Source organism: Athene noctua, chromosome 1 (genome assembly GCF_965140245.1).
Source record: "Athene noctua chromosome 1, bAthNoc1.hap1.1, whole genome shotgun sequence".
Taxonomy (NCBI): Eukaryota; Metazoa; Chordata; class Aves; order Strigiformes; family Strigidae; genus Athene; species Athene noctua.
In genome coordinates this window covers 249738624-249810478 of record NC_134037.1, presented here as the reverse complement: position 1 = coordinate 249810478, position 71855 = coordinate 249738624, and the positions used below count along the sequence as shown (strand labels likewise).

General features: G+C 39.2%; 4 protein-coding genes across 4 annotated transcripts in view; all 4 read right to left on the bottom strand.

Annotated features, from left to right (window-relative positions):
* Positions 1-29619: 29619 nt before the first annotated feature.
* Positions 29620-36527, bottom strand: LOC141973620 (matrix metalloproteinase-27-like). The gene is made up of 10 exons (XM_074932385.1): positions 36423-36527; positions 35829-36067; positions 35072-35220; positions 34851-34979; positions 33013-33174; positions 32719-32842; positions 31877-32007; positions 31499-31658; positions 29945-30048; positions 29620-29739 (listed from the first exon to the last, which is right to left on the bottom strand). Exons 1-10 carry the CDS (start codon positions 36525-36527, stop codon positions 29639-29641), a joined length of 1404 nt encoding a protein of 467 aa, XP_074788486.1. The 3' UTR covers positions 29620-29638.
* Positions 36528-42260: 5733 nt separating this feature from the next.
* Positions 42261-47999, bottom strand: LOC141965244 (interstitial collagenase-like). Its single transcript, XM_074916501.1, has 9 exons — positions 47627-47999; positions 47179-47327; positions 46959-47084; positions 46061-46222; positions 45576-45693; positions 44787-44920; positions 43588-43747; positions 42566-42666; positions 42261-42361 (listed from the first exon to the last, which is right to left on the bottom strand). The coding sequence occupies exons 1-9, from the start codon at positions 47776-47778 to the stop codon at positions 42261-42263; spliced, it is 1203 nt and encodes a 400-aa protein (XP_074772602.1). The 5' UTR covers positions 47779-47999.
* A 7952-nt stretch (positions 48000-55951) lies between these two features.
* LOC141973614 (stromelysin-1-like) lies at positions 55952-63925 on the bottom strand. Its single transcript, XM_074932371.1, has 10 exons — positions 63818-63925; positions 62802-63043; positions 62562-62710; positions 61434-61559; positions 60714-60875; positions 60423-60579; positions 59250-59383; positions 58563-58722; positions 57149-57249; positions 55952-56052 (listed from the first exon to the last, which is right to left on the bottom strand). The coding sequence occupies exons 1-10, from the start codon at positions 63923-63925 to the stop codon at positions 55952-55954; spliced, it is 1440 nt and encodes a 479-aa protein (XP_074788472.1).
* A 6114-nt stretch (positions 63926-70039) lies between these two features.
* The window catches only part of LOC141965217 (stromelysin-1-like), a 6313-nt gene continuing 4497 nt past the window's right edge, over positions 70040-71855 (bottom strand). Inside the window, exons 8-10 of the mRNA XM_074916470.1 lie at positions 71287-71446; positions 70334-70437; positions 70040-70140 (exon numbers count right to left, since the gene is read on the bottom strand). Coding sequence (XP_074772571.1) covers positions 70040-70140; positions 70334-70437; positions 71287-71446 — 365 coding nt within the window. The remainder of the gene's footprint in view (positions 70141-70333; positions 70438-71286; positions 71447-71855) is intronic.

Below are 71855 nucleotides of genomic sequence, written 5' to 3'. Positions count from 1 at the left end.
ATTTTTATTGTTTTAATCATTTACAATAATGAAGGAAAGCACATGAAGTTCTTAAATGATGTATTTTATTTCTTTTTTTTTTCACTAACATGGCACTTTGAAATCTTTTGCATTGCTTGATAGCTTTTTAGCTACAGGGGTTATAAAACATGTGACAGAATCCTTGTGTTCCGATAAAAGTACCTTAATATGTTGCATGCAGTTTAAGTTTCTCAATACAGCACACTGAAGGTCACTCTTAGCAGACAATTGTTTATGATTCAAACACACAGATTAGACCTATTTATTTAAAGTCTCAGATAAGAAGAAATAAAGCTACATCCTTCTTTCATCTGTTTTGAAAACAGATTAATTTGAAAACCTTCAGTGGCTGCTGAAAGTCATAGAACAAACTAGGTTAGTTTACTTTCCTTCTTAAAACCTTCATCACACACAAATGCACTTCAGCACTGAAGAGGAATCCTGTAGCCTTCTCCTGGCTGTAGGATTCTGGGTTCAGGGGAAAGTCCAAGGCAGGAAGGAAATAATTTCTGCCATAAAGCATGCTCAGGTAGAGATTACATTTTATTCCTCACTGCTAATAAGAATGAATTAGAAAGCCCTCTTTCTGCTGTAATTACAAAATTTGTTCTGTCTGTTTCCCAGAATGAATAGGGTATAATATATACTGTACACGTTTCTGAAGAATACAACACTTTTCTTCCAAACTACTAACAAGATCAGGTGTTAGGTTAGTTTTACCTGAGAACTTGGATTGATCAACCATAGGTGATATAAAATTAATGAAATCATGAACATATTTGTCCAAACACCAAAGGTATTTGCCAGGGTAAGGCCTGTTGTCTACATGCTTTGCTTTGTACTTTCTGAACACCTGCTGCTGGCTATCATGGAGACCTTGAATCTCATCTATTAAATGTTGCTTGAAATCAGTGACAGCTTTGCTGGAGATTTTCAATGGGGCAAGGATTTCAACCCAAGATGGATTTTATTCCTTATGAAAACTGTTAAGGAAGGAGAAAAAAATTTATGGATTGCTCATTTCCTGTTGACTTTGCACAGCACTTACACAAGAAGTCTAGAGAGTATCTCTCAAGTTAATGTTGAATAAAGTGTGTTAGGTTTGCAGCCTGAGGTGCTGTACAGAGGATCTGTGGCAGTGAGGATCTTGAGAAGGAACTGCATCTGCTGGATTTGACATTTGTGTCTATTTAAGGTTATTTTCTTTCCTGTGGAGGGTTTTATTCTTCTGGTCACTTCCACCTGTTTTATTTCAACTCCAGTGGGGTTGCATAATATTTAGAACACCGTAAACAAAGGAAGAATCAAGACAGCTTCTTAAAAGATCCACATTCTTCACATTTCTTTGTGTTTACTTAGCTTTGTGAACTAAAATATTTTCAGGGAAAACAGCAAGACTGCTCTGAGGAAACATTTTTTCCCTGTGTATGAGTGTTTCCAGAACTGAAGTCCAAGAAAGAACACTCCTCTATTTGTGAGTGCAGGTATGTATCAGGAGGGTTTTGCTGGGTTTGGCACACTATGATTTCCTCAAACTTCACGTTTGCTTTCACAATGAAACCCTTGGGTTCACAAACATTAGCTTTGTATTAGTATTCCGTCCACCCTTTTAATCATCCTTGTATTTTTGTATTAAACCAAATTATGCTGTTGGCAGCAAGCCCTGTTGGATAACAAAACACGCTTTGATGCACTGAGTACTGTCGTGGTTTAACCCCAGCCAGCAACTAAACCCCACACAGCTGCTCGCTCACTCCCTCCCATATCGGGTTGGCGGGGGAGAATTGGAAGACTAAAAGTGAGAAAACTGGTGGGCTGAGATAAAGACAGTTTAATAGGTAAAGTAAAAGCCACACACAACAGCAAAAAAACCCCAAGGAATTCATTCACCACTTCCCATCAGCAGGCAGGTGTCCAGCCACCCTCAGGAAAGCAGGGCTCCATCACGCGTTAATTGTTACTTGGGAAGACAAATGCCATCACTCTGAACTTCTCCCCATTCCTTCTTCTTCCTCTCCCAGCTTTATATGCTGAGCATGACACCATCATATGGTGTGGGCTATCTCTCTGTTCAGTTGGGGTCAGCTGTCCCAGCTGGTCACCTCCCATCTCCTTGTGCACCCACAGTCTCCTCACTGGTGGGGTGGGGTGAGAAGCAGAAAAGGCCTTGACGCTGTGTAAGCACCGCTCAGCAATAATGAAAACATCAGGGTGTCATCAACATTGTTTTCATCCTAAATCCAAAACACAGCACTACACCAGCTACTATGAAGAAAATTAACTCTATCCCAGGCAAAACCAACACAATACAGAACTGTAAAACACAGTTCTTATCACTGAGTGTCATTCATTCATTCACGTCCTCAAGGGAAAGTGGTGGTCCAGGAATGTTGTAGTTTTGGTATGTGGATGCCTCAGATATGCTTGCTTTTTGAATGGGGAAGTCAGAGTAAAACTCATGAGCAGCAACAAAATGCAAGTTAACACCTTTAAAGGACAAGGCAGTTAATGAAGAGGAGAAATAGTTTCAAAAACTGCAGTAAGAGTACGTCACAGGGAAGTAGAACATGGTTGCGGTCAGGAGGAAATATGAAGCAATGGCTGGAGAATTTTTGTTTTGGTACAGGGTGTCTCTTTGAACAAAATGAGATCAAGGCTTTTTGTTCTAACTGGGCTCAAGCACCAGAGTTCCCCCCCTGCTATTTTTTTCTCCCCTGTTTTCACACTACACACCAGAAGATTTCATGTGTCATTCCCATCACAGTGGTGCAGGTGCAGGTACAAACGCATGAGCCAGTTGCCTCTCTGACCATCAAAAGTCTCCATAAGCTACAAAGGTATGTATGAAAACAGGCTTTCCTTTATGCTGCATACTAACTATGCTCTTGAATCAGCAGCATAATGTACCACTAAGTTATCTGAAGTATGTGCTTAGGAAGTACTGAATGTAAAATTCAGGAAGTTTACAGAGCAAGAACAAAAATATGCCCTTCTCTTAAATACCTTTGAATTATCTTTCCTTACAAAGTTTATCACTGTAGCATCTTCTCTCGCACTTTGTGACAGAAATATCTGTGGGGTAATATCACTGAAGACTCTTAAAGCTGAAGAAATTAAGTGCTACATGGTGTATATATTGATACTCAGTTGAAAATAAGACAAAGAAAAAGAAGTCTAGACATTTAGATTACAAAGTGAAAAAATGAGAAAAATCTTGAAGTTTTGACTGAAGAAAGACACAGCACTGATAATAGCGGTATCTAAATACATATTAGTGATAGATAAAATAGACATTGCTGTTATTAAAAAATGTAGCTTGCAGATATTTTTATAAACCCAAGTTTGTTGGTAATTAAAAATGATTCATCTACAATGTGTTGCGAAATATTTAATAACTGCATTGTTTAACATAACTATGGCCTAATTCCACGGGTGTTCATCATATATTAAGCTGGACTTCTATTTCCCTTTACTGTCATCCTTACTGGAGTCAGCTGAGCTAAATCTGCTGAATTTTAATGGAACAGGTTCTTTGCTTTCTGCTCTGGAGCAATTTTGTACATCTGTAATGGGAGAGAAGCTTCTAATTTCACAATTAAAATCCAGACACCACTTGTAGACAGCAATGATTTGCATTGTTGCAATGAAAACATGATTATTGTCTTCAAGTACTTAGCAGAGTTTAAACTAAAGCAAAGAAAATTGAATTTATAGGATATAGAAAATCACGTGGAAAAAAACAGAAGAGAAATAACAGGTAGGTTTCCAGTCACCAGAGGAATGGAACTCTGTAACAGCTCTCTAGTGAGAAGACCAGTAAGTGAAGTGGCTTCAAAACAGGACTTGATAACTTTATGAAGGGGACTATGTGATGTGTTTGCCTGACAGCTCTGAACTCAGTGAACCAGAAGGTCTTTCACAGCCCAAGTCTATAAGTTTAATTGAAAAACATTTTACGGTCACTTTGCATTCATTTTGCACAATTTAAAGAAAGAGGTTTAGGTAAGTACAAGGCCAGTTTCAGGAGGTAAGGGAACAGCTGTGTCACTAAAATGCTGCAAAGAAGTAGTACCAGAAGTAAGGGTTGACAAAGAGGAGGTGAAACATAAGGTTCCTATAGTTCATCTTTAAGCTACAAAATATTAATAAAAATGAAAATATGAAGTACAGGAGGAGTTAATCTAAAAGGTAGTCCTCTAGAAGTCTAGGTTCCCCATTCTTTTTCTGGAGAGAATAGGCCTCTTCAGATGTTGACTGAAACTAGATACCTAAGAGTACAGCATTTTGTGGTGCTTTGCCCCAGGGATCCACAGCTGCTCCCAGCAAGTAATTTCTGATTTGAACTGTACAGTCAAAGACCCAGGAGTTTAGCAAGGACCAGAGCCCTGTGAAGGGACTGCATGTCTGTACAAGGGCACTCCCATCTTGATTAGCCAGGACTGGCACAGGGCATTTCGACAGAAACCCTCTCTCCCTAACAGAGACTTCAAGTGCACGTTTTGAAGGATGTCTATGAAGAGGTCTTTCTTGACAAAAAATCTTTCTTGATGCTTTCCATGCATGGGAGGGCCTCATCTTTTAAGATCTTCCTTGCTGGGTATGCTCAGGTTACACTAGACATTCTTTGTTTTCAGTATTTATCCTCAGATTTTATGATAAGGTCCAGTAATAGAAAAACGGGAGATGACAGCAGTGACAAATATGCCTGTCCTGACCTCTGTTCACTGGAATGTGGCAACATAACCTTGGTGACTGAACATGCCTTGGCTTTCTAATGTGAGTGTGCTGTGCTGCCATACCTGCTCGTGGGCTATCTAAGGAGAGAGTAAACATTTAACTAATGGCTAATACGAAGTATCAGTGCCCACTTGGGCACAGTGCAGAGCCTTTCTGAGATACCTAAGTTCAGCTAGATCTCACAGTGCTTTCTTAATTTTCACTGAGTTATACTTTATACTATGCAAGAGCAATAAAAGAGCCGTTATTATAAACCACAGGGTATGAGAAACTTCAAAATGAGGAAAATATATACATAATGGATTTATTGTGCAGTATATTGGTTACATAAGCATGGTACAACACACTTCAAATTACTATAAATTTGAATGCATGCCTCAGAGACTCATCTTACACCATTAACCAAATCTGTGTTACTCCAACTTCGTTTTTAGCAATACCTGAGCTGTTGACACGTAGTGTCCAAAGGCAGCACAGGCTTGGCTCTCCAGGCTGCACTAACTGTAGCTCATTGATACATTCATTTGTCAACCAACTCAAATTCATTGTCAAATCAATTTTTAAATACTGATGTCAGTACAAACTAACATCTCCACTTGTTATTAACATTTGTAGGTTCAATGTGGACCACTTGATTCTTCGTTATAGTAGGTCTTATGCCCAAATAAACATAAAAGAATAGAAGGGAATAGAATAGAATAGAATAGAATAGAATAGAATAGAATAGAATAGAATAGAATAGTTCAGTTGGGACAAACCTACAACAATTCTCTAGTCCAACCGCCTGACCACTTCCGTGCTGACCCAAAGTTAGAGCATGTTACTAAAGGTATTGTCCAAATGCTTCCTAAACACTGTCAGGCCTGTGCACTGACCACTTCTCTAGGAAGCCTGTTTGTGTTTGACCACACTCTCAGTAAAGAAATGCCTCCTAATGTCCCATGTAAACCTCCCCTGGCACAGCTTTGAACCATTCCCATGTGTCCTGTCACTGGATCCCAGGGAGAACAGATCAGCATCTCCCTCTCCACTTCCCCTTTGCAGGCAGCTGTAGGGAGCAATGAGGTCACCCCTCAGCCTCCTTCTCTCCAAACTAGACAAACTCAGAGTCCTTAGCTGCTACTCACAGAACATACCTTCCAGCCCTTTCACCAACTTTGTTGTTTTCCTTGGATGTCCTCTTGCTATTGACATACTTAAGAAAGCCTTTCTTGTTGTCTGACACAACAATAGCCAGTTTCAAGTTTAGTTGAGCTTTGGCTTTTCATGTCTTCTCCCTGCATATGTGAACCACAGCTCTCTAATCTTCCTGGGAAGCCTGAACTTGCTTCCAGAGATCATACAATTTCTTCTTCCTCTTGAGCTACATGAGGAGTTCCCTCTTCAGACAAGGTGGTCTTCTGCCCCACTTGATTAACAAAACAATGGAATTGCCTGTTCCTGTGCTTTTATCAGGTGGTTCTTAAAAACTGACCAACACTTGTGGACTCCTAAGGCCCCAAAAGCAGGTTCCCAGGGTACACTGCTGAATAGCTCCCTAAGCAGCTTAAGGTTTGGTCTCTTGAAATCCAGGATAGCAACACTGTTGACCTTTTTCTCATTACACTGAAAATTTTAAACTCAACCATTTTGTGACCACTATGGCCATCTACCATCACATCTCCCATGACTCCTCTATCCAAGATGAGTAGTCTAGGAGGGTATCTTTCTTGGTTGGTTCATTAAGTACTTGTGACAAGAAATTATCTTCAACAAACTTCATGAATTTCCCACTCTTGTTTGTCACAATAGTATGTTATTCTTATAAAGCCTAGTATTTGGGATTTAAAACTTTCCTATTGGAGCTATAATATGAGACTTTCAAGTCATTTTTCAAGACTCATAAAGGTAATTTTTTACTTGCACAATAAATATGTATGAAACATCTTCCTAATTGAAAACTCATAGTTTTTGTGTGTGGTGGCTTTTTCAGCAGAAAACTGGAGAGAGAGTTCAAAACTAGCATGGAGAAAAATACTAAACTAAATGTAGAATTATATCTTGGGCTTTAAAATTGTCTGATGATTACATGGCTTGGATGTGGAGCTGGTATGTTTTATAGTCTTTGTTAAAGCAGCTGGGCAGGATATCTCATTCAGCTTCATCACAGAAATAAATCAATAAAATTGCTATTTTTGGAAACAGACATCGTGCTTATGTTAATTTCTTTACTTCCACAGAGGACAGACTGGCAGGATCAGGCCTGTTTGCTGTGTATTTAAGAATACACCATTCACTTCCAGTGCTGCACCTACTTTGCTACTGATTCCCCTGAACTCTTTATGAATACTTTTTGGATGGTGTTTTCCCATCTTTCTCATCTTTTCATCATAGCTTTGGAAGAAGAAACAATTATAAATGAACCAGTGTTAACAATGGGGTTTTTTATACTTTTGAAAACGTATTTGGAATGGCAAGACTTCACTACAATCAATAAATGAGACATAGATACTGCCTTTGATTGACAACTTTAAATATGTGATATCAGAAAATGGGCAGAGACAGCTGTTTGCAGCCTATTGGAGGTATATGAGGAGCAGTAAGATAATAAACAAGCCCTTCTTGACTCTTTCTCCTGTCTCTTCCTTAGGAAAATATGCAACACATTTGCCCACTCCCAGTAGCCCTGCTATGGCTAACTAACCTTTACTCCTCACCTGTGCAACTGGTTTCAGACAATTTCACTTGGATTGTGCAGTTAACATACTATAGTATGCATGGATGCTGTTAGGCATTCTCATACCTTAAAAAAATTACTACATAGGCCAGAAAATAAAATGTGCTAAGTAGAAAACCTATAGGGAGCTATAGGAAACTGTTTGATCTAAAAAGAAAGCTATAGAAACTCTAAGTAAGAAACATCATTAGGTTTAAGATAATGGAAATTTTCTAGGACTGGTATTAAAGGCTCATGAGAGCCAACTCATGATTCATTTTCTCTAAGATTAGTATCCCACTGTCAGGCCCATAGAATGGAAAATCAGATTTAAAAATTTGATGCTACTTTTATTATATAAAATACTTCAAGGAAAGTCCATAGCAACTTTGCTAAGTGCTAACTACAGTAGCATGGACAATTGGTTTAGTTCCATCTGTATTTATTTTATTACCCACACCTATGTCAGAAAATACACATGCTCTGTATTCATGAAGTCAAATGAATGTAATACCTCCTATGAAGATTTTATAGCTTTTCCAAATGTGGTTTCTTTAGAATGAATGTGTTTGCTCAGTGGTTTGAACAGCTGTAATAATACTGCATTCACTCTGCATCCTTATTTAATTTGTTTAGTAAGTGTGAGCTGATTTTAAGATAGGTGGGTCAGAATTTTCCAGAAAGAAAACTTTTCTCAGAAAAGTTGTGGACTTTTTTTCTGAACAATTGTCTTTCTTCAATTTTCAGTTACCATTTGTTTTTCCCACTTCATTAGGAAAAGCAAAGTAAATCAAAATTATTTAGACAGATCAGAAAAAAGTAATATGTTAGATAAGAGATAAATAAACAAAATTGTTTAGGAAGGCAAAGATCTGAAAATATTTCATTGTTTTTTCACTGATTCTCTTATTTTACCAGCTTTAAGGTATTTTTATTCTTTTTATTCTTTTTCTTAACTATTTTGAGTATTTCAAATTGCACTTCTACTTAGAGCTAGAAACTTTAAGGATGATTCTATTTTAAACGAAGGTTTGATTAGTCTGGCTTCTGGACTGTGCATGTTTCTCCCCAGCACCTTCCTGTAGAGAGATCAAACAGTAGTGAGTGTGGAAAAGGTGCTTATAGTAAGAAGGGATCTATTACATATAACTAACACATTCTCTGATGATAAAGGGCCTAGGACTTACTATATCTTTGTGACTTCCCTTTCTCTCTTCTCGTGGTGCGGTTTGTTTTTTATGGAAGATCTTCAGCTGAACAGTTTGTTTCAGGACTATTTTGTACCTTGTATTATTTGAAAGAATATGGGATAAGTTTTTTGTGGATCTTCTGAACATTGATACCTCTGAAACTGGAGGAGCCAAGATTTAATGCACCGTGCCTGTGCTTTGTGTTTAACAATGGCATGAGAGTGTATCTCACTCTGCTTGTGAAATTGGCAGCCCTGAGGAGGCTGGAGACATGGCAGAGCAATCTTTGGCTTTAACTCTGTTCAGTGGAGACATCCTCTAAATTACTATTCAGAGACTGGAGTAAATCACAGGTCCAGACTGAGTATAATGGGAGTCTTGCTTGAAATAAATACTCTTATATAGACATATACATCGCGCATGTCTACATTTTGTCAGACAGCCCACCTTTTCAACACTTTTAGTTTATCTGCATTTCCTTAGTGAAATATAAAATCTTTGTTTTCCAGTAGAAGTAGAGTCCCAAAGGGTCAGAGAGTAATGAATGTGTGTGTAATATTCATCTCCCATAAAGAAGAGCATCTCCTTTTCATCCTTTAGGTAGTCCACTGCATCAGTGTACTACACTTTTCTGGAAAACCCTAAGTCAGAGATGGTGTAAGGGGGCTCTGTGTTTGAAATCCTTGATTTACCCAATAACGAGGGCCTGAGAAAGGAAGGGTGTTACATAAAAATTGTCAGTTTCCCAGCAGTGCAGCTGCAAATACAGTTCTTGAATCTGAATTTGAAGGAAAAAGATGCCACTATTATGATTCTGCACAAAAGAAAACTGCTACATGATGCAACTGGTGATGTAGTTCCATGGGATCTTGTGCCACCTGTGCAGACCAGGTTGAGCACTACTCTTCCTATATAGCTTTAGGATCTGACTGATGATATCTAAAGCCCTAAAAGGTCTTAGATTTGATTAAAGATGTTTCACTTTTCTACGCAAATTAACAGAAAATAATTCAAATGCTAACATGTCTCATTTAATGAGTTGGAAAATCCTTTATCACTTGATGTCTTTACATAAAGATTAGACCCATTGCTTCAAAAAGTACTCAAATGTAAAGCCTCTTGGGTGGAAGATAAGAAATGCTGAAGAAGTTTCTAGTCTCTGTGTTGTGAAAGGTAAAATGAAATGATGGAGTAGATTCTTCTATATGTAAATATATTTATAATGGCTCCTTCTTTGTTAATACTTTTGGTACACTAGCCTTCACTTAGTGTTCAGTAATGTTCACTTACCTTCAGTAAATGTTTTCCTCTGCATAATTTTCTATATAGAGCCAGAACTTCTGTGCAGGACTTGAAGTCCTAGCTCATATATAATTCTTCCTGTGACTATTTAGGAAACTAGCATGTTGCTATAAATTAGCAAAGTGTGGGCAATATGGCTAAAAAGTAACTTTAGAGAAAGCAGAGTTTGTTTTAATTTCCTCTTGCGATTGTTAAAGATAATCTTAACTATTGTATCTTACTTCATCTCCAGCTGACTGATCCATACAGAAGGACACTGAATTGTTTATTAGCTTTAGAGAGTCTCACTCTCAGTGCTGGATCTGCACTCTAGTGACCCACACTAATGATCTAAGCTATGGACAGTTATGTTGATTTTCCAAGAGACCAGTAGGCTTAAGATCTTTTTCAAATTTGCTCTTTTATTTTGCCTCCCCCACTCCAATAACTGACCTTTGAAAAAGTAAAGCGAACCCCTCTCAGGAACTTCATAAGCAGGAACAACATTTAACATGAACCGGGGAAAGGAAGGAACGGTCAGTGAGCCTTTCAGTGTTGATGGTTCTGATTTGATGAATGGCACATGGCAGTGATTGCCTTGCCAGCTTCAAATTTGTGTTGCCTTCAAATGAAGAGATTAGCAAACCCTGTCAGAGGTGTTCCACTGGGCTAGCAACAAATACAACACTAATGTAGATCACTCATGAGTCTTTGTTGTACTGTCAGAAGTAGGTTTTGATGTCAAGTACAGATTAATCTCTCCTGAGTTTAGCTGTCTGCTTTAGAATGAAATAACTCATTCCCCAAAAGTGTTTGAATCTCTATACTGGCACTAAGGGTTAACTTTCATGTAAGCACCTGTATAATAGATATCTATGGTTAAAAGAAGAGGATGTCACCTGCTGACGTCATGCCTATTCTTCACCTTCTCCTGCTAGGTCTAGCCCAAGACTCTTCATGACAGATTGCCTGGGGCAGCACAAAATTCTGAGTGAGAAAGCATCCTCCTCAATGCTTCAGTCTGAAAATGCGATGCAAGTGGAACATACATAAAAGATTGATTTTGCAGGCAGAAAGCAGATTTGCTCTGTAGAGAATCTGTTGAGAGGAGGCCGCAGAAAGTCTGCACTGAATTTACTGCAATAAGGACTGCTGCCTTGGTCATAGTAAACCCACAGCTACCTTGGTGAAGGCTGTGTGGGATGGGAGGAAGAGCAGAAGAGTCAAAAGGCTGAGGGCAATTCTCTGATGTGCAGCAACCACACCCACACAGCACCTCTGCCAGTATGTTGGCTGGATCCTCCTCAAAGTTATATAAGCACACATATATATACATATATGTCTCTGTGTGTATGCGTGTCTAAAACGATTCTGTGCAAATGTACTGGGCCAGCTCTGCAAAGTAATCTTGTGCCTATTCAACCTATCACTAGACCAATGTGTTCCACATCTGTTTTGAATGAGTAGTGACAGTCTCCAAAGGAAATCCTGCTTTATAATTTCTTCCCTTTTTTATTCTGGTGTTGTGGCTGCCTATAAGCCACTGTTGTGTTGCCTCTTGTGAAATGGTTGCAGCAGCTGCAACTCTGATTTAAGTTATTGTTGGTCATCTAAAGTCTCTTGTCAGACTGCCAGGCATATAATTAAATGGGAACTAACTAAATGGGCATAAAATTAAAAGGAAGGAGACTAGGTGAGAAAAGCAGAAACCACTTTGCCTTGTGGGCCTCACTGGAAGTTGCTGCATTGGCATCTGTGGTCCTGGAGTTCAGTGGAGTTTGAGATGGATGGATGCTCAGGCTATGGCAGGTATTAGTAAATTTTGTGGTACCAAAAAACATTCCCAGGCTCTAGATCTCAATCCTCTGCACTGCTAAATTGCTGGAGTGGTTCTTGAGTGGTTTCATTTTGGACCAATCCACTGAATGTTTCCCAGGCACTACTCAGGACATGTCATGGGTCAATGACATTTTCCAATAACCAGTTTGGATGTAGTCAACCTATCTCAGACATAAAGAGAGTTTAATAGCATGGTCATGAACTGTTTCATGCCTGTTGGCCTCCATGTCAGAGAATGGTCCTGGCTGTACTTTATTTCCTGCTACAGATGCAGCCTTAGGCTTTAGGCTCCATCTGAAATGTCATCTTATACACTTCAGTCTAATGGCCTCATCACGTCAGTCCTATGACTCTCTGATCTGGACATATTGGTTATATCTACAGATGGAGATCAGTCCACAACACTGATTAATGCATTAGTCCAGCTACAATTATGTTTCCTCTGGTCAGTCAGGCATTTTTGAAGGCATTACCTCCTCTACAAGCCTCAGAATGAGAGACTGAGTGGTAATAAAAAAACGTTTTAAAAAAATTCTTCCTGTCACAGATCTAGGAGATGACTCACAGACCACAAAACATATGGCAACCAATTTATGAAATCTGGGGCATTTTTCAGTTCCTGATGAAAAATGAAAATCACATAATTTACATTTTATTTTAGGAAGTTTTCTTAGTTTTCCAAATTATTTTGCTGACAATCATTATTTTTGGCAAAGTGCTATTAAGGCACAAGTCTGGTGAAATCCTGCATGACTCCCTACCAGGTCATGGTTAGGCTGTGGTGAAGTGTAGCTGCAGTATATGCGATTTCAGTGGACTGTTGCTCAAAAATGGTACAAATATACTGACTGCTTTAAATCTGCAAAGCCCAAGGAAAACAGTGATTATCTTCAAACTTTTCACAGAAGAGGTTCTCAGCCCCCTTGGTCCCTGGTTTTGCAATAGCTGAAATGGCAGGCCAGCAAAGAGGGAGAAGTTGTTCCAGACCAGCAGAGAATTAGAGTTTGGGATTTCTGCTGTAAACTTGGCCTGAAATGGATCCAAGCAATCACTGGATGCCTTTTTCTAAGGGCTAATTTGATTGATGCTATCACAGAAAGGGCTTTCACCCGTCTTCACCCTCCCCAGCTGCTGAAGCATCTGCTCAGGAGGTAACAAGACCAAATCAAATGGTGCCATTGCTTTCAAAGGACTCCTTGCAATGGGGAATGATCACCTGTCCCACAGACCACATACCACCAGAGTGGTTTTTTAGTCAAGATATGGAAATCCTTTGAAGGCAGTCTTCTCCCAGAGATAAAGGAATTTATGACTGACTTCAGTACAGTCACAACTTAACCTCTTTGGAAGAAAATAAGTGTTCATCTCCTTTATCAAGGCTGGACAACAAAGTCTTCAGAAAACATACAGTTTTTGTCTCTTCCAAAAGCTTATTGCTGACAAAGAAACTCAGGTTTCAGGTATTCCAAAATGAAAAACATTGAAAACATACAATGAAAAACACAATGAAAAGCATACAAACAAATGGAAAACTATACAAAACAGAGGAACTGTGCAAAACACCCAGAAACATTTCATTAGTCAGGACTAGCACATTGAAAGAGGGAGGGAGTGTAAACCTCACCCATCTCTGAAGAATTCCTTCTTCCAGCACTGTAACAGCATCAAAAGAGGCAGAAACTGCCTGCAATTCTTTTAATTTCATATTAATTCACAAATTCACATTTAATTTTTCTTTAAGAGTTATACAGAATGTACCATAGGATGCTTGGATCCCTTTCACATCATCCTTTAGCAAATAAAGTCTAAATGGAGACTGGTATTTGTAAGTAGGATACCTCAAAGCAGATAGATCAGTGGGATGGCCAAGGCCCAGAGCATATGCATACTCATGGGCAGCAACAGTGAATAAATAATACCCCCCCCCCCAAGTATTTCCATCATAGGCAGATTGTATTTCTTATCACCTGAGGGTTAGAGGTCAGGATTCTGAGTTTACACCGATTTTATCAAAAAGGTAAAATTTTACCATATTTCAGAAGACTAAATTTAGTGAACACTCACAGAAACTTGGAGGAGATAGTGTCTATCTGTGCAAGTGGTGATGTCTGTGTCCTTGGAAATGCCTTCACTTGGGTCAATGATCTATGGCTGGACTTGGAAATATCTGTTAAACTGAAGGACTGGAGAAATAATATGGGATTTGGCTCCTAAATTATCCAGATGAGACAATCTGTATGGATGCTGAAATTAGGCAGATGAAATCTGAGCTCTGGAGTGGATTAGAAAAAAGATAATCCGAGCTCTGAAGAGCCTGAGACTCTCAAAAAAACACATTATGAAGCCATGGAACATCCAGAAAAAAAAAAGGCTTTTGTAAATTTTACAGGGTTTTAAGGTTAGACCTCTGACTTCTAAGAGTAAGGTTAGTTTTCCTTATCATGTCCTGAAAGAAAGATTACTAAAACCTGGATGTGCTATTGGAGCATCCCAAAGGGAAAAGGATTGAGTAAGACCCAGGTGGATGACAGACAACCTATCAGTTGGGAAAAAACCTGATGATATAAACAAGAAGGCAGAGTCAGGCATGCCATGCTTATCCACACAAGTGTGGCAAGCCATCAGGGGTGCAAAGACCAAACACTATCACTGCACTAATAAAATAAATAGGTCTGGCACCACCTCCTCTTATCTAAAATTATCTTTCTAAACAGGGCAGGTACATGCAGATTGCTTCTTCAGAGAAGTCTCTGAACTGTGCTGACTCCCGAGTCATGTCCAAATTCTAGTTTGTCCAGGACAAAGCTGTGCCAGAGACCAAGCTAATAATTTAACGGTATAGATTATTATTTATCTGATGCTGCTCAATTTACTCTACTGAAGAAAGGGAACCAGCATGTCCCACAGACATTTCAGGATTTTTCTTCTCAACACTGGAGGCTGATACATGTTCTAGTGCTTCTTGCAAAGCTCTTCAGGATGGGTTTACCACTAAACACCAATCACTCATAGTAGAGTCATACAGCTTCCTGTCACACAACAGGGAATCTTACCCAGTGGGTCCTTAGCAAAGCACAGCAATAAGCAACCAATTGATTTTCCATATATATGTTGATCCTCAGTGGCCAGCAGTAAAACCTGTGGATTATGCTATTTTCTTTAATTGTTTTCACAGTTATCTGTTTAATCTGATGGATCAAATTTTCTTCTTCCATCTCCTGCTACACAACGACAGGTCAGAAATAACTCTTTCAGGATTTACTATGTTAGGCCAGTTTTGAAAGAATAAGATTAGATCCTTTTCTTTGTACTTGTTTCAATGAGTTTGCTTGGGATTAAGGTTTATCAGTCTATTTGTGTAGTATTTACTTTGCAAACTGACCTCATATTTATCCCCTAATGTAGGATGTGACAATTCACACTTCTACATTTTAAACTGTTCTGTCATCCCACTTCATTATGCTGTTTCTTACCAGAGAGCTCAGGAATAGACTGGTTTCTGGATTTAAACTTTAAGGATTGTTTCATAGGAAGTCCTTGAATCTTCAAAATTTGTAAACTATTTCCATGTATCATTTGTTCCTATAGTCCACTTCGCTGTCAAAATTGTTGTCCCCTCTCAATCCTTCCCTGGGGCAAAAACATGTGCCGGAGACCCATGTGAGCCATCAAAGGGATAAGAGTCACAATGATGTAGCAAATAACGGCAGAAGAAAGAGGAAGAAACCCCCACCACATAGGATTTCAGAAACTCTATCCTTAAAGAATACTGAGACCCTTCTTTCTTGGATGGAAAAGTAACCTGGCATCAACTTGGGAAGCAGATAATGAGAGAAGTTGCCATTTCACAGCTGTGACCATGAACAGCAACTGAAAGAATCCAGTGAAAAGGAATCATTTAGACACTTTTGGAAAGGAAATTGAGGATCAGATTTAGAAAAGAGGTCATACTTCCAGCAGTGCAAGCACAATGTTTCATGCCCACTTAGAGCATTCAGCTGAAAGGATAAGACTATGCAGTGCCATGAAATAGTGTTACATCATGGTTCTGATACAATTTAAAGTCCCTTTCTCATCCTATGTAATTAACTCATTATTTCAATGTTTGATGCATTCTATCCCATGGCATTCCCTCTATAATTAAGAGGGGATAAGCCTGACCTCAGCTTTGGTTTTAGCATCATTCACTGTGACCAAAATTAGTTTGCATCATTCCTTTTTACACAAAGTACCAAAAAAGTGTAAAGTTCTCTGAAGCACTTATTTTTTTTCCTGTAAACATGGATAAAGCAACCACATTAAATTGGTGTAACCTCAGAATAGAGTTTACCCTGTATGCTGATGAAAGTGTGAAGGTTTTTTGTCCTGTACTTCTACACAGAACATTGCCTTTTCCCCATCCCTCCCCTTTCTACCTCTTGTCCTGGGAAGTTGTGACCATAACAGAGCAACAGGATTCACAGTCCAAGGCTGGTCCTTCTGTTGTGTACCAGGATGTGGCCTAGGGCTGTCTTCCTACTCTGATTTTTGCAAAATGTCCCTTAATATGCTATGGAGAGTATTCATCAAATCCATGACATGACATAGACAATGTGCCATGTTCTTATCTTTACAGTGTCCAATTTGCCAGCTTCCTTGGATGTAAACATAACATGATATTTCACCACCAAGCCCCATAGTTAGTGTAATTAGCTGTGAGCATGGGGCTGAGGGGCAAGGCAATTGAGTCAGCTGAGCTGTAAATATAGGTAAGTCTATACTGACTGAAGGAACTAGACCTGATTATTTTACCTTTATATGATTTTAATTTGCATTGGGTAAGCACTGTGTCTCAATTTTCTGTTGTTATTTAGTGTTAGCATTGTGGTGATGCTGGAGTTCCTGTAATGAATTAGGTCCATTTTGAAAGATGCTTTAAAACGGTGTAAAAACCCAGAGGAAGAAGGTGGCTTCAGATTTCCTGTACTCTTGTGTGTTACAACAGCATGATTCTTCCTAGAAGACCAGCAATTTAACACTGCCAAAAGCTAAAGATCAATAAAGTTACCTTTTTTTTTTTTTTTTTTTTTTTTTAAATTTTTCCCCAACCATTCCCCTTCCTCTGGGCAATACTTTCTTCTAATTCGTCTGTTAAGCAGATTCATCCAATTGTGCATGTGGGGTCCTTTCATAATCTGACATCTAGCGGCAGCATTGTGTAATAGTAACGAGATAAAAAAAATAAAGCCAGAGAAGGGCAGAAGTGTCATACCATGGAAAAATTTTAGCCATTAACATAACGAGACCGTTTCATTTTGTGATAGCCAACCTATGTTTTCAAACGTAGTCTTCTCAATGTAATGCAATGCACTTAGTGGTGCAGTTGCTTCTCACCAAAAGGGACAAAGAATTGTGCATTTATAACACAGTCTTGCACTGTGTTATAATACAGTCTTCCCTTAATTGTAAGTATTAGCAATTTCTGGAAAAATCATAGCAACTCATTACAAAGCCCTCACTGAATCTATAATAGAGATAAAATATTTTAAATCCAAGTAGGAGAGGACACTGATAAAAATTTTAAAAATTTGATTCTGCTTTTAAATCATCCAAGCGGTGCCTACTCATTTCCAAAGCCAGAAAACCCACAACTCATGACCTGTGCATTCATGTATTCTTTTCCCATGTAGGGTCTCCTGGAAAGAGCTGGTAGTTTGCTGTGTCAGGAACACTATGCCATGGTCTCTGAGTCATGCTTGTAGTGCTGTAGTCCATATTCCTGGTCACCTGAAGACCTATGATGCCTCTAAGATTCCTTGTCATGCAGCTGCTGCCATCTCCTTCCCTTTTGTGTATAATACTTGTCAAGGTACTCGTAAAAATCCAGAAAAAATCAAGCAAATATTGCTCATAGACATGTCAATGATTTGACTGACATAGAGTATTTTACACAATTTGCATTGTATGAAATGCTGATTAAAACTAATGTGGCTGAACGTATGGTGAATAGAAAAGTCTAGTGATAAAACTGGGCAGTTAGCATAAAGAGAGTATAATTTATTTATACTGAAAATAGGTCTTATGCTGAATTGAGGTTCAATTCAGAATGAAAGGAAATTGTAATTCTGGAGTTTTCTATGATATCAAACATTCAGGCTTCGACAAGCTTAGTTTATTTGCATGAGCTTTCTCTAATGCAAATAGAAATTTGGCAAAGAGGTCTTAAACAATAACTTTAGTCTGTAGAGTGATTACTATTTTGCAGTTGATCACTGCTCAGCTTTTCTATTTCAAATGCAGGATCTGAAGAGCTAGAAGGGAACTCATACGTATCTGTAGAAAAGTTTAAGAAAAAGGCAAGGATATAGCAAGGAGGTTACATGGAAAAAGCATGTGACATATTTGAGAATAGCTGGACCACAACAATAGGACATCCCTGATGATGGGCAGTCCTATAGATGTCTTTCTTTAGATGTCTAATTCTGACTCCCAAGGTATCCCTAAGAAGGATTAACCTTATCCTAAGACAGGCATCCTGTAAAAAGCATCTTCATCTAGGATGATCACACCAATCATCATCTGGAAGAATCTATCTCTTTCAGTCATCTGAAAAGGAAGCCTGTGCTTGCGTAATGACAGAAGTATATTTAAAAAAAAAAAAAATTAAAAAATTACCCATTGATTTCATGTAGGCATCTAGTGCTATTTGAGGTCTCTTAGGGTATCCTGTTTGGCTGCCAGCTGCAGTTCTGGATGGTTGTGGGTCTTCTCAAGACATTATGCCCTGCATCATTTCTGCCAGGTATGTGCAGGTAACAGATACCCTGTGCCACTAAATGCTCATGCTTATGCAAATGAATTAGTTGACCCAGATTTAAGTTAGATGAACCTGCTGTGCATCTCACTGAAGCTGACGTTTCTTCTACTCAGAGAGCTTGTGCAGTTCTGATTTTTGAAAAGGAGGGTGATGGCATGAGGCTGTTTGCTCTGAAGGGCTCTTCTCAAATTTTACTGAAGTAGCTTCAAATGTGACAGGTTGCAAACCTCATTCTCCTTCCAGGTTTGTAGTGGAAAAAGATTGAACAAGCATGTGGCATCTCGTTGCTCAGTGAGGACAAGGACTGATCTGGTATTTGTTATCTGTAGCGCAGTAGAGGTGTGCTGAGAGTTAAAGGATATGGTGAGCATTGCTAATGGCCAAGTAAGTCCCAGAAAAAGAACTGACGCTTGTGTGTACAAATTTAAATCAGCAAATGCACAGCTGAATACAAGCATGACATGAAATCCAGTTAAATTGCTTGGAGCTTGGTCAGCCATAGTGTTCACTGGTATAGTGAGTTCAGTAATTAGAAATTAGTTGTGCCATAAGGTACCCTGTGACTTGCACAGGCCCTTGTCTAGCAGTAGCACAGGAAAGGTACTGCTATTATTTCTACTACGTATTCTGTCAAAAGAGTGAGATAAACTTACTACTGTGTAAGGAGATAAACTTATTACTGTACATGATAATGAAACAAGACTTTAGTCTCTTTATCAGATATCATACAGTGCTGGCAATTTCAGTTGCCAGCCAAGCAGTTGTACAGATAAATGGTTCAGTTTTACTACTGGGGGATGACAAATGAACTGAGACAAAGAGAGAGGGTAGGGGTCTGCTCTGTCTTACGCACCAATGGCACACAGCTGTGCTGTGTTACAGAGTATTCACACTACCACCATTTTCTTCAGTGTGCAAAAAGAAGCAGCCTGGTATTTCTCTTACAGTGTCAGCTCTGCTTTGGTGACTAGCAGTAGGTGCAGAGACCAGGTTTTAAGCAGCCCATGCCTCCCTGAGCGCTGCTCCTGGCTGCCTGTGCTGAAGGAAGGAAAGGCTCCCAGAAGAGGTGGCTGCAGGAGATAATTATGTGCTAGATTTCACTTGGTCTGGCAGAAGCACATCAAAATGAATGCGCTTGATCAGCAACTGTGTTTCATTCAGGGGGTTAGATAAATCATCTTTGTTACTTGGCCATGAGCATAATGAGTAGATGTGTTCACAAAGCACTGAGTTCTATGCAAATGCAAACAAGAGGATGACTTGCCTGGAAAAGCTCTTTGTAATGAATAATATAGAGGGGATGAATCCATTTCCACTGTGGAACTGGAGTGAATACTCTAAAAAGGAACTCTAGAACTTTAGTGAGCTTTCCTGTCTGTCCAGCCTTCACCAAAGACCAAAACACGGTTTGTTATGGGACCTCACAGTTAATGGCCTATTTAAAGTATGTAGTCACAGATGACTTTTTTTTTTTTTTTTTTTTTTTCTGTTTTAGGAAAATTTGCAGTGATTTCTTTTTTTGTCTTCACTTTAGCCCCTTAACAGCAACTGTCTGTCATGTGTGGTAGCTCTAAGGAGTGCTATGAAATTTTTGACTGTTGTATGCTTTATGTGGTTTGTCTGCATCTTGCTCCCAGGAATGTTCCATGTTTCATATCCCATGGTTTGTTTCAGACAACATATTTATTTCCTTTATTACAAACATAGAACTAAGAATATAAAAATGCTATTTAAATAATGAATAAAAATGAATGTACCCATATTTTAGCAACAATATTCTATATGTTATCAAGTTATTATTTCTTATGATAGTTGTGTATGTTTTATTCTCTTGTACTTCATCTTGTACTTCTAATAATAAAGCCTTATTACATGAAAGTGAGATGGGGAGAGCCCTTCTATAAATGTTTAGATACCCATGCTCATCCCACTGCCACACACCTTCAGGCCCTCATCTGCAGTAATCTTCAGTGCACTCCTCTGTCATCTTCTTTCCAAGCAATGTGGGTTAGGTTTGCAGTGGAAGACAAACAAAAAAATGAATCTAAATCAATTGGGAAGGGACTGGTAATCATTGCAACAATCAAATCTTGAGAAAGAAAAGGGATTGGTCATGAATTGGGGTGGGTACAAACTCTGTGAAGTTCCCGTATCCATGCCCCTTGAAGGAACATGCACATCAGCCTTTCACTGATCATAACAGAGTTATGCTTTGTATGCTTGCCAAGACAAAAATGCTGAGGTTTAATTTTTCAGCCTTACATGATGATTTCTGGGAGGGGAGGAGTTCTGTTTCACAGTTTTTGAGTTGCATGGATAACAAGTACTAGCTACAGATGTCTAGATTGCACTCTAAAATACCCTAATTACACTGTGGAGAATGTATTCATTATTGTATCTCAAGCCTGATCACGACCCTGGGAACTCTAATGTTACAGAACTCTCCATAGAAACACTGTGATTTGAATGGGGCATGCTTGCTTCTTCTGATTTCCTTGTGATTAAGCATGGTGGAGGGAGGGCTGCACAGGTGATTTTGAAAAGGAGCTTCCAAATCAGCACATATCTGGATCAAAATCAGGGCAAATCTGCAGCTCAGCCAGGTTTCCCCAAAAAGAATGCAAAGTCAGTGGGAAGGGGGAATACGTGTTGTGTGACATGAGCCTGGGGCTTCTGTGCCAGACTGCGGGGACAGGGACACTTCTGCCTGGTGGTGATAGCAAAGCCTTGGTTGCTCCAAGGCAAAGGCAGGGGCCTGATAATTATGTCACAAGCAGCCCTTTTGGCACTTCACAAGTCACAAGTTTTATTTAGATGTTTAGATGTGAAACTCCTACATTTAGCTTTTAGAAGTCAAAAAAAAAAAAAAAAAAAAAAAAGGACTGTGTGAGGAGTAGGGCAGGAGAGAAAGGTACTGTCTAGTTGCAATCCATGAAAGAAGCAGGTCACGTCTTGGCCCCAGTAATATCTTCTAGAGAGAGATCTGATAACCTGGGATGAGGGAATGGCTGTGGGAATGTGGAAGATACATAGGGATTCCCAAGTAGGTTCCTTACACTGATTTCTGTGAGCAGCTTCCCTTTCCTTTGGCTCTATTCCCTTCTGTGTAAAACTGAGCAATCCTTTGATTTTCCAGCAGGGTTATAAGAGAGGATTCAGCTAGTACTTCCACACCTGGTTAATGACACAGTGGTTGTTCTTCTGGCTTTCATTTTGGACAGAGAATAACCTTGCAAAGCACAGCCCTGAAATGAAGCTGTGGGATTTCAGCCACAGGCAACCCATGTGGTGTAGTTACACCACCTGACTGTGCATGCAGAATTCAGGACTCCTTATTTATCCTCACGGTGCAGATTTGTTTTACCTGCTTAGCATCTATAGGTTACGTTATATGTTTACTCCTGCCAGTCATTTTAGGGTCACATTGCTGCAAAACTGACATTGATTTTGTAATTTCTAAGTAAATAGAAAGGGTACATACAAGTGACTGGAGGCACATACACTATATCAATTCAGGTACTGTGGTTACCACCAGCAAACATAATCACAGTTTTGTTGGGGAAAACTGCCCAGACCAGGCATTCATCTGTTTGCCTTGAATATCATAAATGCTCTAGCATGATTTGAGGTATACACAATTACATTTTTATAACTGCTGCTGAGAGAAACATTACCTGAGGGCTAAATCCATCTTTTTTATACCTCTCTGTTGTTAGCTACACACAGGCAAGGCATTCAGTAGAAGACTTGGGACTGACTTCTGGTGCTAAAACACTTTCCTTCGGCCACGTGGTTTGAAGGCGTCCAAAGGACCATTCTTTGATCTGGGCTCAGATCACTCCATTAGGCATGTGGGTAGCTGTGGCAGAGCCTCCTGGAGAGCTTTCTCCACCAGGACTCTGATTTTTGTGGCCACAAAGTGGTCCACAAACTGCAATGCATGCATGGCAAGTGAGGGCAATGAGACTGGCTTTAAAACCACACTGCTCTGAACCAAAATGTTAATATACATTCAGCCTTTCTAGGCATGCTTATCCTAGTGTTAAGGTCTATAGTTTCCTTGTCCTCTGCCCCACATAGATGCTCTAAGAGATAAAGTCTTTATTCCCACCCTTTGTCAGTATGTTCTCTAAGCTCAGGATCCTTTTTCTATAAGTGTTTTGTTTCACACTCTAAATCTTTAAGGATGGGGTCATGATGGTCAAATCCACCCCAAACTGCAGAAACTTATGTTTTCCTGATGGTTAAGCATCTTTAAAGGCCCAGTTCCAGTCAATAAAACACTCAGACTGAAGGGTATAGGTGGAAATTAGATAATTAAAACTTGGCCTTCACAATCTAAACAGATTCTTACAGAATTATCATGCATGCAGAAATATCCCACAGCACATTCAGAAATGAATAACCTCTCTGTTTCCCTTTGTACAATTTGCATTTCATTTAGCCTTCTGCTTTTTAATAATACTGATTCCCCAAATTATGACCTCCAGTAATATGCACCTGAGGATAACCTTTGCAAAACCAGAGGCAGAGGCAGAGACAGAAAAGTTTTCAGGGTGGCAGGTTAAGCTCTGTGGATGAGAGTTGAGGGGACTGCAAGGGGGAGGAAGATGGTGGGGTCCACTCTTGTTTCAGGCAAAGATAATTTTGAATGTAACAGTGTGAACACCCATTCCTTCATAAAAGTGCTTGAGGAATGGTCATGCTTTGAGTGAACTTTGTTATCACAGTCGGGTTCTATAGTTATAATGAGCGCAGATTGTCTTCCTTAGGACTCTGAATGAGCAAAAGATTTCAAAAGTATCATTACTTAAATATATGTTTGAATTTTGTCATGAGCTTGAAGGCTTTGCTGAATCAGCACCTTCTTCTCTAATTAAAGCCTGTCCTCTAGCTCATCATGGCTGCACTGTGATCCTGGAAATGAGGAGTTTATCACTCTTCGAAATGAAAAAGACATCTTTTATAATAGACATCTACCTTCCATATTTTATGCTTGTTAAAATATATGTCCAGGTGCAGTTTCTGTACGTGTCTGTAAACCAACACTTGTTTAACTTGCAGAATTTTCTCCAGAACAAACCCCTAGCAGTTTGGTCTCCTCCTGAGATCATTGTAACCTTTCCTTGCTTCCTTAAACAAAGTGTATTTCTTTTACCCTGAGTCTGGTTTGTTCACAATAATCCTGTTTGCAGTAGTATGAAGCGAAAAATACACTGTTCATCTGCTTGGACAAATACAATAACCTAAGCTAAATTACACCATGATTTAAAGAAAAGACTTCTTATATTTGTTGTATAAATCATTTCCTCTATAACCTCGGGTGCAAATCAAAAGCAGTGCTTATAAAAGTAATGATGACAGTCTGAAACATACCTAGAGGTAAATATGCATATATATTTGTACTATATACACGCACACACGTTTGAAAAATATTTTCCAGTGCTTTTTGTAAGCTATGTATTTTTCATCTTTATTACCAAATTCTTCTGTTTAATCATTATTTTACCATATATCTGTAAGCTATTTTTTCACTTTAATTTTTACACCTTAATTTTTAAATATTGATTTTTCATCTTAACCCTTGTAACCTTCTCAATCAGCTTTTACCAGTTCCCATAACAGTTGGAGGCAATTTAGGGGACTCAGTCCTTCAGGACATAGTTTCTAGTACTCTATTGGTTCTTTTCTGTATGTTTTCTCTTTGGTGATTTTGAATCACCAGCAATATGGTAAACACACTGCTCAGTTTATTTAATTTAAGTTACACTATTAATAGATTTAACACAGCATTTTTCATTTTCAGATCTAAGTGCTTCTTTTTGCATATATTTCTGTCTTTAAAGTACCTTTATGCAAACTATTACTTAGAAATTTGTGAGCTGCGTAACCACACAATTAAAATTAAGTACCTGAGGAGCCGAGCTGTGGGGAGCTAACCTGGGAGATGCTGGGACAGCTGTGACCCCTGGGTGACACCTGTGACCCTTGGGTGGCAGATGGACCCTCCACTGCCAGGCCAGGGACCCGATGGGCAGGGGTTGGGGAGTGCCAGCTGGTCCCTGCAGGCTGTTGCTGTAGGATGCGCATGCTGTGCTCTGCAGTATAAGGTTCATAACTCCATCCCCTTGCAAGAATCAACATTTCCTTTGTCAGCCTGTACTAATCTTCTTGTATCCTCAGCAACTGCTCCAAAAGTAAACACCACTCTCAGCTCAAACAGACATCCCACAATCACTTAATATATCAATAGCCTGAGTTACCCGTATCTAGTCTTTAAGAGATCATGTTGTCCTTTTATCTGATGGTTTAAAACTTTGTATTGCTCAGTTGTGTGGAGGCTTTATTATCCTAAATTCTACAAGCAGCATTTGTTCGTAAAATACACAAAAGGTGTTTCCATGCAGCTGGTGAGATCCCCCTACTCCTTTTGCCTCCCCCAGACCTGCAGAGCCTCACTGCACAGACCCCCACACACCTGTGGGTGAGGCACTTTTATGGGAGCACACAACCACACACACACACACACACACACACATCTGTGTCTATTCACTTATTGAAAGGTAACAAGACACAGTGCTTAGAAATCATAAAAACACATGAAGTACATGACGCATGAGGAAAAACCCCATCAGACAAACCCCAACCCTCAAGCTGATTTAATTAATGAATTCGGGCAGACCATGAAAAACTCTGATTCACAGCCAGAACCACAGAACTCACAGCTCAAACCCTTAGGTCCCATCTACAAAGTACGTGTACAGGGTACACTGAGTAATGTCACTGAGATGACTGTCATTAAGAGTGCTCACCCTGCAAGGGTCTTTGCCTGTGTTTGTAGCCCTCAGAGAAGTTCTGTCCCCTGTTTTAGTCAGGCACATTGTGCAGTTCATCTGCATTTCATGTCGACGTCCTGTCTCATTACCTGCAAAGGCTGTGCTGGGCTTCAGTACTCTGCTTTGGGTATGGTTCTGGAATGTCTGAAGGCTCAGTGTTCAAAAATGTTCAAATTTCATAAGCTGTTCAAAGAGCATGTTGGCTATCAATGCTTAAATACTGGCCTTGCTGCTTCCTTTTGTGATATCAGGATTTGGGCAATTAGCAGCAAGAGGCACAAAGTTATGATCAAATTCAGGGAAAAGCAGTTATATGCATCCAGGTAATGACAAGTTCTTTCTCTGTAGGGGGAGGCACTCAGAAGATCTCGCGATGTACGGGAAAAACAGAGGCACATGAAAAGATCTCGCGATGCACGGAAAGAACAGGGAACTAAAGATCTCGCGATGTACAGAAAGGGGTAGATAAAGCAATTGCGCAGTTAATAAACCGAAGAGATAGCACCCACCATATTGGCGTTTGTGCTTTCTTTCCCGTGGAGGTTAACCTCCTGCAAGGGTTAGCTGTGATCTGAGCGCCACACCCCTGTGGCTAAGCAGATGGAAAAAACAGCTAATGCCTTACCACTACATTTCTCCATGTGTAAGGTCCCATGCTTGTCTTTTTTCTTTCTTTAAGGTACCAAACCTTTAGAAACATTCAGCATCAGTTTTCTGAAGGCTTTTGGAGTATCTGTCTTTCACCCAAGAGCACAGGGGATAGGTTGCTCACCTAAAAGGGTAAGAGGAAGATGTGGGGTCTAAGCTCTGCTCTAGCAAGTATTTGATTATATGCAGCTCCTACCCCACTCTGGTAGCTAAAGCACTCTCATGCCAGTGCTGGCAGACCAGATTCTTGAAGACAGAGAAGCTAGCAGGGCTTTTCAGGACAATCGGCCAGGGATCCTGTACTTTGTATGTGTCAACAACACATTACATTAGGATGCATATTTTCTTCATTTCCTAATCCAGTCTTACTATCACAATCTTATGATCCATTCGAAAAACTGTTAAAAAATGTTAATTGGCCAAGGAACAAATGTCCATTTTTTCTTTGTGATATGAAACAACTAGAAAAACAAGCGTGGATTAGCTTTCTCCTTGGTTTTATATGTCATTTCTGCCTTGCCTTGTCTGCCCTTTCAAAATCCTCTGGTCAATGGTAGGCAGAATATGACATTACAAAACCAAATGGAAATGTGCAGTGGAAAGCAAGAAGGATGTTTAGTAAAAACACCAAGAAAATTATTTTAGCTTGACCACATGGGATCCTGTTTTCTGTGTATCTGTTTGTGTGTCCATTTGGTCTCACAGTAACTGAAAATACTGGGCAACTTCAGTCAAGCTGAACTGAGACACTGTAGTTCCTAGAAGTTTTGTGGAAAATAGCAGCTAGAGAAGAAAAAACCCTATTAATGGGAAGAAGGATAATTCACCCCTTGGCTAGGCCTGTGGGGCCAGCAACTGGTCAGCCCATGGGTAACTCCACAGCATTACTTTGTTGGAAACCTCAGTGTGGCATGGAGACATGCATTATGAGGAGTATAGGTGGCGTAAGAGAGTGTTGGGGAGGTGGTAACGGGAGCTCTCTAGGACTGTGGGAGGATATGGTGAGGTGCAAAACATAATGCCATGTTAGCCAGGCTCCTGGCAGAGATGGAGGGAAAGGACCACCACTAAACACTCATTACTTACTGGATTTCTGCTGTGACACTCCTATTCTGGTTCTTATTCCTCAAAAGAAATGACAAGTGAAGAGAGAAAACTGAGTAACCAAGGTTCTATCACTAATCAAAAGTCAAGTCTTTTTGTGTTGGCAGTGTCTTTTCAATTCTTCTTCCCAACTAAATGAAAAGCAGTACCCATCACTATTTATATTTGCAGGTGACCTGTGAACACACACCCCACGCTGGTTTAACAGAATGACAAAGCTGCCGGTCAGAAAACTTGATTGACAGCATTTACCTCTTAAAGATTAATTTTCCTTAAAATAAGGGATTGGCATAAATTGTGAAACAATGTTTCACTTGAGCAAAGAAGGAGCAAGAGTAGGTATGATGTTTTGTTTATGCATCTGAAGACAGAGGAACTTGCCCATGCATTACAAAGAACTGAATAATCTCCTTGATGACTCAGTGATTAAACCTTCCTTCCACCTAAAATTACAATTGTATTACACATTGATCAGAGTTGTGTGTGTAAGAGTAATTTTGCCTCTGAGTATAAACACTTGGATGTAACTTGGCAGCTTCTATGATTGTGCCGTTACACTATGCTTTCTGCAAGCTGTCAGTTGAATTGAATGCTGGAGAAGAGTTTCAGGAGGTTGGAAATACAGAAATAGGTAAGAAACTGTCTCCATCACGCCTGTCTCCAGCATGTTCTGCCCTTGTTTTGTGGGATATCATTGTCACCACAGGCACTGTCAGTCCAAGCAGGTGCTGTCAGACGACTTTATCACTGGCTTGTGGTGATATAAAAAACTGCTGATGTATCTTGTCAAAAAGTGAACGTCAGAGAGAATTTAAGTAGGATGTCCTTCTATTTTAGGTCACATGAAAACTGAAAGATACCCATCAAAGGCACTATAAATTTCACCAGACTTTAGCCATCCGAAAATTAGCTACTCTAGGCTAATTAGTTAGGCTTTCTCTGCAAAGAGATGTTTTCTCCAAGGCCTGAAGATACAGGTTTGCCCCAACACAGTCTTCGGATGAGATGAGATGAGATGAGATGAGATGAGATAAGATGAGATGATGAGATGAGATGAGATGAGATGAGATGAGTAATGTTGGGGAGAACTTCTGCCTCTTCTTTCAGGCAGGGATCTTCCCTGAGTCATGTAGAGTAGATAGGTAGATAGACAGAAAGCTAAAGTTAAGTAAGAGGAATCTCACCTAAATGTCTATTATTTCACCCCACTTTAAATTTAAACTTTGTTAGGGATCTAGAGTGTGATGTTCACCATGATTAGTTTTGTAGATCAGTGAAACAGAATATCTGAGCCTCTGTTTTGATGTCCTGGTGGGAACCAAGCCAGGAGGGTTCTCATAGTGATAGCAGCAACATAATGGTACTCTCCCTGTTTACACCAAATCAGGGAGGTAAGGTTCAAGTTGGGATCACTGCATTGTTGTAGCTGGTATTGTAAAAGCACATAGCAGAAAGAAACTTTTTACTCAAATATGCAACAGGAGTGTAAACCAGCCAGATATGTGAGAACTAGGGAGCAGGAGGACAATAAGCAGCAAGACGATACTAATGAGACCATGTTCTCAGATATAGCCAGCCATGCAGGCAGTATGGGCAGCCATTTGGCAGTGTGTTCTGGGCCTGTTTCAAGAATTAAATGTAAATGCAATACTTGGAGATGATACGGCTGTGACTTTATAGATTTAGTCTGATTCTGTGAGGAGTTTGCTCCATGAGTGATGGCAGCATGTAATAAATCTCAGATATATGTGCGCTTGAAGCACATGATTTGTGTCAGCAGAGCAAGGGTTGTGGTCCATGACATGGTAACTGAATCTATTTCTCAAATGGACAGGGCTGATTTGTGAAGAATGTCATTCGTAGACTCACAGAAAATGTCCACTGATGAAATGCTAATTGTTATGCTATAAAGACAGATCAAGGTGAGATAATGTATTTAGACACTGGGGCTGGAGGTTGATTTTGGTGGTAAAATACTGTTATGATGTGAAAGGAACAAGACTGAAATAGTCAAAAAAGAGCAAGAGAAGATGCAGGAGAGAGGACAGAAAAAACAGTGATTAATGAAAAGCTTGGCTTTTTAGGATGTTTGGAGAGAAAAGAAGCAAAAGATGATATATTGAAAGGGTATTAGCATATTAACCTGAAGTCTTTCACACCTCAGAAACATAGGATGCCTTCAACAGATGAAGCAGAAAATAATTGACATCAACCTAAAACTGTTTATTGCAAAAATATTTGAATACCCATGTCGAGCATAAAGTAATAAATTACGTTGGACATTTTGCACTTAATCGGGGGAAAAAAAGCAGTTTTGCTCTAGCTTTTGGAGATAAAATTAAAGTTGACATGCTGATTTATTAAAATAATAGACATATATAAAATCTAGTTCTGTTGCCTCTTCTGTATAATATTGTATATATGAACAACCTTCGAGAAATCTAGAATAATTTTTATTCTAATTTCCTGGGTGTAAGAGAGTTTAATGATATTAACAGTTAAACCAGCTGTTACTTTTTAATTCGCGGATAATTTTTTTAGCGATAGGGTCGAACTCCCACTGCTTCGGTCCATGAAAGAAGTAGAATAATCCTGGAAATAAAAAAGTAAAGCATTATGTTATGAATACAAGAAATAGCTTAATTCTGACAAAGTGGGGAACATAATCTCTGTACACACAGGAGACCATCTCTTCAGTTCTATCTTTTGTAGGACATAGCAATAATGACATTCATCATAACTCCAGAATTTATGTTTACAAGTAAACTAATTTTACTTAAAAGCTAATTTCATTTACCTTTCTGTTGGAAAACAGCATCAACCTTCTGGATAATTCCTGGAAACTCATCAACTGTCCGTTTAGGATAACCTTTCTCGATGGACTGACTGTTTTCATCAAACCTAAATCGTACAAAGGGAGACATGTGATTTTACAGAGTTTAGACATCAATTCTGCAAAGAATTAAGCAGTTGCTGAAAGGTGTCTACCATCTGTTGACTGATTTCACCAGGATTACAGAGAGTAAAGTTATCTGCTCGCACAAATGTTTGCAGGATGCTGGCCATCACATTTTCCATGAGGTGGCTACTTGTTTGTTGATATGGACAGGCACAGCTCCAAAGAAGCATCTGGAGTGAGACAAATTAAAGCAAGACTTGCATTTTTGAACAGATAGTCATCTACTAGCTAACAGAGGTAGATGGAGGAAAGGAAGCTGACTTATTTCTAATACAATCAAGTTGTTCCTAACTGAGACAGGACAATTTTAATGAAACGGGGCTGAATCTGGGGGCTGAAAGGAGGACCTAAAAGGAAAGAAACTAAGCAAACAAAGGCTTGTTTTCTTAGAAGGACAGAAAACTAAAGCTGAGTCAGAGGAATCTTGCCCAAATGTCTATTATTTCACCCCACTTTAAATTTAAATTTTGTTAGGGATCTAGAATGTGATGATGTTCACCACGATCAGTTTTGTAGATCAAACAAACAAACAAGCTTTTGTTTTACTTCTCCTTGAATACAATAAATACTTTTCACAGGGACATGAGGCTGAGAGAATTAGTTACTATGTAAGAAAATGTGGTTTTCTTGCATGCCTTTGTCTTGTGACCAAGGCAGTAAAATAGCAATGCAAGATATTATAAATACTCTTTCCAAAACTACCAAAAAACAAAGGACGGGAAATGACATGTGGCTCAAAATCCAGCTGACTTTTTATGTCTCACTGAGGAACCCCACAATTAGTCACAATAGAGTCTGTTTGACCCACACATGCTTCCCAAAGCTGAGTTTTTGCTTCTGTTTGCCTGGTATTTGGGTATCTGGAATCACTCATGACAGCTTGGGAATAGATTTAGAAGCACGTCGCAAATCCAATGCTAACCAGCCAAAGAAAGGAAAATGAACTATCACTTCTATCTCTCTAAAAGAGAAAAAATGATTCAGGACTTTTCAGAAATCTGAGAAAACCTGCACAAGGCATCCCAGCCAGACTTCTGCTGAAGTAGGTTAGCTTTCAGATCTTTATTTTCTAGAGATACTTTTGTTTATTGTACTTGTAAAAAATCTCTACATGCTGGAATTTTTTCACCTTCTAGGCATAGTGCATCAAAATGGCTTCATACCTTGAAGGCTCATTTCAGGACACCCTTAAGCTCTCAAAAGTCAAAGCTATATCCTTCTCCCCACACAGGAGTCAAAGAAACATTTATATGAAAAGTAGGATTACTATAGTTACCTAGTTACATATAGTTACCTAAAGGTCTGCTTTCCTTTTTATCACATGGACAATTTTAATTGTATTCAGATTATATTGGAGTCAATCACAAGAAAACAGTTGTCAGTTTTGCTTACCTCCAATACTTGTTGCCTGTGAAAAAGTCTGTCTTCCCTGTGTTTTTGTCACAAACAGCTGCATCAATTTTCTTAACACCTTTAGGGAAGCCCAGTGTATTGATATTCTTTGGATAACCAAGCAACACCTGATAGCCACTGATAACCCAGAATTTATTGCCTGTTAAAAAATAAAATTGTCACACCATTGATTTTCAGACACTAAAAGAAAAAATGCTCTCCCTTAGTTTAAGTTGTAAGAAAACTAGCTGAAACGTCTGGGTTTTTTCTTTACTTACTTGGAAAGTGACTTTTATGCACATATGGCTGCCTTTCCTTCCTCCTGTCTTCCCACAAAATTAAGGGTAGGAAAAATTTAAAGAAAATCTCATACTTCACCTTTGAAAAATAGGATCTGATCTTTTGTGTTCTCATACGCAGCTTCAATACCAGGTGGCAGAGTTGGCCAGAAAGTAGAAATTAATTCACGTTCAACTGCTGAGTTATCAGGATAGACTCGCCATAAGTGCCTGAAATATGAAACAGTTTTTGTAGTAAATAATAAACTACAGAGATTTCTATGTATGTGCAGAATATCAATAACATTGTGACTTACAAGGTCTTTCTTGTCAGTGTAGCTAGCTGGGTAGTTGTGTCAGAAAGGAAAACGCTCCCCTCAGTGGGAAGTGAGGGTTTTTTTATTCTGGCTTCTTTCTGGAATTACCCTTGTTGTTGGTACTGATTGATTAATGGGATTAGCTACAAGCAGCTGAAAAATTCAGGTTGCTCCCGTACCATATACCCTCATCTTAGGGTCCCAGATGAGCCTGACTGTAAGCTGTTCCCTGGATGACTTACCTGGATTACTTTGGTCTTGTTTAGGTGACTGGAGGAAAGATTGGCCCAACTATATGGTAGAACATACTAATTTCTTAGGAAACAGTCGCAGCATTTAGTCATGTCACTACTTGGTGTAACCATCTATATATTTGGAAATCCTTTATTAGGATTGAGATCTCTTGAAAAAAATGAAGCATGTTTTTTCAGGGGATCCTGTAAAAATATTAATATAACTTGTACCTGCTGGAAGTTCTATTTCCATGAACTGGAATCTATCCATTTTTCTCATTATAAATCCCATAATCATAATCACAATCACATGAACCACCAAAGTATTCAGTCTTTGTGGAAATCAAGAAAAAAAAAAACCTCACAGAGACAAATGTCATATGAATATTTACCTGCCCTTTAGAAAAATTACTTCTCGTCGGAGTGTAGTTATAGCATCAAAAGACATCTGGGAACCACAGGTTTTGGGTAAGGTAGGGGTGGCTGGCCTTTTATCTGGGGCATTTGGTGAAGAACCTAAGGAAGGCATGTTAGAAAGAATACACAAAATTTGTAGAAACACTAAAGTTTTCACATATAAATGCATTTTTGATATTATAAGAATACAATAATTTTTGTGGCGAAACTGTGAAAGAGTTAATTTCTCTCATGCTTACTTCTTTCTTTAAGCCATAGACTTTACTCACCATAAATGGATTGAATGCCACTTATATCATCTGAAGAGAGGGGAAATTCGCTGGGACTGATGTAGGCATAATTGGGGAACATCAAAGCTCTCTGGTCATTAGAATGCGAGAGACCCAGGGCATGGCCAAACTCATGAGCAGCAACAAGGAACAAGTTGAAACCTTAGAAAATGGATGGAGAGAAGACATCAGGCTAATTTTGTTCTGCATATGGCTGATATGAACACAGCGGGGCTATTGCTCAGTGAGAGTTTTCATACACTATATTGAAATTCACTAGGGTATGCATATATGTAAGCATATTTTTTTGATAAGGCTGTGTTCTTTCCCCACTAGAAGGGAGCGACTTTTCACCCTCTTTCCTGGTGTTCTTTCTGTTAGCTATTGAAGGGATGTGAGTGGCATGAGTAGATGTCTGGGGGTGAGTGTGGGTGCAGCTCTGAGAAATGTCCTGGCAGGGTTTCCTGGCTGAGCTAGAACAGGTTAGAGAGTGAGTCAGATCAAACTAACAGCTCTCCAGGGCAAGGATAGGACGATGCACTTCATGCTCATTTGAGGTACCAAAGTGTCACTCTCTGTGTCATCCTTCCTCCTACAAACCTGAGAAAGAAAGTTGAGATCATGAATAGACAAGGGAAAATATAATATTAGCAGAATGATTTACCTTTTCATCATTAGGACTTTAAAGCATATCGTTTCTTTATAGTCTTGCGAAATAAAATATCTTTTTAAAATATTATGCTTATGCATAATTATTTCCAGTGAAATATGCTAACACACTAAATAAATAAAAATGGAATTTCCTTCAACATGCATTCCTCTAAGTAACCCTTCTGAATTAGGGAAGAATGGACTGCTCTGCAGACCAAGAGGCAACAATATCAACACACTTAATGAAGATCAGAAGTCTGTGGCAGAGCAGAAGACTGGTCATTGATTGCCCAAAAAAGGCTGACTGAAGCCAAAATAACAAAGTAAGTCTCAATTTTTCCAGTCCTCCCCTCTCACGAGTCCTCCAAGCTCGCCAATGAGTTCTGCAATGCCTGGTTGCTGGAGCCATGCTGTGAGAAACAACAACAAAACTGGCATTGACCCAGTCAGTCCCAGTGTGGGGAGAACATTACATTTTATCAGCATGACAGTGTCCACTCCTCATCCTTCTTTTTTTTTTTTTTTTTCCCCACCACAATAAAACCACACCTCTCTTCCTCACTCAGTGCTCTTACAGCATCTTCCTGTTCGTTAGCTCCTTGCTTTTCATGCAGCATGACCTCAATTCTCCTGCTGCAATTGTCCTCTGCAGTTTTCCATCCCAAAACCTGGATGAGAAGAGGGTCTAAAGTACAACAGGGTAATGTGCCTGTGTACACACAGCTTTTTCAGAGGCAGTATGTGCTGTATGGCCAGCCTGGAGGCTGAGGGGAGGGGTTTTAGGGGAGCAGATGGGTCCAAGCCAGATGGTTCAGCACTCGGTGTTTCCCTCTCTTCTGGCTCAGTGACACACATCTGTAGTCAGCTTCAGACACTGCATCTCAACCCATGGGTGGCCTGAACAGCATGTTCAGACTCCCAGCTGATGGCAGGGAAATTGCCTGGAGAACACTTTCATGCATTAGCCCATCCTAGCTTGAATGCAGAGTAAAGCTATAACAGCTTATAGCTGGACTCTCTTGGTATATTTAGTGAAGACTCTTCATTATCACTGATGGCTGTAAGATTTTTTTACATGGTGAGGATGTCCTATGAGACGTTGTGTTTCATCTCATTCTATTCACTTAAATAAAAATCAGAAGGGAATTTACCCATATACATAACACTTCAGAAACATTTTTACCTACCAGCTGAGCCTGTGGTCCAATCTTCATCCTCATCAAAGTGCACATCACCACCAAAACCGTTGCCAGGTGGAAAGGCATGAGCAAGGACACCAAGGGGGCCATCAAAATAACGAGGGCAATGTCCATGAGCTAAATAATATAATGTTGAAACAACATTGAGTTTATGTTATGACTATTGGAAGATCTTTAAATTAATCTTACCATTGGTGTGCAGGCATTACCTTTGGTCCCAAAAGCAATCATTATATCTGCTATTCCCTCATGAATACGAATGAAAATCAGCGGGGTTACAGTGCTCCACACTTTAAATGCCTTCTGGATTGCTTTATCCACATCCTCTTTGCTCATATCTGGTGTGTGGTTCACAATTCTACAGTTATGAAGGTTCAAGTAATAATACTTAGTGTTTGCAAAAAGAATTTCTCTAATATTGTAAAGGTGATGAACAGAGATGTATAAGAAGCAATAATGTAATCCAGTAACTCTCAAGATTCATCTTGGACTGAATGAGTCTGATGAATGTGATAACTGTTCAACATGTGTTTTTCATAATAATAATAACTGTGTACATGGCATCAGTTTTTCTCAAAATGTCCCTTAGTCAGCAGGTCATCTCTTGAGCATGAGGAAAATTGTCTCCTCGGGTTTCTGTGACTACTAAACTGTGGGTCTTAGCAAATTTTGAAGATAATGGGGCTTGTACAGAGTGCAATTGATATTTCTGTTTGGCTCACAATATTTGTCAGGAGTAATACATGACAGGCAAAATTTTGTGGTTGACTCAGAAAATGTAGAATACCCAGCTCAACTCTTCAGAAATTCCTCTCAGGAATATGCATAACTAACAGATGGGGAAAGACAAACATTTTAGTATTCCCAACTGGAAACAATTACTACAGAAGTTATATTTAAATATAACAACTGTGGATAATCACAAAAACAAAATTTAAACTCAAAAAGTAATTATTGAAATACTACCTGTATGTCAGCTTGGTTTTTTTCCATCCTGGCAGAGTAAAACCATAGAGACCCACATCAGGAACTCCACACCTGGGTTTCTTCATTATTTCCAATGTCTCAGTATCTGGTTTTCCAGTCACTTTCAAACCAAAGAATTGTTGCATTTTCTTAAGTTTTTCAGCTGTGGATTCAGCATTTATTTTCCATCCAAGCTGATTTGGATCTGACTCAACAGCATAGTATTTATTTAAATAGTCCTAGTGAAAAAATAAAGCAAATACACTTCACATTCTGACCTGTTTTTTAAACAAGTACCTTAGGACTGATATTGTTTGTATACTTTGCTGGCAAAGCCATGTGCCTATGATGTTGGAGCACAACAGATGTTTTCCTGAGGATTGCAGCTGAACAAAAACAGACAACATTGTCCCTGACTTATTTACTTGATGCTTCCAGTTTGTACAGGTTTATCCTACTTTAGTAAAGTTTGGGCAACAGTTCTGTGCATAGTATTGTTTCAGAAAGATGGCAAACTGCTGTGTAGCTGGAACATGCAGATTATATCTAAAAAGAAAGGGCTCAATAGATCCCAGATATGGACAATATAGTTACCTGTACAAGCTTTGCCTCTTCTTCTTTGTTGTCTTTCTCTGGGTGGACGACAAGAGTGTTAGAAACAGCTGCACACATTAGAAGCAAAAGTGAAAGTTCCTTCATTCTGACTCCTATCTCTGTCCTGGTAGGAGAGCAGTCTGCTTTCTTCTGCCTGTGCATCCTCTCTCACACTCCATACGGTTCTGGAGTGCTCTGTAGAGTCAGCTGTAGACTGACTCAGAGTTTATCATGCTCTGATTACCTCCACAGATCCTATAACACTGTGCTGGCTGACACAATAAAACTTAATCAAACCCATGCAATTTCAGAGACATCTGAACTTGGTTAGTATTTTAATACTCTTAGGATGCTTGGCTACCATTTCAAAACCGGCACTCAATTTTAGTTATTTTACACTGAATTTTAGTGAACCTGAACAATTTCATGCTAGATGAAATGGTAGACAAGCACAAAACCTATTAAGTTGTCCCGATCCATCTCTGTGAAATGGGACCACCAAATGTACAGAGACTCTCAACCTTTCTTAGCCTAAAAAGTGGGAGTCATGCACCAGATATGAATCCTATTAAAAAAAAAAAAAAAGAAATTAAAACTTTGGGAGAAATTACTGTAAGCAGAAAGTTTTCTTTTTAAGTTGATCCATAAAGTGAGACTGGCTGTTTTGGAAAATGCATAACAACCTCAAATCCCTTCCTACCTCCTTCCTGCAACTTTTTGAAAAGTGTTTTTCCTTTAAATTATACTGGTGGAATCAAGATATACATAAACCAAAAATACATCCTGAAGCATGTGAATGTTTTTATATTTCTGTCTGTGTTCTTTCTATCTATCTATCTATCTATCTATCTATCTATCTATCTATCTGTCATTTCATCACAAAAGGTTTCTTCAGTTTAACCACATTAGCCACAGGGGATATGATTATTTCCTGTCTTAAGTAATTCAGAATAAAGGAAGTTTCAAGAGTCACATAAGCTATGACAAATTATGGGATTTCACCCTGTGCTGGCCAAACACTTTCCTCTTCCTCTGGTAGCAATGGGAGCTGAAGGTGTTTGGCACCTCAGAGGAGCTCTGACAGCATGTACTCAACTTTTACAAAACAGTTGTAAGAAATACCCTTATGTTGGACTGTGGCTTTTTCAGAAGATCCTTGCTTCTATGTTTTTGGCTTTTTTGCTGTCACTTGCAGCCAACTTTTCTCCAGCCGGAGGTGTCAATGACCAATTTTCTAGCACAAATTTCACAATGTAGCCTTGTTAGTTAAAGTTGTGTGTTAATGGAATTTCTCAGCTACCATAAACAAACAAAACCTCCAAACCCTTCCCTTAATTCGTTTTTATTATTATTTTATTGTAAGGTAAGAGACCCATGAGTCCTGGATCCCGTTCATTTCTGTAACTGAGGTACAACCTGGTGACAATGTTTTCTGTGACAGTGAGCCCAGCTGAGCTGATACTAGAAATGACATGTGTGTTTATTCAGAAGTACAGACTTTCTTTTCTGAGATCTGTCATGTTTTTAAATGGATATATTTGTCTCAAAGGTTTTAAAGCTAAAAGGGATAACCACGGTGCTGTCATCTGACTATATGCATGGTATAAGTCACAAAGGACAAACACCTGTTCAGTGGCTTTTGCACCAAGCATATTTTCCAACGGCACTAGAACACATTTTTGGAAAATATGTTTTGACTGATATGAATTAAATTTTGTAAAAAATCAAGACAACACTATGAGCAGATTTGATATGATCTGGGAGTAGTGGTTATCTTTTTTCCCCACTGTAGTTGGCCATCAGATCCCCACAGCTATCTGTTGTGTAGCAGTAGAAGGATAGAGAAAATGAGACCACGTAGGTTAAGGTGAGTTGCACATAACTTTAAACTTTTATTAGTTTTATTCTTCTATAGAAAATGAAAAAATACATATTAAACTGAAAGATTTAGATCAGATATAAGAAAGAAATTCTTTCTATAGAAATATAGAAATACATATTAAACTGAAAGATTTAGATCAGATATAAGAAAGAAATTCTTTCCTGTGAGTGTGATGAGACACTGGCACAGGTTTCCCAGAGAAGCTGTGGCTGCCCCCTCCCTGGCAGTGTTCAAGGCCAGGTTGGACGGGGCTTTGAGCAACCTGGGCTAGTGGAAGGTGTCCCTGCCCATGGCAGGGGGGTTGGAACTAAATGATCTTTAAAGGTTCCTTCCAACCCAAACCATTCTATGATTCTATGATAACTCTGGAGAGTGATTCAACCAGCTATCTTAGAATAGGATGAACTGGCCTCAATAGGTGCTCTATGTCTTTATTGAACATAGAGAAGCTTAAACAACTAATTTAGACTACATTTCTAGTTTCATCTAACAGCTCAAGCTACACTAGTTTTTGCTCAGAACACATTTGAGTGACAGATGATGGAGGCTTATGCCACTCAAACCACTTTTAGGGTTTTGCAATTTGACCACCTATACAACATAGCAGCTAGTTCCCACTACCCATGGGGGAGAGGTTTTTTCGCAACATGTTTTTTTCGCAAGCGATGTTTCACAAATACACCTATAGCTGGCCTTGAGGTCTGGGAAAAGAAGCAGCTGTATAACCAGTTGCTGGTTATGGTTTCCTAATGTTTATCTTTGACACTGGTTAGAGTTGGTAGATGTTGATCTACCCTGTAACTTATTTGCTTGTCCTAGAACTAGTTTTATCCAGACTTCAGTAACGTGACCTATGTTTTAACCCAGAAAGGTTGTTGTCTGTCCTCATCAGATCAATAGTAGCAAATGATGCTACACAGAGCATCAGAGGAATCATCAATACTGATGCATTGTGGTGATCTTAACACTATATCAACAGGGATTCAACTTGCCTGTGTTCACAGCATGGGTGTCTGCACTTGTTAACTGTCTAAGCTTGCTTGCAACAAAAATGTAATCAATATGTGCAAATGGCACCTAGAGAACATTTGATCTGACGGCATGTAGGAGGAAGACTTTGGATGATTTGTGCAGCTCTCAGGAGCTCACCAAATGATTAGACCAACACATTGAGTATGATAAGGGCCTAAGCCTGAGATCACATGAAAACACTTAGCTGCAACTAAGCCGCCTAAACGGTGATTTGCTGTGTTTTTGAGACAGTCTAGTGAACCTGAGACAGAGGCCTGGTGACAGAGGTCTGGTGACCCAGGACCTAGAGGGTGGCTTCTAGACTGGTAGTTGGAGGTCAGTCGGAAAACTTCAGGAACCTTAAAGTCACTTGATACCTGTTCAGGCAGCTGAGCTGAGCCACTACTTTGCAGGCTCAATCCTACCATAGTCAACTCAGCTTGAGTGAAAAACATGGGACAATAGCGACTGGTTCAAATAATGTATTTGACCCTTGGCAAACATTTAGCAAAGACTGAAACCTGTGAGGGCAGTATTCAATCACCTGAACATAGGTCCTTAGGGAGAGTGTAGGCTCTGTGGGTCTTTGGAAAGTTCTGGTCTCCCAGAAGTCCTGTTTCATACCTTCATGGGTAACCTGGATACCCTACAGCACCTCAGATGCATTAAACACATGTTTAGGGAATTAGATTCGTGCCTGGCCCAATCTGTCTCAGTTAATGATATGGGCTATGACTACACACAGAAACAGTAACCAGACACTAGGGAGTGGTAGGGTACTGTACCCTAGTACAATAATTAGCAAATCAGACCATAAACTTATTAAAAGGGAGTAAGAAAATGGAAGGTGACTGTGTGTACTGAGCTTGAATCAACATTCAGATTTCAAATTACTGAAAGCAGTGCTTGTGCCTGCAGGCGGGCGAGAGCCGCCAGCATCGGACACGCCCTCCTCCTAATGGTGTGGCTGGAATGGAGCAATCACCACGATCACGCAGGCGAAGGAAATATTCAGTCACATAAGCATGGGGAATATTTCTCACAAATAAACCACTTGAGTTCTCAGTCTTCCTGCTCAAGGGAAATCCACAAAATAAATTACTAAAAAAATGTGCCTGGCAACTAAAACTCAGAACTTCACAGGATACCAAAAGGCATGGACTGAAAATATGCCTTTATCACTCTCTTCTTCATCTTCCATGGTTTGTAAATTACCTTTTATCTCTCTCTCCTCCAAAACATAGCCACCTCCTTACCCCTCACTTCCCATCTAACATTTTCTCTGCCCCATGAGTGCCCACTACTTTTTTCTTCTAGAAAGGGATTAGTGTTCTGCTCTAAATCTGAGGAATTCTTCTGGCGTTGCCTTGAGATATTCTGCTTCTACTTCATATCTGATAGGAACATGTGCCTTCAACTTTTATTTTTTAATATGTATTTTGTCTAGTGAGAAATACTATCTTTCCCTGTAATCTTGTGTTATGTTTGTAGACCATCATAATCAATTTAGATTTATATACTTCTAAAACAATATTTGGTTTAATTGTCATTGGTAGTTCAGTAGCACTGATTAACACAAGAAAATGTGATTAAATAGTATTGCTATGAAAATTTTGAATTAAAGACTCAGTACCTAAATCACAGGATTCACATAAAATAACATCTTCATTAAAGCCTTTGATTTACTGTAATTTAATTTTAGTTTTTTTTTTTTTAAGGTTTTATAAAGAAAATTCAAGCTAATTTTCAAGTATTCAATTTCTTATCTTTGAATAGTATTTAGATTAATTTTTACTCCTGAATTTAATAAATGTAAGAACTACCAAGTCTGTTCTTTATATATGAAGGATAGAATTTAATAAGCTTCTTATATAGACAGCTAAGCAATAAAAAAAATTAACAGGTACGTTTTTATAAGGTTGCACATTCTTCTCTCAAAATGCAATTACTTCTATATACAATAACCTGAAATCTTCCTCTGAAGTATGTTGAATAATACAGATGTTGTACAAGATAATACTTTTTATTATGGTCATATGGCTTCTAATTGTACCAACTGATCTACAAAAAGTAAAGAGAAGGTGGATAACCCTTCAAATACCATTTTAATTGAGGATATTTGAAAAAATTGCAGTTAAGCTAGAAGTCAAACTTTTTCTTTAACTTTTTGTATCAGAATTATTTTTGACCAAGAATTTTCATTTTTAAGCAAATGTCTTCATCCTTTAACCCACTGAAATTAGGAGGGATTTACTTACTACTGGAGTAGTAAGCACTTGAAAGAGCCTTGAGTAAAGAGGTTTATTTGTCTGTTATATGATGTGGCTACCTGTGATAGCAAGGGACTAGTTTCAGTGATCTCAGGGATCCTTCCTAAGCTACATTTCCAGGCTTAAACCCATTTCCTAAACCCCAAAACATGAAAAAAAAAACCAACCTGTCTGCACTTGCAAAGACATACATCCTGAAGGGAAGGCTAAGAGTGAAAGATGGGAAAAGAGAAACAGAATGTGGAAGTGTGATTTGTAGACTGATGCTGATGAGCCCCAACTGGCCTAATTACCCATAGAATTTTCACCAGGGCTTGTGTGGGGTGATGGAGTTCAGAGACAGGTGACTGTTCCTTTCTCTTGTTTTGGGAAAAGGATCTGATGTTTCATGCCAGAATATATTTTTTATTGTTTGGAAGCTACAGTTAGCTCTTGAGTATTAGTGCAAATAAGACATCAAGGACACAAAACTATGACAAAATTTATTAGCAAACTTTAATGTAACAGGTAAAATTGTGATGAATTATATAAATGCATTTGTTTTACAATAAATAATTATGAAAACTATACTCCCACAGAATTTGGGCAGAAATCCATTCTGACGTGATAGTCATGAAACGTTGAAAAATTTGGCACATAAAAAAAATACAGTGTGCATATGGAGAAACTTTGTAATTAACAATTAAACCAGCTGATGCTCTTCATTTGTCCAACAATCCGTTTGGCACGAGGATCAAACTGGAACTGAGTTGTTCCATGGAAGAAGTAGATATAGCCTAGAAAAAAAATTTAATCCAATTATATTTCATAGGTGACTTCAGTATTTTGGAAAAAAAACCCAATATAAACAGCCCATCTATACTTGCTATTTTTTATTTCCATTTCATTAGGGTTAATAACAGATTTTTGAAAATAAATTATTCTATCTATAGAAGCCCAAATATTCAAGTAAACCCAGATTAAAGGCATGTTTTACTTACCGTCTTTCTGGAAAACAGCATCGACTCTGCCAATTTTTCCAAAGTCGGAGACTATTTTCCTAGGATAACCATGGTCCATGGTTTTCTTGGTTTCATCATATCTTAACACAGGAAACATCATTACAGTTTGTGAGGAAGCAGACAATATTTTGAAAGTCCAAAGCAAATTCATACACATATGTAACTCCACTGTTAATAAGAAATCTTATTAAAGATTAGCAGAAGTAGCTTTGTGGTTCTTCCTGTTATGCATTAAGGTTCTCACATCTGTGTGTCTTGAGATTCAAAAGTCCTGCCTTTGGTAAAGTTTGTAGCAAGGCTTTCAAGGACCTTGGGACTACAGCCCAGGAATTTATTAATACATTTCTGGACTGTTCAGAGCCTTGGCCATGACTTGCACATAAAACGAGTTACTGTTTCGAGGCACTGGATATCCAGTTCAGTATAAAAGCAAAACATAAAACCTGGGAGTTGAAAATGGTAGCACATTCCTGAAACATACTTGTATTAGTGTCAACTGTGTACTTCTTAAACAAAATTACTCTCTGAAATTTGTCATGAGCTACACTTGAGTTATAAATACGACAATCTATACAATTGGAGGATACTTATAGTTTGTTCACAGAGAAATCCAATTACAATGCTTTTTATTAGCAGTTCATTTTGTTTGAAATGTGAATGAAAAGTGGACATAATCACAATATTGCACAGAAAAGCAGCTCTGTTGTAGAGAAAAAGTGAACAATTTAACAGAAAATCACCACTCTCTTTTGGGCAGATGTTTTATTCAGTTGCAAGTAGCTACATTCCTGATACATAATCTGATGAATGGCCAAAAAACCCTATAAAAATGTTGACATTTTCTAGCAAATGCTTAAAATTTTTAAACTTCCAGAGAATCCTGTTTAAATTTCTGCAACATACCTGTTTTAAACATCATTGCACTTGAACTTTATAATAATACATCAGTCCTGAGGGACAAGTGAAAATACGCATTCTAGTATATGAACATTAAGCCTTACCTCCAGTATCTGTCAGCTGTAAAGAAGTATGTTTTCCCTGTGGTTTCATCATTGTAAGCTGCATTAACTCTTTTAACAGTCTTTGGGAGTCCCAAATGATAGATTGGTTTAGGATAACCAGGTGCAATGTCATACCCTCTGAGAACCCAGTATTTACCCTCTGAAAAATATAAGCACATTTCAATTGGTTTTGCTATTTATGAACAGCATTTACTTGTGTTTTAGATGGGTAGCAAACAATGTGTCTTAGATACCAGTATTATTCCTTCCAGTTTATTATTTTAGAAAATGGCTCTGATTCTTACACTGGGACTACATCATGAAGACAGTGGAAATGTCTTTTGTTTCTATAAGTAAAACATTAGAATCAGAAGGTGTATGGATAGTACTTTTCCCAGATTTTTTTTTTTCAAATGTATATAAAGTATTTGTCTGGGTAACAGCTTGGGGAGGGCTGGAGCTTGATGAGTTAATCCATGGAAATTGGATTGGGATATTGAGTTTATTAAGTTCCTGTAATATGCTATCTGATTATAGAGCCATATAATATTGTGAAGCTAGAAAATGTGCATTAAACTATTCAGAAGTGCATATGTCTAATCAAAATATTTTGGTGATTTTTAGATTCAATGAACATATTCACATATGGTAATATGTACTGTAATATGTTCATAATAAAGTTATCTGAGACTTTTAAAGTGTATTTGAGACTTTTAAAGAAAAAGACATTTTTTTTCAGTGAACAATTTTCCTCTCACAATACACTTTTCCACCAAAGTTTTTGTTGTTTGGTCCCGTCCCCCCCCCCTCCCCCAAATATCACAAAATACTAATAAGCATATCAGTAACAGTAGTGTACAAATGTCTGTATTTGCCAATTGAATTCAACAAAAATCCTTCTGAATAGAGTGAAATGCTGTTACCTGAAGAGAACTAGACCTAAAAAGGAAGCTATTTTCATGTCTTGTTTTTCAGCATATTAACTATAAAAGAGGGGCAAGTTTTCAGGATTATGGCCTCTGGAGATCCCTTAATGCAGTATAAGTCTATGATTCTCTGGTTTAACTATTTGCAGATTTGTAAGATTCTCTGTTTCATTGTTCTTCCTTAAAAAACACTTTGACTTCTGTAATTTCATAGTTTTCAAAGGATCAGGAAGTAACTGGTTGGGAAAAGCAGAGGATTTCAGGTTCCATTACCTTTAAAAAGTAAAACTTCATCCCTCTCAACATTTTCATAAGCAGCTTGAATTCCTGATGGTAATCTTGGCCAGAACAGTGAGATAAAATTGAGCTCCGTTTCTGCCCTCACAGGATGTTTGCGCAGCATATATCTGGTTGAAACAAAATTTATGTCATAAAATAGTTCCATTCCTATCATAAGTGCAAAGTAATTATTATAACGCCTGGAGTATAACAGGGGCGACATGAGTACCTGACTGTGAATATCCCACTCCACTGAATGTAAAGGAAATCTGGAGCAACTGCGAGCTTAACTTTAGGACCTCAGTCATGTTTTAAATGTCAGGCAACATGAATATAAGCCCTTCTATTTCTCTGTAAGACAATCAGGCTAAGAGGTGGCTTCAGTAACCACTTAACGGACATAACAGCGGCTTCAGTCCTGCCCCTGCTCTTGTATTGAAGGGATAGCAGAAATGTTACATGGAGACATTGCTAAGGGATATATTAATGAATACTCTTGCTTTGCTATTAGTTGAATTCAGAAACGAGTCTATTGCAGCAGTGGCCACAGCAACAGAATAGTTGGAAAACAACCTACAAGACCTCGTCTCCTTCACTGCTCTTATCAGCTAGGGCTCTTGGGATTAATGATTTGAGAACTCTCACTTGTGTAAATTTATGGTGGCTTTCTAGTTCTTCTCTTTGTACTGTATTCCAAAAGATCGGTTTCTCTCATGCAGTATAGATTTTTTTTTAAACTACTGGATATTTTAAAGAGATTATATATATGCTTATTGTTGTTACCTGCCCTTGAAGAATATTATTTCTCCACGTAGGGTAGTAATAGCATCAAATGTCAAATTTGGGTCACAAGCTTGTGGAGTTATGGGTCCTGTTGGCTGCACAGCAGTATTAGACTGTCCTATAGGAAGAGTATTTTATCTTTTAGTATGGAGGAATACAAACACACTGTTCAGAAAGTCTTTGAGTACACCAAGAACCCTCTTTACAGAGAATGAGAAGGCATACAGTTTTAAACTCAGGGTTTGTCACTAAAACCAGGCTTTTAATGTTGATAAAACAAGTTGTGTTCATATTTTCCAAAATGAGATTTTTGCAGAGCTGGACTTCAGCTGAAGTTAGCTACCAGGATTTTTTTCTTTTATTGTCCATTGTTCAGCAGCAGTTAAACTTCTTATTTTTGTGGAATAAGCATATCTTAAATGTGGTTTTATTACTGTTTACCAGCCTTTCATGTAGAAATACTGAATAAAAATATTTTTTCTTACCATAGATGGCTTGAATGCCATCAATGTCATCCTGGGGAAGAAGGAATTCACTGGGGTCCGTGTAGGAGTAAGTAGGATACATCAGTGCTCCAGGATCATGTGAATGAGATAGACCCAGTGAATGGCCAAGCTCATGGGCAATAACAATGAACAAATTGTAGCCTGTAGGATAAAAATCATATGAAACAAGGCAAAATCTGTTTCAGTATTCAGCACAATCGACTAAATGGGAAACACTTATGCATCCTCCCAAACTACATTATGGGTATAAGAGAGGCTGTAAGCAATGCTGTCAATATCACAACTCAAAAATATTGTCTCAGAAGATCTATATAGGTACTAAAGGAATGTCTGTCCTTAACTGTGGTCTCATTGTCCTTTCTTTAGTGTCCTCATGTCTTAACCTCAAACCCTGTTTCTCCTGTTACCACATAAACTGCTCAGACCAAAGATCATGCCCATGATGAGTGGAGGTTCAGTGATCCAACAGAAAAAAAAAGCTTCAGAACAAATACTGAGATGACAGTTTTGGTGTTACTTGAACACCCCAGTTAATACCAAACTTTGAAGTGCTAGGTTAAGAAGGATAAACGATTTGACTTGAGAAGTTAACCACCAGATCTTCCTGTATTCAAGTTTTAGGTTTCATCTGGACAAAAAATGTATTTTTAAGTGCTGACTTAGTTGTCATTACAAAACACTATGACCTAGAAATCTCTTTTCTATGAATTGATTCCTACAAGTGAAAAGAAAAAAAGAGCAAAGCCATTTAAAAGGACAAGTTCTGCCACTTTTTCTCACTTCTTGCCTTGTAATCAGGCTCATGAACTGCACATCACATGAGCTAAGACTGTGCAAGGCAAAACTATATAAATGGATCCAGTTACAGAGTCCTTACCTCTTCCATCTTTTGTCCAGGTTTCCTCCTCATCAAGATGCACATCTCCACCAATACCTTCACCAGGCTGGAAAGCATGAGCCAACTGCCCATTGGGGCCATCAAATGGAGAGTTGTCTTTGTGGTCTAAAATGAAGAGGAAAAAAATCAGAATCCTAAATTATTTCTATGATTGCATAGATATAGGTGGCTATTTAATACATAAAAATATAAATGTTACCTCTATAAGCAAAAGAGATCATTATATCTGCTTCTTTGTCCTCAACTTTTTGGAATGTCAGTGGTGTCACATTGCTCCAGACACTGAGAGCTTTTTGAATTGCTTCATTTACATCAGCTTGTCTCATCTTTGGGGTGTAATTCAAAATCCTTCAAAGCAAACACAACACATTATATACCGTTACGAATAGACCATTTTAGCTGAAAAATAGTAATTTGTGCAAAAGTCAGAAAATCTCGGACATAACCTTCATGAATGAAAACTAATGATGGCTTCATTTTAGATACTGCCTTCTAGAGTGTCTGTCTTCCAAAAGTCAACTGATTGCTCTGGATGGCATAATGTACTTACTTCAGACACACACACACACACCACACCCCCCCCCCAAATTTAGGAATGCTAGATTTTTTTTTTTTTTTTTTTTTTTAACCAGCTTAGGAAAGATTACCTGTATGTCAGATTATTTCTTTTCCATTTGGGATTCCCTTCTGTGAACACATATTGGCCTATATCAGGTACACCACATCTGGGTTTTTTCATCATCTTCAAAGTGTCAAGATCAGGTTTCCCAGTCACTTCTAGTCCAAAGAATGCTTGCATTTCCTTGAGCTTTGCAGCAAGAGGATTTTCACCCTTGCTTCTTAAATGAGGCTGGTCATCCCTTTGAAGATCATAGTAATTCTGTAGATAACTCTGAACCAGCGTTTAAAAAAAGAAGAACATTGTGGCGTATCAGTACTGTCTTCAGACACATTTAAATTTTCTAAGTAAACTTAAACTATTCCCCTATCAACATGCCCTGTGTTTACCAGGAGCAAGAACAGCCTATTTTCTCCAGGAATTGGTGTGAAGAGTCAGATATAATTTACAGTTTTCACATAGTTTTCTGAATTTCTTATTTACTGAGGAAATATATGAAGAAATGTCTTTAAAATCTAATATTTATTATTAATAATTAATTCCATATTATTTATGGTGCCTAATTACTATAAGAGCAAAACTTATGACAAACCTTATAACTGGTCTCATTCAAGGAAATAGAGATTGACAGTGAAACTCCACACAGCCAGGATTCCCAACAAAGCAGGTGACTACTAGAGAGTCGGCACTTGTGTATTCCTAATAAATTTCAACAATTTTCTCTCCAATAAATAGTGTTGTGTCTATGTAAGTGTTGTACTTCTCATAGATGTCAACTTCTTTCAAAATATTCCATAAAAGATCCATACAACAGAACACTGAAATACATGCCTCCTTCAAGCAAGTTTTATCCCTTATGTTGCTGAGACAAGACATATTACAAGTTTCAAAGCACATGCTGAAATATAAATTGTTGTTGAGGTTAAGTATTTCTGCCCAGCCATGGAGCCTTGCTGCTAGAACTCATGCTTTGGTAGTTTTATTATTACTTTACTAACAACATCAAAAATGAAGTTAGGCAATATTCATATGACTTTCGGGTAAATAAGTTCCACATAATTTTCACATGTTTTCTAGATTGATAGGAAAATTTTTCTCTTGAAATGTCTGCAAAATGGTACATCTTTAATTTCAAACCATATTCTGTGAAAAGAATTACAGTTATAGCTATTTCTCAGCCTACCTTATGTTGCACTTAGAAATGTACTGAAAAGTATTTACCTCTACAAGCTGTAGGGTTTTTCCTTCATCGTTTGCCTCTGGAGCCACAGGAAAAGCAGAGGAGACAGCCACATATAGCAACAGGACAAGCGAAAGGGTCTTCATCCTTGTCTAAGGTTGTCTGCCTCGGTTTCACTCTTGAGCTATTGAACACACTTCTCAGCTCTGTTTATATAGCTAATTTGTAAATCAGTGACAGCCTGACTCATGCTGTATAATATCCTCTGATTAGCACAAATGATGCATAACTGTTTCATCAGCAGCTAGTGACGCAATGTGTTCAACAAATGTTACTGTCCTTATTTTGCCTGAGCCTTCTGTTTTGGGCAATTTTGTAGTGTGTTTAATAAACAAGGAAATGCTTTTCAGGTAAAAAGTAGAGCTACATTTTGTATTTATTTTTGAATCATGAGTTTAGAGTATTTGTGGCACAAGATCTTGACAAACTGGAGAAATAATAGGAAATAATGTATAACAGCAATGTAATATATTGTAAAATAGTGAATAAGATGCTATATATATGATACATATGTCTTAATATTTAACAATATATAACATATTATGTTATAATATGTAACAATAAAATATAAAAGACAGTACAAAGGACTGATCTTATCTAAGAATAATTGGCATCATAATTCCAGGAGGGCTCTCATCAGCTAACGAAAAGTTCAGTCTAAAACAATCTTACGATGCTAGCGAAACTGAGTGTTAAAATGGTTTAACATTTTTTGACTGATATTAACAGAAATCAGTCATGTTACTGAAATGCATAAACTAGGTTCCCATATGTATGGTAAGTAAAATAGTGTTTGTACTCTTGCCAACACAGATAAGGTCTCAGCTGCAATAGCACGTTTGCATGCAAGCAGGGATGAGCTCTGGTCAGAAAGACTCCATGAAGACCAACAGGATTTTTTGTAAGTCTGAAAAGGGAAGATTAAAGTAACCATTTTGTGACTCTGTGTTGACTATTTCATGGAAGGAAGAGTGAGGGGAGCCATGATAATTGCTGTTAAATATATGAAAAGTTTTTCCTAAAATGGAAGCAGTTACAGTTCTCCAAGACTCTAGAATGGTCTTAAACAACAGTGATTAAGTTAAGACATGAGGTCTGGGACTCAGGTGTCTGAGAATTAGTGCTATTTGAGATGCTCTAGTGAATCCCACCTGACCTTCAGCCGCCCTGGAAGCTCTTCATAGCTCCTGTGTCATGTCAGCCAGTCCCAGGTGGGTGTCTCAAGTGCAAGCAAATGAGCAATGAGGTAGAACCAGCTTTAAGTGTTTTGTAATGTAAATATTCAGAAGTTATTTAGGTGTCTAAGCTCCTATTTTGTATAATGGATTCTATCAAGTGATTCAAGTGCCCATACGACATGGACTTTAAGATGAGATTAATATCTATACTTCATTGACTGTATCGGCTAAGTCTCTATCAATGACAAGAGGAGTTTAAATACTCAGGACCCATGTGGGAACCTGCAGTGTAGACTCCTAAACTGAAAAAAAACATTTCTAACTGCAAGGACAGCTAAGCATCAGAGTAGATGACCTAAAGTGGCTGCATGTTTGCTAACTCTGGAAGATGTCAAGTATAGGCTGGACAACTTTCAGATGGTTTTGGTGGTGTTGACCTTGTTGACAGTAAAAAGCCTCCTTAGAAACCTTAAAGTGGAACAGTAAATGTCAGTGTGAGAGGGAAAATACCAATATGTGCCATTGTCTGAAGGAGCTCAATACAGGATGAAAATTTTAATTGTGTTTGCAAGTATTTCACTTAGTTTCCCAAACATCAGGGAAAAATAATGTACTTAGTATATGATTCTACACTCACTTTAGCACCCCCAGTTATATCTAGGTTCAGCAGAGCAGTCATCAATCCTGGGAAAAGCAAATTACTTTATACCTTCCAATGTGAGTTACATTGCTTGTCTGGTGTGATTGACTAAAGCTAATACAGGACATTTCAAAACCAAAAGCAACAATCCAGTGCTGGTATTTGAAATGACAATGACAAAAATTCTTCAAAAGGTACAGCTTTTGCATATGTAAAGAGATTCAGCCTCATGGTTCACAGTCCAAGGAAACCTCGTTGTTGATTAATCCATCTTGATTTTCAGACATGAACAAAAAGAATTGTGTGTGTTGGAAATTTCTTCAAAATCTGCTACAACTCACATCATCCTGGGGTTTGTGAAATGCTGCTTATCTTCTCTAACTGTGCTTCTAAACTAGTGTTATTTCTGTGTAAATATTTCTCCTTCATCTGTTTCTATAGGCTGGTTTATATAGTTCCTGATTCAATACCTCCATTTCTTTCTTGTTTGTTATTTTTTAAAATTTATTTATTTTCTCAAGGCTTCATAGGTGTGTTTAAACACATACAGGCAAAGAAGAGATGACGATTAATTAGATGTGTCCTGTGGCTGAGGTGCTAATTTTAGGAAATCATGTGTTGCATCTTGCTCAGAGAGACCTTGCACATTTCTGTAAAGGGTCTATGGCCAGATTTTAATGTGTCCAAGAGGATATTGAGTCAGGCAGAGGGTGAGAGGGGACATCTGGTTGTTTTCCAGGAAACTTTAAATAAATTACTCTCCAAGGCAGCCAGTGGCAGGACTAGAAAGGCCTGGACTCCAGCACTAGCTGTGGGAGATGTTTATGTATTTCAAGAGTCATCGAGTGAAAAAACTTAAAGTGTCAGGAAGGGGAAGCAGAAGCAGTGGCTTTCCTCTGTCTTGGGAATTTCCACTGTGTTGGACTACAAAGTCACGTCCTATTTCACTGTCTGCATTGGCTTCCTACTGCATGTGCTTGGGCACATCTCCCTCGAACAAGGGAAAGAGAGATTTCAGTCATCTTCTCTTTCCATGGGGCACTAGCTAACACATTGCCACCCTCTCTTTTTCAAGCACTTGCCTTCAGACAAAAAACTCAAAACCCAACAGGAGACATGAATAGGCCAAGATGAAACTAAGAGCCCTCTAAATACATGAGAATTTTCACTGAGTGCCAACTGATGTCTACACAGTCCCTCACTTTGTGTTGCGTTGCACCTGCACCTAACTGGCACCTGACCAGCACAGTCTGTCCTGACCTCTCATTAAACCTAATTTCTAGCTATTTTCCTGGGCCATGGGCTCTGTCCCGTGTGCAGGGTGTGTGTGGGGTGGTCTCAGTGTCAGCCCTTAGGGTAGGACCAGGGGCTGGAGGCCCCTGTGTCTGTGATGGTGTGACTGGAGAGATGGGTACGTGCATGTCAATTGGGTACATGTGTATGTGTGCAAGCACAAACGATGATCCAGCTGGATAAACCAGTAAGGTAAGATGTTGAGAGCTGAATGTCAAAGTGGCCATAAGCCAGGGCTGGATACTGGGGAGACCAGGGTTCTGTGGGTTGGTTACTTGAGGGACGGGGGGCCCAAGTCAGCAACTGGGAAAGCTGAGGGATCTGGAGCTGGAATAGAGACCGGTTTGTGTGTATGTGCAGGAGGTAGCAGAGGACACCAGCACATACCAGGGCAGTTGCTGGATGGACAGAGTGTCTGAGCCCAGCTGCTGGGAGATCGATAGTGTCTTTTTGTGTACCTGTGTGCATGTGTGTGTACCTACTGGGAATACACTCTTAGCCTCGCTGCTGGCTGGACCTGGGGGCATGGAGCTGCAGCAGCTTAACCTCTATCAGGGTACCAGATCTGGACATCTCCTGACACATTGGCCCTGCCTGAAGTTTGCCTGGAATCTCCATGTAACCAATGGAGAGGTAAACTTTGCCCTTACGTACCCCCAGTTGTTCTTCAGAGGCAGATCTTTCCTGGACCACAAGTATCAGTAGTACCTCATTCAGGTTGCCCCAAATCACCCCGCCAGGCCTGGGACCCATCTGTTAAGTCAGTGCTAAACCCGAACTGGGTGCCTAAGGAAGAGGGGTTCGACACTGTTGTTAAGAAAGGGTCAGCATTTTCAAGGGTTTTTCCATTGTACACTCAGTCAGTACAGGATTGTGTCTCCTTGTATTAGCAGTAATCATGCTTTATTTGTACATGTGTTCCTCAGCAAAGCTGCACCCTTGTTCATGTTGAGGCAAGACCTTAAAGTGTCCCTTTTCTAGGTACTCTACTCACTGTTCCTTGTTCGTTAAGTCTGCACAGGAATGTAAGCACTGCCAGAGGTCTATCTAGCACATTTCTTCTTTGTAGCATTGACTGAAAGGGACATTTAGGCAGAGAGTAAGAGGACACATATTTACCCAGAAGAGCTTCCCAGCCTCAAACAGTTTTCTGTCTCAGTGATTTCCATTTACTTTATACTACACTTACCTAGAGCTTGCATTTGACTCTTCAGGCTATATCCCTTTTCCCCTAGTTATATCTGATAATATTTTAAAATGTTCTAATGGCTTTCATCCTTCTCTCCATAAGAAGAAACCTCCATCGGCACCCCTGACTAAACAATAAAAAAATAAATTCATAGTGTGAATCATAGTGGAGTTTCCCTAAATCAAATTCTGTCACTACAGAATTACTGTAGAAAAGGGAACTTTGATTGATAGTTCTGTAATTTTAACATTACAAAAAATAAAAATGGTACTTCTTAATTCTAAGAATTATTTACTATTATAATTTGTCACAATGATGTCTGAAATCGCTTTCTCAGTAGCAGGTGGCACAACAAAATACAGTCATCATTCCTGGAGGAAGTACTTTTATGTCTATTCTGTGCTCTCATGCATAATGCACATCTTAATCTCTTAATGTGCTTTCAAATATATTTTGAAGTAACAGAATAAAAGTCTTTCTGCAAACCCAGAATATTAGCCTGAAACAAGCTATTTTGCTTGGGGATGTCACTGAATACTGAAGTGTCAAAGATATAAATCATGTCACTCTGCAGCAATATTCAACTGGTATCCAGATATTCACATGAAGTTAGAGAATTCATTAGGAATTTTCTCTTAATGAGCCAAGTACATTTTAATACTGAGATGAAAAAAACAAAGGCAACCCTCCAACTAAGTCATATGTCTTAAAGTTTGCATAAACTCATGGCTTAACGTCACCCAATGTTAAACATTTCCTTTGTAGAAATGTTGTTGATTCTGCTCCAGAAGAATGATCAGTCAGTCTGTTTACGATCCAGGGTGCTGCTCTAAACAGTGTTAGGAACACAATGGTATAGTTCAAACCACACTGAAGTCCAAAGGCCACTGCGATACGGCTCCGGATGTCAGCTGTTGAATCAGTCCTAACTGTTCTATTGTAGAAAAGTAATTCAACGTGATAAGGTGCAGACTGGGGCAGTGCCCGAGTTACGCCTCAGTGACTTGCATAGCCTCAGACATGGCATCATCAGTGATTTCAGTAAAAGGAGAAGGGAAGGAGTGCCACTTTCCATGCCAGGCACCTGTTTTCTGAACACACAGGAAAACCAAATTACATTCTTCATCCTTGCAGCTGAGCTGTTGCCTAGGTTGGGAACCTGCTCTGTTGTGCCCTGGGCATGACTTCCCTGATGGCAGATGACCCCTGGGATGCCTTGCAGAGTCAACCTTACTGGCTTGAAGTCCTTTGCCTCTAACCTGGCAGTTGTGCAGATGTGAAACCTGCCCTGAAAGAGACAACAAGAGATCAATGTCTCCACACTGATCTACAAAACAGGACTGGACCATTTGAGACATGATGGAATTGGTACAGGCTCACAGACCTCCAGCTGGATTCATGGTGGTACCAAATATGAAAAGGACCGGTGGCCCAATCCCATTCCTCCCCTCTGGCTGATGAGGCCTTCCATCTACTGCTGAAACATTGACATGGAAATACAAACAGCGTGGATGCCCTCCGCGGCTGGGCTCAGACACACAGTCCTCCAGGTAGCTGCCCCTGCACTTCCTGTATCCTCAGTAATGTAAGAGTCCTCACATGCTCCAGCTGCTGGTACTCAGGTCTCTTAACTTATTTGGCAGTCAGTCCAGCTTGAAGTTCACCCAACACATGTAGAAAGAGCTCACCCACACGTAAGATATAATTTACTGAGAAGACAGGACCAAATGTGCATGCCATGGCCAATGGAGCACACTGACCTACAGCCTGTCTAAACATAGCCAGACCCCTCCATCCACTTATCTCCCTGTTTTCCCAAACCTGTTCCTTCCCAATCTACCTTGATCCTTCCATTACTCTGCCTTTGATCTTTCCCCTAATCAACCCATAATAAATTTTGCACATTCTCACAGTCCCCTTCAAACATGACATAATAAGTTTTACAAAATCCCCAAATTCTCTTCCTCTGGATACTGATCCTTGTCCCCCTGGCAGTGACCTCTCAGCCTGTGAGGTTATGGGGACCCTCTTCCATTGACACATGGTGATGGGTGTCCCCCAGTCCATGGGGGCTCCTTTGGACAGCTGGAGAGGAGCAGGGGCACGTCAGGGATGACTGGAGCTCCCCTAGATGTCAATGTGCCCCTCTGCTCCTGTGTTTGTGGAGATGAGCTTTTAATCACATATATATCAATAAATATCTTAGGGTAGGATTCATCACACTTAAGGCTAACCTTCTATAATCAGGTGCCTAACATAAACTGCTCAAACAGGCTGCCTCCTCAGTCAGTAATGACAAAGAGCACTTCCATCCCTAGGCACCCACCTCAGGCTGGGAGGGAGTGCTCTCTGGAGCTCCTGTCTGTCTCTCGGTAGATATAAACAATAGCTTTGATTAGCCTGCTTGCTTAACTCTGATGTATCTAAACCAGATTGAAAGTAATCCTAGCTCTAGGAACAGAAATGCTCTTCCTCATGGGCATCTGACTGGTAGGGCTCTGTGTAGGGTGATGTACAGCATGAAGAGTGAAAAGAAGACAGTGGAAAAAATAAAACAAGACAATTTTTGTATAATATCAAAAGTAAAAACTGCTTTGTTCTTTGGTAAACTAGCAATCCTGATGTTGATAACATACATATATACACATCAGTATGTTAAATACTGTTCTGTTATTTACAGAAACAGTGATTGTGCAGGGGCTGAGGTTTGCTAACTTTGAAGTGCCTATACATTACATATATTTATAAAAGAAAAAGTGTTTCTAGTGCAATAACACTGCATTCTTTACAACACCATTACAGATTTCATTTTCTTAACATGGAAACCAGAAGTTTGTCTTTAGGATGCGTGTAACCCTCTTCTTATCAGGGTCAAACTCAAATTGCTTTCTTCCGCGGAAGAAATAAAAGAAGTCTAGGGGAAAAAAAAAAGCAGATGAATCATGATATTGCAGATGGAAAGATTAATATGCTTTAACAACTTCCTGAAAGAGCTCAAAAAAACTTTGGAGACATTTACACTGCCAACAACATCTGTTCCCAGGTTTAACCTCTGCAAAATGGTGCATAGCTGCATAGGGACGCTTTCCATAGCAAACCAGCCATGCACACACTGCATAATATACTTAATGAACCCTGTGAGGTGACACCACAAAAAAAATTATCTTTGTATCTTTCTGCAGTTTAAAATATCTGCTGTTATGCAATGTCTGCGTAGAAACCCTCCAGAAGGGTGTATTTCTAGCCTCCTGTGAGTAAGCGTTGCGCAGCCTGGAGTGTGGCACTGGGCACAGCAAGGTGCGAGCAGGTACAAGCTTGCTGGAGTCCTGTCAGAGACTGTGTGGGGAGGGAGAGGTCCAGCCTGGGGCAGCTGCATCCACACTGCCCACCAGGAGTGATGGCCACAGTTAAGGATCCCCAGCACCATGCATAAGACTCATTTTGGAGGAAGCTGGTAGATTTGCTGGGAAGCAATAAACTTGCATGGGTTTTGATGATCAGGAGATGAGGACCCAGGCGGCAACTGGGAAGCTGTGCCATTTGGCAGTTGTGGATGTACCATTGGGCCTGTTCCAGCATCTCCCTGTCTAATATTCTCTCATATGCAGAAGCTAGTGCCAACTATGATTCTCAAAGCAGTGCCATCTTATGTCAGAGGGCCAGGCTTAGGTAGTCTTGCTCACAGCAGATAGACCTTATGGTTTTGAGACATCACTGTCTTGGTAAGCTAGCTCTTCGTGGTGTGAGGTGCATGTCAACATGAATACAGATATATCATTCTGTCCCTTGGAGCTGGCCTTTCCATCTGTGAAACTCTGACCAAAGGTGTATTACCACTATTTTTCAAGGGGGTAAAATGAAGCATGGGAATGTTATGTGACTATTTCAAGGTCTTGTTAGTCATCTTGAGGGCTATAAGAAGCACTTAGAAGTGCTTCTCTCTGTCCAAGCACTCTCAGCCCTATGACCCTAAGCATTTAATATAGATTTTATTAAGAACAGTTACTCACTCTCATGTTGAAAAACAGCATCGATCTTCCCATTAATTCCTGGAAATTCATCCCTTATCAGTATGGGCTTCTTGTCCATAGACTGACTTCTTTTATCATAACTGAGAAAAAGATAAACAATGTAGTGTCAATGAAAACTGCAAGCAATTCATGATTCATTTGGCTCACCTCATTCTACCTACTAGCAGGTAACTGAGTTCACTGAAGACTTTCAGTATCATTTAGGTAACACTGAGACAGGCATGATGTGCCATAAATAATTACTAATGTATTAGCTGCACTGGAAGAATTGCTTCTGTTTACATCAGCTCAAGATACTCCAAGAATACCTAATATTCAAATCATCATCATAAATCTGCTAAGAGATCGTACCTAAAGGAAAGCTGGATATTCTTATCTTAACTTATAAGTTAGATTTGTAAGATTGTTAAAAGATGGATTTCATGTTCCCTGTCTGTAAGAAATATTTATCAGGAAAAATCTGATTTTTTCTTAAGTTATAAGTTATTTTAAGTAATTTTCCTTACTTATAGCAGGCTGTTCCATTTTGAGTGAAGTGCAGTTTATCTATCAGTTCTAGAATAAGAAGGCTTCTGAAAGCATTTTCATTCTGATACCATTAGTAAAAGATTTAATGATCAGACAAACTGCTCAGCTGAGGTCCTTCAAGCTATGAGAGTTTGAACCAAAATGTGGAAGTCTGATCTTCTGCTTAAACTACAAATAAATGGCTGAATAGTTACTCCAGGATGATCTCTGTGTGTACGATGACTTGGTCATTGTGGTGGCAGGAAAGAGAAATTGTGTCATTCATCTGCAAAAGTTCAAGTTATCTACTGCTTCTGTTGCAGGAACAGCTCCTTCAATTGTTAGAAATATATATCCTGTAACACAAACCTGAGCAGTAGGGATTGGGTTCAAAAGGGGAAATAATCATGAAAAGAAGATACTTCTGTGCAATACATGCATTTATCAACAAATTTATGAAACTGTCTGTTAGTAACTGAAAAAGGGTGGGATACTCCTGGCCTCACAGAAACATTTATATATATATATATTTATATATATATATTTATATATATTTATATATTTTATATATACATATATAAGTAGTGAGGTTCTGACTGATTTCCTGAGCTGACTTGTGGATCTGTAGGATGGCTTTTTTCCCCAAGACAATTAAATGAAAATTAATAAATAAATAATAAATAAAAGAACTGTTAAATAATTAAATCAGTTAAAAGGAAATCTAAAAGCACTGGTTTAACTCCCTTTCAAATATTTTTCCACAGCCAGTTGTGACACCAAAAGACATTACCAAAAATGTGTGACTAATGCATCCTAAATCATGACAGGATATTGATCATGTGATTATGTTTGGTCCTATTTAGGAAAGCAGCACAGGAAATGTTACCTCCAAAATTTGTCTGCTATGAAGTAATATATTTTCCCTCCATTTCCATTACAGAAAGCAGCATCAATTTTGGTAACATCCTTTGAAAAACCCAGGCTATAGATTTTTTTGGGGTATCCAGGAAGCATGGCATCTCCTCTCAAAACCCAGAATTCATTCCCTATGAAGAAAAGTTGATGAAAACGTTATCAGAATCTTGGAATGACACAATCCTTTCATGAAAACTATTCTTTTAATGGAAAAAATGCAGAGAGAAAAAAATGGTTACTTGAAAACATTCTAAAAACTAGTTCTAGTGTCCAAAAAAAGTGCAACAGTAGTTGTTTGCCCCACATTTTATGAAAACTGAAATTTCAGTCTTCCTTCATAATTATCTTAGTTTTCTACCAGCTGGAAAGAAGCATATGTTCTAACTTTAAAATTCAACAAATGATTTTCCAGAAAAAAAGAAAAATAATTTTTAAAATATTTTGGCAGGGAAACTGCCTATATTGACATTATATATTGACATTAAAAACCAAGATACATGTTCCTTATCTTAGATAATACTTTTGTTATCTCTGTGATTAAAATATACCAATTTATTGGACTAAATTAAAGCTTGTGGAATCCTACAGAAAGGGCTTAAAACACAAACGCTCTTGACTACTTGGAAAGACAACATAGGAAAATAAAAAGACATTTTACCTTTAAAAATGACTGTTTCGTCTTCTTCAGGAATTTCATATGCAGCATCAACACCAGGTGGCAGCCATGGCCAGAACGAAGATATTAAATTAAAATCAGCTGTTGGGACTGCAGGATGCTTCCTCCAAAAATGACTTACATAAATATAGAACAGGTTTTAAATAAAATCAGACATTCACACAGAGTAATGCATGAAACCACATCATGGCAACCAGGGCAGGATTTATCTGACTAAACCCAGTCATGTTCCCTTAAGCGCCCTGTAATGTCAATGGAAAGAAAGTTATTTCCATGGTGGGTTTTCTCTCATCTTGATGCAGACATCTAAAATAGGTCAGATGAACTGTTTTGTCAAAACATTTATTATTTTCCCTTACACAGAAAGGGAGCCTAGAGAGACCTGGCTCACATGGTTGGTATGGGATAAAATTCTGGGAATAAAACCACACCCTAAGGTTACCAATATCAGTTTAGAGAAACGGTGCGCATGAGGATCTTCTGCAAAATAACACTTTACTGGCTTTGTGACTTCAAACTCTGACCTCAGAATTCACTTTAACATTGATTTTGGGGAGGTTCTGAAGCAGGGGAAGCACAGCCCCTACCACATGAAGGAGAGGGGAATCAGCTCTTTTACCCCTTCTGCTCAAGACTTTGGGCTGTCATGCCCTGGAGAAGGACAGTATGTCTGAGTTTAACACTAAATCAATTATCCTTTCCTTTTGTTATTGTACTAAATCACCACTGCAGGGGTTCTTCAAGCAGGTATTGTGTCAGAACTGGTAAATCCTCAGCTCTCTCAAAGCAAGGACAGAAATGAAGATGCCATCTGTCCCAGGGCTGATGGTGCATTTTGCCAAAGCTCAGCTCTCCCAGATGCCAAACACTTAGGACTTGCTTACAGCCTGAAGTGAAAATAGCCCATGTTTTCAGAGCAGTCATCTTTCCCCATCCTATTCATAGAATTCCATGTTTTAAAGGTGATCTTCCTCCTTACACTTATCTCTCTTCATTTCTCCACCACCCTCTTTGTTTTTGCCTCCCACCTCTTATTGTGCTTCCCTGTCTTCCTGCCTTGAATGGCTGATATTTTGCATGAAGTTATTTTTCCATGCTGTAGGGCATAATTTAAAAATTATACCCAGCTATTTTACTTGCAGAAAGATGAGTTACCTGTTTTTAAAGAACATTATTTCACCACGGAAAGTGGTGACAGCATCAAAAGTTAAATTTGGGTCACAGGTGTTTGGCAGTGCAGGATCTTTTGACTCTGTTGGATCTTTTATCTCAGTAGATTCCCTTTGGTCATTGTGGGTGTTAGAAGATGGTCCTGAAAGAAGCAGTTTATGGAAGAAATTAAAGAGAGAACTGATTCAGGTATATCCAGTAGACAAAAATGTCACTGAAAGGAATTCCACAATCTTTGAAATTATAAACACTAGTTGATTAATAATTGTGAATTACCATAGAGGTACTGAATGCCATTAATATCATCTTGATGAAGAGGGAATACTGAAGGGTCAGGTTTCCTATAAACAGGGTACATCAGAGCATTGGGGTCTTTGGAATGGAAAAGTCCCAGTGAATGGCCAAACTCATGGGCAGCAACATAAAAGAGGTTTGTACCTGGAAACAACAAACAAAACACATAATAGGAGAGCTGTGTTTTTTCATTTGTCCTGAAAACATGAAGAACATAACGTAGGTCAGAAGTTTTCAAAACTGTTTGCTTAAGCAATTGAAACTGTTATGGAAAATTCAGTTGGAGATGAAATTCTGGTCAGAAAGAAAAATATTGACATCATTACAGTAAAGTATAAGGAAATAGTCTGTAGATCCTGCAGAAGTCAGTGTGGGAGAAGGACCCTGGACCAGTGCGAGTGATGTAATTGTGCAGGGAGAGACAAACAGTTTTGAGGAGTGTGGAGAATGGGGCTGCCAGGTCCCTCAGCTCCTTTCCAAGTAAATCTCCATCCAGTCCATGGCAGAAGTTCAGCTGGAGCCTTAACTTTTTAAACCAGAGGGTTCAGAGTCTTTTTATAGCTATGGAAACTAGCTGCCCAATGCTCCTTCAAATCAGACCCATTTTTATGCACTTCTTAAGGAAGAGAGGAGGCGGACACTGCATCCATGATTTCATATACAGCCTGCTTCAGGAAGGACTTGAAGAACTTAATTTCCTACCCTCCGTGCTTTTGGTCCAGGTTTCATCCTCATCGAAGTGAGCATCTCCACCAAAGTCCTTGCCGGGTGCGTAGGCATGAGCAATGGACCCTCCTGGGCCATCGAAGGGGATGAAGTCATTGTGACCTGTGGAGCAAGTCCCATACACAGCTGACTGGAGGTTATGGAAGTTACAGATCTCAGCCCTGCACAGAGCTCTCTGTTCTGCTGATTTTGTAAACTATCGAGTTCCCCTTCCACAGAGATTTGACAAAAGCTCTATTTTTCACATGGAAAACAGGAAAATTTGAATTAATGCATTAGGAGTGAAATCTTGTTTTTTTCAAGAAATGAGTGGGCATTTACATACTGCTGTTGCAGGGGAAGGGAAGGACATGGTTTAGGTTAAATTACATTTCCTTTTTTAGACATGTTTTTTTCATAAACTCTTTGTCAACAGTCATCAGATGGTTAACTGAACCTGACTGATAATTTAAGTGTTGATGGCAGAAGCAAGATCCCGGTAAAATGATAAGCTCTTGAATGTAGTATCCAGAAAACAATTTAAGGACACAGAGGTTACGTGTGGTGCCTCTCTGCATAGCTTAGATGAGTGGATATGTTTGGGTGGGAGCAGAGAAGCAGACTTAAAGAATGCATGTGTATGATTGTTAATGAAAGAGGGAGGCTGCTGGTAAACCTACCCTGAGGGCAATACCAAAAATATAAGCCTTGAGTCTGTCTAGAACTTATTTAGCTCACACAAAGCACATGTCTAATCCCAGGAGTGTAACTAGAGCTACCTACTCTGTAATGCTCTGAGCCTGGGTATATACCACAAACCCTGCGCCTCTTGTGGTTTGTGCACACATTGGGCATCATACACTAGTTACAGATCCAGTGAACTGCAGGCAGCTCGTTACATGTATTTTCTCCCTTCTTGTCTTCATCTGCCTCTATACCCTCCCTCAAAGATCGTCAAGAATTATAGCCATAGCACCTTGATCGGGAACTGTGTTCTTTCGTCTGCTTGTTCAGTCTGCCACTGAACTTTGTATGTGCTACCTATGAGAAAAAGTCATTCCGGTCAACAGCTCCATATAAGGCAGTAACTTGGCAATAACTCATAATGGTTGTGTAGAGTTTTACCTCTGGCTGCAAAGGAGATCATTATGTCTGCATCACCTCTGTCCTTCTTGATGAATTTCAGTGGGGTCACACTGCTCCAAACACTTAACGCTTTCTTGATGGCTGCATTGACATCTGCTGGATGCAAGTCTGGTGTGTAGTTTAATATCCTGTAAAATATAAGATAGAAAACCAGCTGTGTTCTTACAACTTATGCTGTGTAACACACTGTCTTTACATTAAGAATTCCACTATAATTACCTGTATGTCAGAACTTGTTTTGTCCATTTTGACTCTCCTGCAAAGGTGGAGAACCTAGCTACGTCAGGGAATCCACAGCGACGTTTCTGTACCAGGTCCAAAGTGTCAGAATCCAGGTTCCCTGTCACCTCTAGTCCAAAGAATTCCTGCATTTCTTTTATTTTTGGGGTCATTGAACTATTACTTTTCCAAATGAAAGAATCTCCATCTTTCTTAAAACCATAATAATTTTCCAGGTACTTCTGACGAAAAAAAAATATTTTAGGACAGTCAATGGTGTTTGCTATTGAAAATCATAATGAATTATACTAGCGCCACTTCAGACATGTATTTTTGATACTTTTCTTTCTGTTCCATGGGAGCATGGGTAATTGAGTTTGTTACATCTTGTATGAATATTTTCTCTTAATGATAGGGTTTTGCATTATATTATCTCTATAAATGTTTTGCGGTTTACTCAGAATACATTCAAAATTAGCATTTGTCTAATGAATTGATTATTTTCTGGTAATGTACCCTCCACTTACCCTGTGCTCTAGGGTTACCCAGAGTCCTTTAGAGCAGGCAGTGCAGAAGCTGTTTGAAATATATGACTGAATATAAAATTTCATCAGCACTATCCTATTTTCTCACATTTTTTGACAGTAATAATTCAGACAAAATAATATCCTTATTGTATAGTTATGTCTCATAATACCAGAAGTCACATAAATATCCACATTTCCACCTGAATCAAACATTGACTGACTCAGTAGCTTAATTATTTGTAGAAATAACACATAAGTAAATGCATCATCAGTTTTAATAGTTCTCTACAAAAATATAAACAAAGAATGAGTCAGGAGTAAAGAAGCCTTTGTCATTCTGGTATTCATGCAGCCCCCACTCAATCACATTCTTCACTCTACTGGAATCTGCAGAACTAGCTCTTCGGCTACTGTATACTAGTTCCAGAGACTGCAATGGATGCTCAACAGCTGCTAAAGATCTCCTCCCCGGAGATCTACCTTCCTCACCTGGACAAGCTGCATGCCACCTTCTTTCTTCTGCCTTGTATCTGCAGGAAAAGCACAAGAAAGTGCTGCACATAATAACAGAAGAAATAGGAGGTTCTCCATTCTCATTTTTACTGATCTTGAGAAAAGTCTTCGTTGTTGTCTGCCACACACCTGCTTCACCTTTATATACTACTCGTTTGCTTTAAAAGGCTTTCCAATCCCTGACTCATTGATTCTCACAATTTCTAGTTACTGACAGAACACATGCAAAGCAATAAAAAAGATCGGTGCTGCTTTTCATCCGGTTCCACCCCTGTGCAGGTTTTGCAACATGAATATATGATTAATAAGGAGGTGATAGATCTGCAGTTCTTTTTAATAAGCTGATTAAACCTTTAGCTATTAAAATGTAAGCTTACTCTCCAAAAGCTTAAAGTATTTATCTTTAATGTTTCCCATTCAAAGTTAGTATTGATATCAAATGGATTGTTGATCTAAAGGGGAAAACATTCACAGAATGTTAGAGGACTGTAGACTACAAGTAGAAAATTTGTTTTCTAGGTTTTTTTGTACTTGTTTGTACATAAGCATGTACTTTTGGAGGCTAATATATGCCATCACCTTCTCCTTTGGTAGAGTCCTTCAGGATTAAAAGGTCAGTGCTGTAACTCCCTGTTTGATGAAGCAGTGCTTTATTCGTGCATTTTTTCTTTGATACCTGCATAAAACTTCCTTTTGTCTACAGAAAAACATGGAAGTCCCACAAGCAAGTGAAAACACTTTTCTCATAGCTAAACTCATTATAAAAATTAAGCCAGGGTGTTTGTATGCCACTTCTATTCAGCAGTTTCTACTGTTCTCAGAGAATTGCCCAATTACTTTGTATTTCATAGTCTACTTCTTTTGTATTTACTGTATGGTTTTAGAAAACACTGAGGTTTTCTGGATCAAACTCTTTGATGTCAGAGGAGAGGATCCTTTATTCTCTATATTTGCCATTGGTGGTAAGAACTGCCGAGACTCAACATCAGGTCTACTCTCCAGCTGGCTCAGCTTTTCCTCCATGCCCAATCACACCCTCCATGCACTGTCACAAATGAAGACAAATCAGAGGTAAAAGTGAAGGCCCTAGGAAACCTGAATAGAGATGTCTACTGCCATTGGACTTCTGTATCTGAGACTTCTGCATGGGGCTGACACACCTGCAGAACTGCAGGGAAGGTGAGGTGTTGCATGCACAGAGAACTATATCCCTCCCACGCAGCTGGCAGGACAATAGAGCTGTGAAAGGAGAGATTATAAATATATTGTACACTTGAGATATTTGCTGAATTTTTTTCCTACTGAAGAGCACTGTGTTGGTATCAGAAGCATCCCCAGAACACAACATGCCTTGTTGCCAACCACAGCAGGAAATGGGGGACTGCTAGGTATGGACAGCTGAAATGGGGCCAGACCCTGGCAAGGCTGGTGGTACTCTGCAGGGGTTGTCTGGTCAATGAGGGCGGAATTCCGACCCTGAGAGCAGACACCTAACTGAGGCATTCATATCAGGGCAGAGGTCCCCTCCCTGGTCCTGAAAGGAGATGGACAGGCTCAAGAAACACCCCAGACTGGGGCAGATGAGCCAAGGGGAAGCTTTTGATTTAGGTTTTTGAGTTAGGTTAGCTGTCCCTAAGTGAGTGTGTGAGACAAATCTGAAATTTATACAATACCTCTCTGCAGAAATAGCTTCTGGTACTTACAGCTCCACTGTGGCTTTCCAAATTTTTTTCTCTTCCCACACAGTGTCTTTATGTCTACAGTGTCTCTATGGTTCTAGAGAAAGGAAGTAACCTTCCAGACTTTAGGACTTGATAAATTTTCCTCACTCATGTTTCTCTAATGAAAGGGCCATCAGAAGCCATCAAAACCACCTAGGAAGCTATTGATGAAATTTATACAGATTTCTGATTAACAGACTTCTCAAATGCATCCTTTTCTACTCTGTCAGCCTCTTTCTCACTTTTCTTGATACTATTCACCATTGCCCTCAATAGATCAGTCACCTCCTGAAGCATTTTCCAATCACCTAGTATATGCTTTCTGAAGAATATTTCATAACCACAGAGATCTTTGATTTCATTCTTTGAGGTGACTTCATGCGGAAGTACTACAGCATATAAAGACAATCTCCTGTTTTGGTTTAAAGAAGTGAGTGTGAAAATCGTTATGTTCTCCTTCTTTTAACCTTTAAAAGTGATGGATAATCTCTTAAGATGGCCCCTATCTTTCCCTCTTTCAGTCAATCTTCTGCCTTGGATGGATTCCCACAGCTCCATCCCCTGCTAGCTGTACCAGAGAAAGACACGTAACACTGACAAGAAGTGTTAAAATTTTCTTCTTTTTTGGCAAGTTTATTGCTAATGTACAGTTTACATATTTAAAAACTAATACATACTGTAGTATAAAGAAAAGTGAAAGAGCCTCATCAGGACATAACTACGTTCTGCAAAAGACAAGGGCTTAATTACACAGAGCTTGAAACAGCCCCACTCCTCTGCCTTATGCACCCTTGGTGACCTGGCCAGGCTGGACTCCAGTAGCAGTGCAGGAACCCTGGACAAAACCTGGAACACCAGCATTGTGCACAGGAAGCTTCTGAGCTGAAAAACTGCAGCATCAGCCTCTGCTGCCAAAGAGTGGTGCTTAACTTGGAGCCTCCGGCACCTCCTTCCTGGCTGTGCTGCAAACCCTCAGACCTGGCTGCACAAACCTAGACCCAAAAATATCTTATTGCTGATGAAGGCAAGTGTGTGACCTACTTCTGGCTTTTATATAACAGTCATCCATCTCCAGCATGGTAATGCTGACTCACTGACAGGGCCCCTCTTGTCCCAGTCAGCTTCCACACAGGTCACCCTTGCTCTCCAGTGTTGAGTCTTCAGGGACTCCTGGCAGCTTAATTCTTCATTCTCTTCTTGCTTGTGGCAATGTTTTCTGTCCCTGTGAGTAGACTCTTGCTTTGTGTGCAAAAGCTGTCCAAAAAGATCTTAAATCCCAGGCACAGAGAACAGCATTAGACATCTATTTCCAAATTTCCTCTGCAACCACAGCAACTGTTTGAAAATTAGGCCGTCTTGAAAATCTGCATTTCATCAGGAAGAGGAAATGCAGGAGATTCTTGCCACAATATATCCAAAACCTTCTGTTTAACACACTGATTCTCCTCACCAAAAAGCAACTTATGACAGTTGTTGCTAGTGGGTCTAAACCAGTCTTTCATCTGCAGAGTGAGTGCTTGTGCCTGGACTGTTGGATGTCCAGGTCTGGAGCCCATTGCTTGACTGTAGCTTTTAGAAGTCCCCAGCATATGTGACTGAAGTTCCAGGAGAGCAGACGCTCCCCAGACTCTTTGCTTCTTTTACTCCTGACATTTTGTGCTAGTATGTACCGTTACAAGCTCACATAGCTAATACTCCATAGGGGCCCTATTAAACTCTCAGTGAAGTCATGAAGACACATTTATGCCTGAGTTTTTATGTACAAGAGATTACATTTGGGACAACAGTTGTGCAGTCAATAATTTCAGGTGTAACTGGGTGTTTTTGTGTGTGTCTGTTTTTGTGTGCTTGGTCTCAGACTCATAGAAGATGAGTACTTGAAGTTATGTTTATGGATAAATTTCCCCTGCTGCTATCCAAGAGCCTTTCATTCCAGCAATCATTTATGAGTTATAACAAAATCGTGGTTACAAGAAATCTTCTTTTGCCCACTAAGTGCAGCCAGGCAGCTCCAGAACTCCTGTTTCCAAACCCACCTGAATTACATCTTTTTATACCATTTGCCAGGAATTTAATTGCTTTTCCCAAACCAGAAGTAATGTTCTTTCTTGCTAAAATTTAAGACATTAACAAAGCAGAAATAAAGATGGAAAATCCATGGTTAACACATCTCACCAGTCTCCTTGTCTAGGTGAAATCCATGCCATGCTGTCTTTCATTTATGGTCCAGGTTAGACCAAAACACCAGACACTTTCCAGATTCTCCTTCACAGCCAAGTAAATATCATTCATTTTTCAGATACTAGTAGTTTAAGCTAATCAGTACCTGGAGGTGGGGGAACTATTTTAATTTGTTTCCTTGAGGTCATAACTAAAAAACAGTACCAGCCTTATGTAAGAGAAATAAGTCAATATAATGGCCAAGGTGAGCTGTTGTAAACATTGTCAATGCTCTGCTTTGCCATTGCTGAAATGTTCTTTTCAGTTCCTCCTTAACAGCTTTCACATCTCAGCCAACAACTAGAGCCTAAAGGCCTGATTTCTGAAGGCAGCCCTCACATACAAGAAGGTATCTAGGTAGGATATCAAAGTGCACAGGCATTTTTAAAATCAAAGGGAATTAGCTCCATTATTTATATACAAGCAGTACTCACAAAAGCCCTGCCCAAACCTGGAGGCATCTAAAGTCCTTGGACTGAATTTTCCTCTGGACAGGCTGTGTACACAGCACAAGCTATTGAGAAAGATACTGGGAGATGTTGGGGCAACACCAGTTTTCCTGTGTCTCTGCCCTGCTTGGACTGCTGCCAGGTGAGCTCACCCACTTGTCAGGCCATGACTTCACCATGGTGCACCACTGTCCTTGTTGCAATGCTGAGCTGTTCCGTCCCTACTTTTAAGCCCTGCTTAGATTCATGGCTTAATTTCTCACCTAGGTTGGGTTTAGACCTTGATTTAGTGGCACAAAGCATGCATGAGGAGCAGAACATGGCAGAGAAGAGGTTTTCCAAGATCAGACACAGCAGCATCTTGGCTGCCCATCCTCGGTCTTGTCTGCTAGCACAGTGGGTCTGTGGGTACACTGGGAGACACATGGCTTCCTCTGGCTCTGATGGATGGTGGACAGATGTTAGTAGGTGTTTTGACCTGATCTGAGGGTTCTGCCCTGTGCAGAAGACCAGGAGCAAATCTCACCTTCGTCTAATGGGGTTTGAGCTGTGGTAACTGCAAGCCAGTCCTCATCAGCCATTCCCATCTCCTCTTGGTGCCTTTGCCAGTTCTGCTAGAGAAAGAGGTATAATGAGAAGGATTCAACTTCCTTGTATAATCATATCATCAGAGCAGTGCTGTAAGGGATGGGATCAAATACCTGCAAGGGGAGGACAGACTAGCCAAGTTTTCTTACAGCCCAAGGGGTGTTTAAGTCACTGAGCTATCTTCCTGTGAGGGGTACCCAAACATGGTGGATGGAGGAAGCACATGTGCTTTTGACTCTGTCTCACCACTCTTCCTCTGGAGGATTCGTCTCCGGTAGTTACATGGAAATCCTGGGGTTTTACCTATCACTTTGGCTTGGTTGCTCTGGGAAGTGGTTCTTGTCAGTGGTTTCTTGTCCAGCATTGTGAGCTGGACTGTCAGCCTTGACTCCATTCCCATGACACATGGTGCGCTCAGCAGGTGTAATCCCCTGACTCCTTAGGACCCCATGACCATATCACTTCCCACCCTGCCTGTGTGCCTCCATCCTCAAACTGGACACCTACGCTTCTCTTCGGTCACTCTTACCCTGCTGTACCAGTGACTCTGCCCACCAAAACCATCCACAATGGCACTGTAACATGGGTCCTCCCACCCCATTGTTACGTTTCCCATCTACCAGCAGGCACCCATCCCCAACCCCGCCCTCACCCCTCTGTTCCTGTGACATGGGGTCACGGCAAGTGAGCTACAGCCACCAGTCTCTCCACAGACCTTCCCACACCATCATGTAGGATCTTCTTCTACCTCTTCCGCCTCCCCCACATTGTTCCTCTCTGTTTCCTTCCTCTGCCCCCCAGGTCACCTCTTACTACCTGTTGAAACTGCCCACCTACTAGTGCTTCTCTTTAACCTTCCCCCATGGACCCTAAGCCCTGATAAAAATAGTGGTGGAGTCCTGATGTCGTTCCTGCTTGTGTCTGGTTATATCAGATGCTTTGTCTCCAGTGGACTGAATCAGAACACAAGAACACTGCTATACTGGAGCAAAATACTTTATTACTCAAAAAGCCCTCAATTAATAAATAGTTGGAAAACAAAATAAATAAAAACTGTACATTAAGTTTTACATTTTGAAGGTTTTAAATTAGAATTATCAAAGCTCATCATTTCAGACTTGGATGCACAGTAACAGCTGAATGATATTGTTTATAATAACCAAGGAACATGAAAAAACATTTCTGGTACAAATACAGCCTTGCACCATCACTTAATTTTTCTAGCAATTAAACCAGCTGTTGCTCTTCATTATACGGATGAGTTTCTTGTTCTTGATGTCAACCTCATACTGGTTTGATCCATGGAAAAAGTAGAAATGTCCTAGAATTGGAAGGACAAAATATTGGCAAAATAAAATATTTTTTTTTGTATACCTATTGATAGACACTTACTATTTTCTTGGGTGTTTTAAAAAAAATATCAGAACAAATATATATGTATTTGAAACACATACTTTTGGGGGTTTGGTTGGTGGTTTTTTGTTTTGTTTTTCATTATATTTTAAGCTATTTACCATTTTTCTGAAGGACAGCATCAACTGTGTAGCCAATTCCTTGGAAGTCAGCTGCTATTTTTCGTGGATATCCCCTTTCCATTGACTGGGTATTTTCATTGAAACTAAATAAAGAAATTGCATGAAAACAAGAAACAAACTTGTGATGTTCAGTGTTGAAATCAAGTGGAATTTTTACTAAATAAGCCTACTCCCAGCTAAAAATCCAGTAACTGTGTGCATCTGTGATCTCATAGAACTCTATAAATCCTGGCTGTGTGAATATTTACATATTTAGTGGCCTATGCAAGGCTGTTTTCAGAACATCAGACTAAATAGTTTGCTACCTTTTCCTAAGACTGATAATAAGGCTGGATGGGGCTTATACAGAGTAATACTAACTTAAATAATTATGCAAACCAAATATTATCATTTTACAGCATCCGATCTATGAAGTGCCTTCATGAGATGAATGTAAACTTCTGGTGTAATAATACTCTTTCAAGATAATATTATAGATTAATTATTAGGGCTAATATTACTGCTTATCTGAACTGTTTCTTAAAAAGTAAATATTTTAGTCTCCTTCCATAGCTTTTTTTATAGATTTTTCATTTACAAATTTCAGAGAACACTTTTACCCCTTAATAGCTACTGAGTGAATACATGATATGATGACAAGTCTACTTGCATTATCTTTTTATACTATGTTCATGTAATACTGTTTCCTAATGAATAAACAAAGCTTATTTGTCTGTTAATCACAGACTGGTAGGAATAAATAGATATTGTCGTTGTCTCAGGTGTTACAGGCTTTATTCTATGAAAAGACTTAAGTAATTGCCTCTGAGTTTCAGCTTTATACTGGCTGAGAAGGCTGAGGACAAGATGCCATACTGTACAAATACTAGTATAATTTGACACTTTAAAAGCTATTTTGATTATCTGCTGTACAAAACAGAAATGAACCTTACCTCCAGTACTTGTTGCCTACAAAGAAATAGGTTTTCTTGGTATTTTGATCATGAACAGCTGCATCAATTTTCCCAACACTGGTGGGGAAACCCAGGTTCTGAATAGGCTTGGGGAAGCCTGGCTCTATTCTGTAGCCACTGACAGCCCAGTACTGGTCATCTGAAGGAAAACCAGAAAAAGTTAGTAAGGATTCCTGAGAAGACTGAGCTCTTTTTCATCAAAACCCCAGAGCTTTCTGTGTAGTAAATACCACCATATAGCACAAATGTCCAGCTGAGAACACGACCCTCTAGGACACACATAAGTTTGAATATTTCAGAGCTGTTGGATTTTCCACTTTATATAGTCTTTAGAGTATTATATACTCAATAGCTAAAATTCAACATATTTTCTAAGTGTGTTTCACACCTTTAAAAATGTATTTAAGTAACTTAATGTAGGCAATCAATTTTATCTCAGCTATGATGTGTCTCACTGAAAAGAGTAATATGATATTGTACAGGGCTGTTGTGAATCAGCATTTATTAATGACAGTAACAGCATTTTCAAAATGAAAATGGATTTAAAT

Bases quoted from the DNA above. Each gene is read 5' to 3' on its own strand.
- LOC141973620 (XM_074932385.1), bottom strand. From the start codon at position 36,527: ATGAAGGAACTTTCACTTTTGCTTCTAATGTGTGCAGCTGTTTCTAAC. The intron at 34,980-35,071 runs GTAATGCCTGCA...TATATTATTTAG, and splicing joins GATTGCTTTTGGGACCAAAG to CTCATGGACATTGCCCTCGT. The intron at 33,175-34,850 runs GTAGGTAAAAAT...CCATTTTCTAAG, and splicing joins TTGGACCACAGGCTCAGCTG to GTTTCAACTTGTTCCTTGTT.
- LOC141965244 (XM_074916501.1), bottom strand. From the start codon at position 47,778: ATGCAAGCATTCTTTGGACTAGAAGTGACTGGGAAACCTGATCTTGAC. The intron at 47,085-47,178 runs GTAACATTTATA...TCTTCATTTTAG, and splicing joins GATCTCTTTTGCTTATAGAG to ACCACAAAGACAACTCTCCA. The intron at 44,921-45,575 runs GTAACAACAATA...TGTTTCAACCAG, and splicing joins ATAATATTCTTCAAGGGCAG to ATATATGCTGCGCAAACATC.
- LOC141973614 (XM_074932371.1), bottom strand. From the start codon at position 63,925: ATGAGAATGGAGAACCTCCTATTTCTTCTGTTATTATGTGCAGCACTT. The intron at 62,711-62,801 runs GTAATTATAGTG...TATATTTTACAG, and splicing joins AAACAAGTTCTGACATACAG to GATATTAAACTACACACCAG. The intron at 58,723-59,249 runs GTAAAATGTCTT...TTTTCTTCATAG, and splicing joins CGAAACAGTCATTTTTAAAG to GGAATGAATTCTGGGTTTTG.